At 39.0% G+C, this 57,902-nt stretch overlaps 1 protein-coding gene and 2 long non-coding RNA genes across 4 annotated transcripts; all 3 read right to left on the bottom strand.

The window, feature by feature from the left end:
* Nucleotides 1-18,748: 18,748 nt before the first annotated feature.
* On the bottom strand, nucleotides 18,749-23,359 carry LOC130417865 (CD48 antigen-like). 2 transcript variants are annotated; one of them, XM_056743696.1, is made up of 8 exons: nucleotides 23,226-23,359; nucleotides 22,609-22,905; nucleotides 21,194-21,451; nucleotides 20,914-21,042; nucleotides 20,679-20,719; nucleotides 20,362-20,448; nucleotides 19,816-19,875; nucleotides 18,749-19,607 (listed from the first exon to the last, which is right to left on the bottom strand). In XM_056743696.1, exons 1-8 carry the CDS (start codon nucleotides 23,278-23,280, stop codon nucleotides 19,443-19,445), a joined length of 1,092 nt encoding a protein of 363 aa, XP_056599674.1. In that variant the 5' UTR covers nucleotides 23,281-23,359; the 3' UTR covers nucleotides 18,749-19,442. The 2 variants fall into 2 exon arrangements, with proteins under 2 accessions (XP_056599674.1, XP_056599675.1); XM_056743697.1 differs by lacking the exon at nucleotides 22,609-22,905 and having other exon boundaries at nucleotides 23,226-23,329.
* A 2,722-nt stretch (nucleotides 23,360-26,081) lies between these two features.
* Nucleotides 26,082-33,943, bottom strand: LOC130415053 (uncharacterized). The gene is made up of 3 exons (XR_008905832.1): nucleotides 33,676-33,943; nucleotides 29,874-30,176; nucleotides 26,082-29,707 (listed from the first exon to the last, which is right to left on the bottom strand). It is a non-coding gene; the product is annotated as an uncharacterized LOC130415053 (long non-coding RNA).
* An 11,658-nt stretch (nucleotides 33,944-45,601) lies between these two features.
* Nucleotides 45,602-48,647, bottom strand: LOC130415026 (uncharacterized). Its single transcript, XR_008905805.1, has 3 exons — nucleotides 47,631-48,647; nucleotides 47,293-47,350; nucleotides 45,602-46,103 (listed from the first exon to the last, which is right to left on the bottom strand). It is a non-coding gene; the product is annotated as an uncharacterized LOC130415026 (long non-coding RNA).
* Nucleotides 48,648-57,902: the final 9,255 nt, after the last annotated feature.

The following is a 57,902-nucleotide window of genomic DNA, read 5'->3' as shown; positions in this document are numbered from 1 at the left end:
TGGTATGATAATCTTAATATTATCCTGTATTTGGGTGTCTTAAAATGTCTTTAGATGTGCGATTATGATATAAAAAAATCCAATCAATTAATTTTCATTTTTGCACTTGCTACATTTAGTCTTATTTATAAACACAACTTTACCCCCAACGTTTTCTTCTCTGGACATTTCACATTCATAAATGCAAGTTTACGAAGGGCAAACCTATTTTTGCATTGCTTGAAAAAGAGATTCAAATGTAGATGTAATGCCAGGTTTAAGATTTTACATAAGAGAATCTGATAAGATTCTCCTTATGTGTGAGCTGCAACCAGAATTTCAAATCTGTCAGGATTTTAAAACTCCTGTAGTCTGAGCCAGGTTTAGGATTGTACATAAGAGAATCTTGCAAGATTCTCCTTATGTCTGAGCTGCAACCAGATTTAAAATCTGTCAGGATTTTAAAACTCCTGTAGTCTGAGCCAGGCTTTAGAGTTAACTTTATTTTCATGAATGAAACTGAGATTGTTTTCAATTTACCGGGTTTCTTGGTTTTATTTCTTTGTATTGGTGCAAAAACGAAAATATAAAGAAAACCTGGACCCTGGCAGTGAGTCCAGTATACCATTTAAAACCAGGCAAAGGCTTGAGAGGGCTGCTGAGGTAAATTCACTGTATATTTCTGTGTATTGCCTAATAAAATGTAATGATAAACGTACTGTGAATAAAATAACAGTAGTATAGAATTTGTATAGTTAATTTGTTTTTGCCGTGGTATGATACTCTTCTGAAGTGCCATTGCAGATTAGGTATTCTCAAAGTGATCTTTTCTATAATTGCAGTAAGGGTGCCCAGTCTTTTTCCTCTCGATATACTCTCCAGTAGAGTTTATGCTGCGTTCAAGACACCTCAGATTTAGGATATTTTACACCTCAACCTAGAAATAATTTCTGCATTGGCACTCTTTTAATGTTAGTACACAGTTTTTAATATTTTAATCTAAACTATCAGTAGGCCTACTGTTTATCACATGGACAAAATGTTATATGCTTTCCAACTGGTAAGTTGCTTTGGATAAAATACTGCACTGCAACAGATTTTCAATTGCATGTTTTGTATGATTTTCAAGGTTGAGGTTCTTATAGAGACAAACAAGGCCATCACAGACCAGACCTGTTCCGAAACAGATGGGTCCTTATCACACACAAACAATTAACTGTCTTCAGATTTACAGGTAGCTAGTCTGTAAACTGTTAGATGTCGCTGTAGATTTAGCAGCACATTACTGTAAAAATCAACAGTAAAATACTGTATTTGTATATTACAGTAAAATACTGCAGTTCATAATGCATTCTGGGTAATTTTGATTGAGCGGGAAACTTTTACAGTATATTTTGGTCTGGCTGTAACCTTGCTGTAGCCTTGCTGTAATGTGCAAGGCAAAAAGTGCGCCACAACGTCAAATCACACAGAGCACAACTCCTGGCTGCAGCAAGAGGAGAATATTCAATTCGATTTCGGGCAGTTCGGTAAGTTTGCAGTCTGGTTTATTTTATGTGTTTCATGCAAAGCTATTATTTAGTTTTAGCATTTTGCACAACAGTTAGTCAAAATGTTATTTTAAACGTGGACTGAGAGAGAAAACGTCGCCAACAAACGTTGCAGTCTCTCTCAGAAATTAAACTAGATGTCCACCCACGGCTTCAACACGATTTACACAACCCACTTAATTAATAATAAGGGTTTTGTCAATCGAATTGTTTAAGTTCGTTTACAATGGCAAGGTAGGAAATGACTTGTATGTGGCAATAGATAAACTCCCGTTAACCAATTTACTCCCGTTAACCCATTGAACTAAGACTCCTCGCGAGCTCGGTCTTGGTGTCCCAGCTTAGGGACGCTTATCTTGGCTTTCCTCTGTTCATTCACGGGCAGGGAGAAGTAGCAGCAGTATTCAGTTCGACCGTATGACAGACTGACTCGTGAATTAGCTGTGCATGTGCTAAAACAACATTTTCATATCCACTCATCGCTATTTGCGTCTTCTCTTAAATGTAAGAATACTGTTTGGATAAATGAATATCAACATTGTTTGTCTGTTAATAGACCAGACTCGACAGGTTCTATCTCACGCTCTCAACGGCCCAAATCGCATGTGAAATAACAAAGGCACTGTAAGTAGACAACACAGCACCAAACTGCTCCACACGAAGTGAAACGTAATATTTAACAGAGATGAGTGCGTTCTATACAGATTACTGCTGTTTTCATTAAGGTACTATGTGAATAAATGGGTTTGCGGTGTTATTACGGTTTACGGTATATCAGTAAAAAGGAGAGATTATGTTCTTTCGAGTGATTTACATTCAGTTGGCCAATAAGTATTATATGCATACTATGTATGCGTATTTGTAGCAATTACAACACTTAAAACAAGTTTTCAAAGACTCAAATCATTGCACGTACTTTGTTAACGAGCGATGCTGGCTCCGCCTTTACGTAATGACTCTTTACGTCAGAGAGAGGAGCGCAATCAGCTTGAAAATGCATTTTCGAAACCACATTGAATTTCGCTACACCCAAACTATTTCGGTATGTAACCAAAACTCCAACCCCAAATATCTAAACTCTTAATATAAATGCATAGGCCTAAAGGGGAAACATTTAAAATGATAATTTTGCTTCATTTTTGCTCGGCTATTTTAAATGTATTTAATAAAGAGAATGGTTTCAAAATTTCAGCAAGTAACATATTTTTTTACTTGTCTTACAGCTCTAACGTGACAGTTTGGTCCACTTTTGCATCCTGGGTTTATGGGTTTTCTGTAAGTATTGACCATAATAATACAACATTTAATTCAAATTTGTTTTTGGTTTTACTAATGACTTTTTAGTAACACTTACAATAAGGTTACATTTGTTAACATAGAATGTTAATACATTTTAAAATTTGGCAATACACTTTTAAATCAATCAATTTATCTCTGTTCACATTAATAATATTTGATAATGCATTATGAATTAACTATCATTGATAGTTCATATTAGCTGAACCATTAATACATGTTATGGATCAAAACCTTATAGTAAAGTGTTACTGAATTCTCTTTCACCATTTAGTTCACAATCAATAAAAAATATGTTTGATGCAAACATTGCTTGTATTGTCTTTTGAATTATATTGTCAAGTATAGCAGTTTTGTAATATGAATAACTATAGATTTATATCTAAACTAGCTATGATATATAATTTTTTTTTGTAATTAAATAATAATATTGGGGCAATATAGGTATTACAGCAAATTACAGTATAATACAAATACAGTAAAACTACAGTAAAATACTGTTTTGTAGCTATACAGTAATATTTTTGTACTGTTATAACATATTACATGTCAAATGTCAAATTACAGTAACTTACTGGCGTCTGTGCTGCCAGTAACTTACTGTAAAAATACAAGGAAATCGTTAACAGTGTAGGGTAGCAATAATCAAACTATTCATAAAAGTGATAAATACAGCACTTTACTTCTACATTTTATTGTTTTTTATTGTTTAAATGTGGAAGACCATTTAGAGAAACATTGCCTGTTCGTCTTCTTTCCAGACTTCTACTGACATAGACGTTTTCCACCCTGACGAGTTTACTTCAGACTCAGAAGTATAGTAACTACAATATGTAATATACAGTGGCCCCTACAATGTCTTTCCTCTTAAAAGGATAGTCCACCTAAAATTAAAAAATTATGTTATGAATTATTCCCCCTCAAGTTGATTCAAACTTGTATAAATTTATTTCTGTTTGACAATAAGAAAGATATTTGGAAGAAGGTTTGCAACTGACAGTTAATTTTTTCTACTATGGCAGTCAGTGGTGCCCCAGAACTGTTAGTTGAAAACATTCTTCCAAATATCTATCTATGTGTTCTGCAGAACAAAAAACTGTATACAGGTTTGGAACATTGTGATGGTAAGTAATTCATTTTTTTGGTTGAGTATCCCTTTAAGTATCCTAAAATGTATGAATGTCTTTCATAAAATCTATAAAACAATGTTTAGAGTAGGAAAAACACAAAATGTGGTTCATGTGCATTACAATTATTAAACAACAGATGTAGTGTACACTTTGTTTAGTGGAACATGTCTCTAGCCAATGTGACATGAACTATGCACACCTGTGGTACTGACTTTTTTATTGACTTCATAATAAAACACAGTTTGTGAGCAATTGGTTAAAAAGCTTCAAAATAGTGGCTTGTTGTTTACAGGTGACGCTTTGATATTTTGCTTTCTAATTTTTAGACATACTTTAGAAACATCATACTGCAACATCATTAAAAGTGTTGTGTACTGTTTTAAGGTTGAAAACATAACAGAGACAAACCATGCACACCCTTTGCCACCTGACCAGACCAGTTCATAGTCAGACACAGACATGTCATCTTCGGATATCGGTGAATTCTCCTCATATTCAGAGGTAGGTAAAATATTCACCATGGATTTCATATTAAAATAATTGGGCAAATCAAAAATCAGAACAAGTGAATGAGTGAGTGTGTGTGCCCTGCGATGGGTTGGCACTCCATCCAGGGTGTATCCTGCCTTGATGCCCGATGACTCCTGAGATAGGCACAGGCTCCCTGTGACCCGAGGTAGTTCGGACAAGTGGTAGAAAATGGAATGGAAAAATTAGAACAATCTACCTTTAGTGGGACTTAAAGTAATGAACACACTTGATGAAAAAAAATGTAACTTCTAAAACTAGTCCAACCAAGTTATGCAACAACCATCCAAAGTGTCTGCCCAGTCTGTGTTTCAGCATCTTCTTAATATTTGAGCATTTTCCAACATACTCAGAAAAAAATGTATAGTATAATGCAATGTAAGTCTTTGGAGTTGCTTTGGATAAAAGTGTCAGCGAAATGCATAAATGTAAATGTGTTAGAAATTCCCTGCCACTTACCACGACCGTGCAGTGTCGTTCCTTTTGCAGAAGATGAAAAAAAATGAAAAATGCAAGACAGTTATGTTTTTTTAATTACATTTAGCATCATTAATCAGGTTAAAAGCCTTTTTAATTATCAATGTCATACTTAATCCAGCACTCCATCCAGGGTGTATCCTGCCTTGATGCCCGATGACTCCTGAGATAGGCACAGGCTCCCCGTGACCCGAGGTAGTTCGGACAAGTGGTAGAAAAGGGAATGGAATGGAATACTTAATCCAATATTTTGAGAAGTATTCAGTTCTGATATGGATCACAAGGAAAGGCAACTTTAGCAAGCCTAGTGTTTTTTTAGTTGTCAGAATACATACTTTGCTTGAATATTATAAGTAGTTTCTTGTATTATAAAATATTAAAAAGTCCACTCACACATTCCTATGAGGGCAACCCAGCTAGGCTTTCTACGCAAAAAAAAAATGATGGTCTGCTAAAACGTCTGAATTTATCATGTGTCTCTCCAATCAGGCACAATTTATTAATCGTTATTCGTTTATTTTAAGAAAAATGTTGTCCAAACCTTTGGCAGTCATCCGGAATTCACAGAACCACAGTTACATGCCTAGATAGCGTTTAATTTTTTAATTTATCAGTATATGAGGGTTAACCCTACAACTATAACGTTAAAGATATAGAGAGCAATATCATTATGGTTGCTTTCAGAACAACTTTTTCCAGCTAAAAAACACTAAAACGTACTTTGTTTCTCAGAAAGAGAAACGTAAATGATTTCAATATAGTTGCGTGAAATGGCATAGGATACATTCTTGTGTCTATTACGTCTGTGTCATTAGCCCAATGATTAGTATACCAATACATAGCGCTAGTGTGCACACATGACCCGAGTTTATTCCTGTCTCAACTGTCCATTGTACGCTCCCCTCTATCCGCCCAATGCTGTCTTGTCACTATTATACTGTACTATCCCATTAAAGGCATAAAAGGCCAGAAAAACATTATTTGAAAAATTATAGCTAGTGTGAGAAACAGATAGAGAAAGTTTAGAAGAAGAAATAGACATCCATTAACAATAAAGAGGCAGGATCTACATGCTAAGGTGTTTATAAGGTGTCTTAAGAAAAAGAAAAATACAGGGGCAACAATGCAGCAGCCGTGTTAAACGTATACATTATTTTGTGTACCAAATAGTATTATAATAAATGTTTCCTCCAAAATGTTTTGCAATAAGAGTTACTAACTCTTATGCACTTTTTCCTTGGTTTTGTTGCCCCGGCTTGGGCTGAGATTGAAGGTTGCTTATTATACTGATAACAAAGTATTTTGTACTGTACCACACTAAACTATGCTATGTTTATTGTATCTCATTCCCTAGGGTGCTGCTGTATCAGATTTGTTTGGATCAGATGATCAAATGGCTGAAGGTGCATATGATGCAGAGAGTGAAAGTGAGGTTCCAACAGATGATCCACTACACAAAATTGGTACAGAGACAGGGATGGACACAGTTCTCAAATCTACAGGCTCAACCACGAAGGCAGAGGCCCTGCTTTTGATAATGTGTCATGCTGCTTTACAAAATATAACTGGCTGTCAACTAGATGACTTACTCAAACTCGTTAATTTTCTCTTTGGTAATGAAGTAGTTCCAAGGTCCAAACATATGTTTAGCAAGGTATTCAAAAACAACTCCGAGATAGTTGAGTTTCACCTTTATTGTAAAGGTTGTAAATCTCAAATAGGAACAAAAAAACTTGTTACTGACCAGAACATTACACAGTGTATATCCTGTAATGAACCAGTTGACATCAACTCTTTAAACAACGGCAGTTTCCTTATCAATGTGCCAATTGCACCACAGATTCAGAACCTTCTGGAAAATACGGAAATTCAGAAACAATTCAATTCAATTCAATTCAAGTTTATTTATATAGCGCTTTTCACAATGTGTATTGTTTCAAAGCAGCTTTACAGGGGCAAACAGGAAAAACAGAAAAGTTAAAACACAGCACAGTGCATGGTATTTATACAACAAGTAAGTTCATTCTAATAAATAACATCTAATTTCTAAATAAATAAATAAATAAATGAATGAATGCAGTCTCACGGTGAGCAGGCCAACACTGCCCTGCTGTGGCGAGGAACCCAAACTCCAATGATTGATTAATGGAGAAAAAAACCTCGGGAGAAACCAGGCTCAACCGGGAGGGCCAGATCCCCTCTGACGTGTCATAGCTGCACTCAGACTGCTGACGTGTGGTTTAGGTTTAGCATTTAATACCAAATATTGTAACTTCAGCATTAATAAGACAAATAGTCCGTCTTTGCTCTTGGTTGGGGATGTAGTGGTCTGAGCTGGGATGGTCCGATGGTCATATTTCTCTTGGCAGCTGGTGGAATTGCCTTAGATGGAGCTGGGATGGTCAGTCAGTCTGCAGCTGTATCTGGTGTAATCTCAAATTGGGGATGGGCATCTGTCGGTCGTCTGGACATGGTGGAACTTCTTCCTACCTCGGGATGGGCATGGGGATGGGCATCTGTCGGTCGTCTGGACATGGTGGAACTTCTTCCTACCTCGGGATGGGCATCCCGAGGCAGAGGCGGAAAGAGAATAAAGAGAATAATTAGCGTAGCTGCTGTTCATTAACTATGCATTAAGTGAAAGCTTGGCTGAAAAGATGTGTCTTTAATCTAGATTTAAATTGGGAGAGTGTGTCTGACCCTCGAATAGTATCAGGAAGGCTATTCCAGAGTTTAGGTGCTACGTATGAGAAAGCTCGTCCACCTTTGGTGGATTTGGTTATTCTAGGTATTGTCAAAAGTCCTAAGTTTTGAGATCTCAGCGAGCGTGATGGGTTGTAACGTGATAAAGTAGGTGCTAAACCGTTCAGGGCTTTGTAAGTAATTAAAATAATTTTAAAATCAATGCGATACTTAATGGGTAGCCAGTGAAGCGATGATAAAACTGGGGTTATGTGATCGTATTTTCTTGACCTAGTAAGAACTCTGGCAGCTGCATTCTGAACTAACTGTAGTTTGTTTATCGATGATACAGGACAACAACTAAGTAGAGCATTACAATAGTCAAGCCGTGAGGTCACAAATGCATGAATAAGCTTTTCTGCGTCTGCAACACATAAACTATTTCGTAATTTGGCAACATTTCTAAGGTGGAAGAAGGCTGTTTTTGTGATATTTGAGATGTGATTTTTAAATGACAGGTTGCCGTCTAATATAACGCCTAGGTCTTTAACTGTATTTGTTGGAGTAACAGTGCAGCTTTCAATTTGCAGGCTGTAATCGGAGATATTCGGTTTACTTAATTTTGGTGCTATAAGTAATATTTCTGTTTTGCTAGAGTTTAAAAGGAGGAAATGACTAGTCATCCAATGTTTTATGTCCTCGATGCACTCTGCCAGTTTGGATAGCTTAAAGGAATCATCTGGTCTTGATGAGATATATAGCTGAGTATCATCTGCATAACAGTGGAAGCTAATTCCATGTTTTCTAATAATGTTGCAGAGGGGCAGCATGTATATGGAGAAAAGCAAGGGTCCTAAAACCGATCCCTGAGGTAATCCATAATTGACTTGCGCAAGATTTGACGATTTCCCATTTAAATGGACGTATTGATATCGGTCTGTTAAGTAAGATCTGAACCATTGCAGTGCCTGTCCCTGAATACCGATATAATGGTGTAAACGATCTAGTAGTATTTTATGGTCTACAGTATCGAAAGCAGCACTAAGGTCAAGCAGGACTAAGAGTGAGATGTTTCCTTTATCTGAAGCAATAAGAAGGTCATTTGTAATTCTAACGAGCGCAGTTTCAGTGCTGTGATGCGGTCTAAAGCCAGACTGAAACTTTTCGTGCATGTCATTATTTTGTAGGAAGGTACACAGTTGAGTTGACACTACTTTTTCTAGTATTTTAGACAAGTACGGGAGATTTGAAATCGGTCTATAGCTTCCAAGTTCATTTGGGTCTAAATTTGGTTTTTGATAAGAGGCTTAATTACAGCCAGCTTAAAGGGTCCTGGGACATGTCCTAGACTAATAGACGAGTTGATTATGTTACAAATGGGCTCAATTACAGCAGGTAGTAACTCTTTTAATAAAGTAGTCGGAATGGGGTCTAATAAGCATGTCGTCGGCTTGGATGTTGCAATAATTTTAAGTAAATCTTCCTGATTTATAGGAGAAAAACACTCTAGCTTTTCTTTTTGGGTGACGGTTGAAACTAATTCTTCCGACAAACTTGGAGGTTTGGTTTTAGCTATGTTGTCTCGTATTATTTCGATTTTCTCGGTAAAAAATTTCATGAATTCATTGCTACCAAGGTGCGGCGGAATACCCAGGTCAGGTGGAGTCTGTTTGTTTGTTAATTTAGCAATTGTACTAAATAAAAACCTTGGATTGTTTTTGTTATTTTCTATGAGGTTACGGAAGTGCTCGGCTTTTGCTGCTTTTAGTGCCTTTTTGTAACAGCTTGCACTCTCTTTCCATGCAATTTTAAAGACCTCTAATTGGGTTTGTTTCCATTTTCGCTCTAGTTTACGCGTTTCTCTTTTTAGGGCGCAAGTGGTGTTATCATACCATGGTGCTATGTTCTTTTCATTTATCCTTTTTGACTTCATAGGTGCGACCGCTTCTAATGTATTAGAGAAAATAGTGCCCATGTTGCTGGTCATGTCATCGAGCAATTTTATATTCGTTGGAAAGGTTATTAAAGAAGTCAGATCTGGCAAGTTCTTTACGAAACTATCTTTAGTAGTTGAGGTGATTGTTCTACCTTGTTGATAACGAGATACAACTGATTTCTGCAGTGCGCAGTGTACATATTATAAGATGGTGATCGGAAACATCGTCGCTTTGAGGTATAATATCGATATTGGTTAGATCGGGTTAGAAACACATCAACTACCGATTTGACAGGCCACACAGCGTAGAGAATGCTGTCTCAGACATTTATGATGGCGTTATGTACAAAAAATTGTCACAACCGTATGGCATTCTTTCAGATCCTAACAATTTTTTGTACAACTTTAATTCTAATGGATCTCCTCTTTACAAATCTTCAAAGGTCTCTATTTGGCCAATACAGCTACACTTAATTGAACTGCCCCCCCCAAATATGATTCAAGCATGTTATCCTTGCTGGTCTGTGGTTCGGAAATCATGAGCCAGCTATGTAAGTTTACCTGAAACCATTTACAGAACAAGCAAAGTCACTTGTTTCGAAAGGAGTGTTTTGGAGAAAAAATGGTGTTCAACAAAACAGCAAAATTGTTGGCATCTGCTGCTGTGTTGACTAAAAGGCAAGACCTTCAATGCAGAACACCACTCAGTTTAACGGCTACTACGGGTGTGGCTTCTGTTTTCATCCTGGTGTTTCAGTTGAAAGGCAGGTCAAGTACACTGTGCTAGTGTGGCCTGTGGGTTTGAGGCACTCTTTTCTCTGTCTCTCATCTCCCTCTTTCTTCGCCCCCGCTCGCTTTCACTCCTCCTCGTATCGCTACGTCATCTAATGTGGGTGGGAGAGGTCCGTAATTGTTAACAGGCAGGTGTATATATACCTGTTGTCCTCATCCTGTAGCGAGAGACTGAAGTTAGCTGCTAACGTGTTGGAGGCAGCAGTGTTCCGGGATGTGATGGTAGCGCAAGGGGTTGCATAGTGATTGCCAACGGCACTACTGTTTGTGTGTGTGCGCTTCCGAAACGCGTATGGAATGTCTGGACTGACGAGCACAGAGAAGGTACACTTTTATGTAGTTCTTTTAGCGTATCCTGTTTGTTTACTGCTTTGGGTGTAATAGGGCTCTGTTGTTATGCTAGCCAGCATTTGTGACGGGTGAATGCGTGAAGCGTCGGAACACTGTCTACTCACCCAATCGCTATTGCAGAAAGGTATGATATGGTTCTGATTATAAGGTATTGGGCAAAAAGTAAAGCGATCATTCGATTAATGGGTCTGGTGTCAGCGAGTGTGTCTTAGTAGCTATATGTATACTGATTATGAATTTTAGGCGTATAGAGCACTTAATTAGAACTCTTGTTTCTTTTTCTTTGTTAAAGAGCCTTCAGCCAATCCGATTGTCTGCTGCTGTTCTTTTGAGTGTGTTTGAATGAATGGGCAGGTGCTGCTTTTTAGACACTTATTTGTTTTGTTTGTTTCTTTTTTTTTTCACTAGCCGGTGTGCTACAATATCTGTGTGTAGTGAACTGACAGTGGCCACCGGCTAGCGGTTTATATATATTTTTGTTGTTTGTTTGTCTTCACCCATTACATTAGCCTCGTGTGGGTTGGGCCCACTGGTTAGACTTTCCAACGGGCTCCTGCCTGGTTTCCTTAGCGTGTTTCACTCATTTAGCACGACGTGTGCAGTGTACTGCTGTGAAGTGTGTATTCTTAGAAATAGCTCAAAGAGCCTGGTTGTCATTGTTGTGCAGTGTTTGTAGTGTTTGTTCTACTCTAAAGTGGTGTGCCCTAGCTCACGTGTGGTACGGAAACTTAGGCCTGAGTAACTTGTACTTCGGTGGCCCACCCCCTTATGGCTTAGTGTTATGTCAAGTGATGAATTTGTGTGTTATTTATTGAAATCCAAAAGCGACTCAATGTTTTTACTGTAACACAAATAAAGATTGTACTTTTCTACTTTGTTGACCAAGCCTGTGTGTGCTTCTTGTAAAATATTCCCCTTGCTCTTACCAGTCTGGTCCAAGGGGTGGCGTAGTCACCACTGCTATAGCCGTCAGAGGCTACACTAGAATGAGAGACATGGAGGCAGCCTTAGTTGTAGGAAGATCGGTCCGAGGAGTTAAAGGTCCATCACATCTTATCAACATGCCGAACTTTGATATTGTATGGGGCTTTGTACCTGATTATATGCATGCTGTTCTTCTTGGAGTAACCAGACAGTTAACAGAGCTTTTACTTCAGAGTACTGACCAGTCCTATTACATTGGTAGACCAGATACCTTACAAACAATAGAAAATCACGTAAGAAACATCCAGCCACCACATCTAATTTCTCGCTTACCTAGGCCACTTGAAGAGTTTAGATATTGGAAGGCATCAGAATGGAGAGCTTGGTTGCTCTTTTATTGTTTACCATGTCTTGATGGTGTGCTCGAGTCTCAGTACTTGAAACATCTCAGTTTGCTGATCTCAGCTATCTTCGTCCTTTTGCAACAGTCGATTACATGTGAGGAAGTGAACAAAGCAGATGTCATGCTTCTGGAATTTGTTATAACACTTTTAATCTACATCTTCTCACTCACCTTGCAAAGTCAGTGAAACTGTGGGGTCCACTGTGGACACACTCTGCTTTTGTCTTTGAAGGTGCAAATGGCAACCTGTTAAACTTGTTTCATGGAACCAAATCCGTTGCTGTTCAAATCATTAAGAAGTTTCTGTTGCACAAAGCTGTGGCAAGCTTTACTACAAAACATTTGACCAGTGATCGGGTTTTAAACTTCTACAGAGAATGCACCGAGTATCCAAGAGTGCAGAAATGTCTGAGTGGGAAGGAAACCACAGTCTTGGATAGTGGCACAACCAAACAACTAACTGATGAGGAAATAAATGCTTTCATGTCAGCACAGAAACAAGTCCCAGAAACAGTATTGACACACAAAAGAATGATTCACAAAGGTCAAATATATACCAGCAGGGGCTATTGTCGTGCTAAGAGAATAAGAGAGTGTTGTGTTGGATTAACAAATGGCTGTCAGGGTGAAATACAAAACATAACCTCATTCGAGAAGGAAGAGGAAACAGAGATTGCACTGTTCTGCAAGATATTTCATACACAGCACACCTTTTCACTTAGTCCAAACCCTGGTTTTGTGCCACATATAAAACGTATTGTAGACAGTCACTCTCCTCTTAGTCTGTTTTCTGCAAACAGCATCAGATACAAATGTTTTAATATTGTGTCTTCAGACAAGATATTTATTTGTGACTTTCCAAACGCGTATGAGCGAGATTAAAACCAGTGTAGACTGAAACATTATATACATTTATACTCATCTACACATAGACAGGTTGCTGTCAACCTCAATGGGAAATGACATGGTTAACAGTAGCAGAGATCTTAAAGTGTGGGGGGAGATCTACAGTCAGAGATTGTAAAGCAGCATGTGTGTGTGTGGAGCGGAGTTTTGCATGGATGGGTAAATGTATGTAGGAAGTGTGGCGAGCAAAGCACGAAACAACACAGGGTAGAGCAAACACCCCCGGAGGGCAGTTTATTATAGTGAAATTGGGGAAACAAAGTGCAAAATAATCCCTCTGGGATATCCGGGTGCAGTCCTGTGTGTGGAAGGGAAGTGCTGGTGTGTTGATCCTACTGCCGGTCGCCTTGCGCTGTCGCCTGTTTAAAGACAAAATAGAGACAGTGTACATTCATGGGTTTAGCCAGTGGAATGGAAATCTGTTGTCTCGTTCCTCTCTCCCGCCTTTATAGGAACCAGGAACGAGCTACAGGTGCTGACGACCGGCAGCTGTGGGTGGATAATCATGTGTGACCCTGGCGACGCTGATTAGGATCTGGGCGCCTCGCCACAGAGGACTGGGTAAGGTGAAGTGGAATTGATTTAAGGTGTGAGTGAGGTCATGGGTAAGAGTGGGGGTATGCAGGCGTATGTCTGTGTGGAGGGGTTTAGGTGAGAACAGTGTGCTGGAATTACGGGGTTTGTGGGGTATGGGTGGGCATATGGGTGTATGAGATCTGCTTAGGGGTCTCGATGAGAAAGAGGAAGTGCATGTAAGCATAAGGGTATGTCACACATGAAGATCTTACGGTGTAGTGTAAGCTGCTCCCTGCTTTACAATCTCTGACTGTAGTTCTCCCCCTTACACACACTCAAAACCCACACTTTTATATTTTTGCTACTGTTAACTGTTAACCCTGTCTTTTCCATTGAGGATTAAACATTATTACTTTCCATGAAGAACTTTGACAGCAACCTGGCTATGATGTAGGTCACAGTGTTAAGAATGTTGTCTCAATATGATGGAGTCAGCTGACTTGAGAGAATTTGTCTGGAATCTTGCCAATAGTTGCAAGACATATTACTGTATTTTCAGAGATGAGATGTTGTGAATACATTCATTTTTTCCATACCAAAATGTTTAATTTTGACTTTTTTTACATAGTTCAAAACAACACAATGGATTTTGTTTGATCCTTGTGTTTTTATTAAGGGTACATGTCCTGGAGAGTTAAAGAAGACTAATAAGCTGTTATAGTTGTTTAGTATACTGTACACATCTATGGTGATCCATTAGTATTTGTATACATGTCTTCTAAGTTGTGTGAATGAAAGCTTAAGGCAAAAAAAGTATGGGTATAGGATTAAAGGGCAGGAAAAGACAAACAAGTAAAAAGTTGAATGGGGGTATGTACGTTTCAATTTATCACATTTTAATAGTGCTACACACTCTGTATGCAATTCCTATGCAATTCGTTTCAGTCTCTGCAGTATGAAACTAAACATGACAGTTTTTGATTGTACGTTATGTCTGTGTTACTTTTACATTTATATACTATTCTGAAATAATGTAAATTAATACTGAAACGGAAAATTGAAAGTTGACTATTTGTTCAGCTATGTTGTTTTTATATCTAAGTATAAATGTAATTTATTCAATAAACAACATTTCAAAGAATGCAACAGATGTAGTTGTATTTTTGCATTTAACCCTCTGACTAGAATTTGCTAAATCATACTCTTGGCATTTGATCATCCAGCTTGAGGTCTTAACCTAGGTAGCGTTTTAAACAGCACTGAAGTCATTTCAATCTGTGCTGGACTCTAATGTGCTGCTTTTTATTCACTATTTCGTCCAAGTTATCCATTTCAAGATATGTTTTAATGAAATGTACTTTTCGATTATTATTTTGGCCTAAAAAAGTAAATGGAAATATGCACTTTTATATTAAAATATCTTTAATATCATGACAAACATTTTTGACAAGTGTGTCTTTTTTACATTTATTGTATACAACCTAGCCTATCTGACTATAATGGTGAACCACTCTTGTCACAAGATAAAACTTGACTAATCAAATGGTAAATAAACACCAGCTTGGCCAGGCTGAAAGTCCACCCTGGCCAGGCTGGATGACCAACTTGACTGAAATACCAGCTTGCCCTGGCTGGAACACCAGCTTGACCAGCTTGCTGAGGGTGGAAGACCAGCTTAAAACAGCTGCTTCCAGCTAAAACCAGCAAACCAGCTTAGGCTGGTTTTAGCTTTTTTTTTCAGCAGGGAGTAAACAGAACAGTTAAGCCACAGCAGCAGAGATCATTCAGGAATGGGATGAACAGAGATGACTGATTCAATTACGTTTCATTTTGAATTATAAAGGACATAGGAATTCACAGTGCTGATGATTTTCCCCACCTTAAGTGTACCATCGTTTTACTGGTTGTACACCGACAGCAGCAGTGCGCAGTGCAATGCAAACGCTGCGCACCTTGAAAGGAGGCACGCGCTGAGTGTGCGGCGCGAACTACCTGCTTACCCATGCAGTATCGGGGAAACAGGTCATTGTAACAAGGTTCAAGCTTAAGGAAGAAAGGAGGCGGGGTCGGCGTGGCTGGGAAAACGTAAACACTCTTTATTAATGCAATACTTCCGGGTTGCACGCCCGCTCACTCATACGTTTCACACACACACTCAGGGGCGTAAATCCCGGGGGGGTCAGAGGGGACACGTCCCCCTCCATCCGAGGGATGTCCCCCCTCAAATCAATTAAACTCTCATTCTCTATGGTCATAAACTATAAACTATCTCTATTACCTAAACTAATTGTGTAATTAGAAGAAAATACAAACTCAAATTTAAATTTAGAAACTGTTGAGTTCCCCCTCCCCTGCCTCTCACAGTGGTTTGGCCCACTGCCCCGTTCGTCTCACCTGCGCATTGCGCAACACATTCAAGTCAGTTATGCGGTTCAGTTCATCAGTAGCTGTTGAGCTCCAGTAAGAATGATATTTCATGTAGTATCATGAATAGTGTTTTATATTTGATTCCTGTCTTCACAACAGTGACAGAAAATATATAAATGGCTTTAATATATAGTATATATAATAAGCTTTTTTGTTCGCTTATATTAAAGTATGTGACAGTTCAGTTCAGTTATAATATGACTGCATGTCTGTATGATAAACCTGTGAACCTAATGCTCAGTGTCGTAGTTAGTACTATTTTGACTGTATTATTTGTGTCCCCTTCAAAATTTGCTCTTGAGAAATTGTATGTGTATTGTCCCCCCCTACTGTTAAATGAGATTAACATCACACACTCTTGTTGGTGAAGATTCCTTCGGTCTGTCTGGATAGTCCTTGTTTTCTCGTCCTTCTACGACAGTCAGCACTCGTTTTCCCAGCCGGTTTCTCTTTCTCTCTTTGCTTCCTCCTTCGTGCCTTAAAAGCGTCTCCTCTCCAATTACTAGAACGAGAAGCAGGTGTTTTCACTACAGCGTTGATCTGCTTACTCACCGTCATTCTCCCGACACGCCCCTTCGCCGCAGACCGTGCTAAACCACGCCCCCTTGCCACAGTCATATTTTATCTAACGCCAAAAATCGGAATTTATCACATTGGTACATAAAGACAATAAAACGGCTGGCTGGCAGCAGACCAAATCAGTCACCGGGATTGTCCACCCCAGTCTGTTCAAGCTGTTATCAAGTCATCAACGTACTATACTAATGTGGTGAAATGAATTTCAGTGCTTGAACTCCAAGCCCACTGTGGCGAGTTGGTCCGTTCCCAATCAGCGTCGCCATGGCTACTCAGGAGATTAGCCGATCGTCGGCACCTGAGTCCAATTGTCAGCGGGTATAAAAGCCTCACAGCCAGGAGACACAGGGAGTCATATCTCCAAGCCTCCAACCCCACTGACGTTTCATATCTTTCAATCCTCTTTAAAGATTCGGACGTCTGACGATCGGCAGGACACCTCAACTAGGAGGGTTTACGTGAGGATCATTTAGAGCTTACCTGATGCCTACGACCTACGCACAGTCAACCACGTCAGGAGCCGTGAAAGGAGGATACGGCCCGAAGCGGAGCTTTTGTTGAAGCGTCATAATTTCGTTTGTATTCAATAAATCACCCTCCGGGGCTTTTGTTTACATACTTCCGTGGTTGTCTTGTGTCTTGCACCCCACACCCACTAGTAATGAGTGTCATTGGGTGGCAGGTATATATTGTGGTGGGTGCTTTCCGCCATGTGGGTATGTAAACCCCACTCTTGTTTTTACGATCGCGTTGATAGGTATGTGAAGTCATTGTTTTACATTGAGAACTTGTATTTTAGATACCAACCAGTGCATCCTTGCATGGTTTTGTAATCTGTCGCTGCAGGACTTGACGTCTCATACTGCTGTTTTGCTTTACTTTTGCTTCCGGGTTGCTGCCTGCTTGATTGAAATAGAAAAAAAAAAATTTGTCTTGCCTTGATTTCTTTTTTTGTTACATGCTTTATTATAGTTTTGCTTAATTTGGTAATTGTTCTTTTTGGTTTTCTTTATTTCTAGGAGCTGGGAGGAGTCCAGAGTGGGGAGGCTAGTCATCCCTTGTGCCAGAGTTTTCCTACCAAGTTAGTTTTCTTGTGTTTTTTTTTTTTTTTTTTGTAGTGTATTCCACTATTGTGTATCGTGGTTGTCTTTTTGATGAACGTCTAACATATATTTATGGTTTGCTTTTTGTGCAAATATGGATTTGAAAAATGTTTGTGAAACTCTCTGTACTTTGCAGATCATAGTTTATTTATTCAGAATTTTGCAACATTGGGTCAGTATGAAAAGTCTATGGCAAGTCCACACAAAGACACAAACTTGTGTTAAGGTGTATTATCGTGTCAATAAAATTATTTTTAGGATATTTATGAGTATCAATTGTTTAATGAAAATAGTATAGTTGCAGTAAAACAGCTCTTCAAATAAAAAGCGGCCACCGCAGTCACACCTCATTTGAACCACATCCTTTCGATTCACAGCTATATTGCAAATGCTAACAAACTCTGCGGCTGCATAAACTTCTGAAGGCTGCATAGTATCATTTTGCCATCAAAATGCATCTGATATTTGACATCATTAAAATACAGACTTAATAAAAAAGGATGTTGTCAAATGTGTCACATGCTCAATGAGGCTCAAGGGGAAACATCAGTTGAAAAAAGGAACCAAAGTTTCCGTCGGAGTCAGAAATAAACTTCCCCCTTCAACTCTGGTCTCTGAGTGTAACTGACTAATGATGAATAAAAGCAAAACGTTGTGCGTCATCCGCATGGCTTTCATCGAGCACAAAAGGAGATTTAGGTGTAGTTGCTGAAAGCTTCTGTGATCTTTCAGTTTCACTGTATGGAAAAATATGGTTACTGGGGCTGCCAGTCTTAAACATTCTGCCTATTTCTCCTTCTGTGTTCCATGGAAGAAAGGAAGTCCAAAGGGAGATAAGAACATGAGGATGAGTAACTGATGACACATTTGTTATATTTTAGATGATCTGTTTTAAGTTCATGTGTGTGGGACTTTCTGGAATTTGGTCATTCCAGGGCAGTTTTGCTTTTTATTGATCATTTATTATTCATTCTGATCAGAGACATAATGCACCTGGCAATATGTCACTCTCAACTCTATAAAAAAATAATGTAAGCTATAGAAGATCACAGGCAACTCGAAGCATGATCTAAACAAACTCAAAACAGAAAGAAAACAGTAAAATTAAATAAAGGAATGAATGTCACGACCAGGGGAGTGACAAGGAGGGAAGAACCCAATTGCAGGCAGCGTTGTACAACAACTAGAACTTTATTGACACGAATACAAAACAAAAACCCACGATGGGGTAAAACCCGGACAAGACTGATGTAACATACTGAAAATAAACACGACCCACGTGGCAAAAAAAACAAGGGAACAGGATAACAAGACTTACAGTAATAACAGGAACCAAACTAAATAACACGACGCAACGTAGAGCACTAACAAGATAACAACCAGACGAGGTAATTCCACAAGGCATGAACAGCAAGACGATCAGCAAGGTGAGGCATACAATGTGGCCCAAACCGGCAGAATAGCCAACACAGGCTATATAAGCAGTACGAAAATGCACAGGACAGCAGACACAAAAGCATTGTATGCGAAGACTAACATGGGGTAAATTAACACTAGGCAGATGTGGGGAAACACTAATGGAAAGCTACACAAGGAATTGAGAGGGGCGGGGACGAACATGAGACCGGAGAGAGTGCATATTATGTTTGGATAAAGAATAACTTGTCTCTCTCCACACAAAACATGATGCTCTGTCAAGATCCTGCCACTAGACCAAGAAAACCATGACGATGCAGAATCATAACAGTAAAATATGAGCTTCAATAAAAGGTAATAATAATCAGTTTCTTTGACAAAATTGTAATGCTTGTATATGGTTAATATTAATAAAGGCATCAAGTTGCATTAATAAGATCTCATATGCACTTATATCTTATATTTTTTAATCACAGGTTTTCCATTTTGTGGTTTAGAAACCACAGAATAAATGGAAATATTTTTTTCTGTAGCAGCTGAAGGTCTATTGTGTTGTCCCACTGTGCAGTATGTGGTTTTGGGGTGATTTATGCCTCTTTGTGTCTTTGCACAATTCTATGAACACATAAAAAATAATCTCTTAAATGACCCATAGTTACTTCCTTAGAGATGAATGTTTGTTAGGTCATGCAATGTTTTTAAAAATCAAAGCAAGAATATGTTTCAGAATAAATTAAGAAAACATTCACAGATACAGCATGCTCCTATAACCGTAATATAACTGCTAATGTATGAAGATTTTAGATATTAATAATTGTCTCACCCTTTCAGGAACATCATTGTATATGTGACATTCTCTTGTGCTAATCTGCTCTTGGTAACCCTGAAATTTTTAAAGAAAAAAATATTTTTCTCAGGTGTGCTCTCATTCAACAAGAGGCAGGGAATAATTTCTAAAAGAGATACAAGCTTTTAAACTGTATGGATGCTGAATGAATTGACCAAATACACAGAGCGTTCTTAAGAACCATCACTCATTGGTGTGTGGGTATCTACAATTTTCTGAGGTATCTAAAGGGAAAGTTCACTCAAAAATGAAAATGCACTCTCTTGTCATTTAAACCTGTAGGCATATGGCTTTCTTTCTTCTGCAGAACACAAAATAAGATATTTTAAAGAATTATAATTAAACAACGAGGGTAACCATTCAATTCTACTGTATGAACACAAAACCAATGCACATCAAGGGTGAGTAAATGATGACAGATTTTTTCCTTGTTGAGTGAACTATTCCTTGAATTAGTTTTGAGTATAGCAATCACAAATTCTGCGTGCATTTCTTTGTAATAAAAACTAAATGTATTCTCACCGGCACAAGATTTTCAGAACTATACACAGTATGTGGATCCTCTGATCTTTCTGACATCTCCAAATCTCTTTGTACGTCATTGTTTGGCTGTAAAAACATTCCAATGAAAGAGTCATACAGTCTTACACTTTCTTCATACACACATTCATTTATTACTGATATTTATATTTCACTACCAAATACATGAATATATGGGCTGCATAAACCTCCAGCTAACTAGCCCTGAGCTTGTGCTGTATAGCAATTTTCGAAGCACTTCCTGTAAACGACAAACGTGTGGCATTTTTCTATTTTCTTTGAATAAGTTTGAATCTTACCTCCACTTCGGCATATATTGTGTCATCAGTCTGTTTAGTACCTGCAAAGGTTTGTAATGTAAAGGATCAGCTGATCTTTAAAGTCACCACAGTAAATATAACAGTTTGTGATAGTGTATGATCATTGCCTGTGACAGAAACATGCAGGTCTATTGTAATCCTCAAAGCAGTTGAATGAAAGAGTCTGAGTCTTTGTTTTTCATGCAATATATTGGAAGATACAAAATGACTGTACCTTTTCTATACTTCCTGTAAGAGCAATACAGCACAGTTGCCCCTAATAGTAGTAGCACTGATATAGTGACAGCAATCACTATAAGCCAAAGGATAGAAGAAAATGTGCGATATTCTTTAGAATGGTCTTCTGAAATCAAAGGTGTAAAAACACAGAACAAGATCATCAGACCGCTTGTCTTAAGAAATAGTAAACTTTATTTTATGAAAGAGCAAATGGACACTGGTCTGAAAAATATATATTTGGTTTTGGGGTGTTGTGTAGTGTGTCAGTTATTTACTTTCATGAGTTGTACAGAGTTGTTTTATCTTTATCGTGTCATTCCTCCAGCTTACTGGGTTACTATAGTTGCAAACAAATACGTCCTCTTTACAATACAGAGCTAGATTGTGGATTTCAGATGATGTCACTTCCTCTTCACTGCAGTTGCTGTGGTAGGTGGAGCTGAGTGTGAGGTCATGACCAAAACAGGAGACATTTAAAACACATGAGCTATTGCTGATCATGGTGTGATTCAGAAGAGGAGTCTTCACTGGACCTGAAATGTATTTATTGTAAGAAACCTGCTACATCATATATCAAATACTGTACATTCAATAACTTTACAAGATGAGGCAGGCCTTGTCTCTCTTACAGATTACATAAACTAATAAAATAGTTTCATTTATGTTTTAGCAATAGGAGTGTATGACTATTAAGGTAAAAAAATATATGGTACATTAAGTGAAACTCCAATAAATGCCAATAAATGCCTTACTTGGTCTTTGTTGGATCAATGTCCAAGCAAGTCCTAGTCCATGCTCTTGTCCTGTCCAGACTGGACTATGCTTTTATCCAAAGCCACTCACATTGCATTATACTATACATTTGTTTCTAAGTATGTACAATCCCCTGTGGTCAAACCAACAATATTGGCGTTGCAACGCCATGCTCTATACTGAGCTACAGGAAAGCACAACCTAACTGCTACAGATGAGCAAGAATGCAGCGGCAAGAGTGGTCTTCAATGCGCACACTTCACTCCTCTCTTCATTAAGTTTAAGAATCGGCTAAAACAAATCTCTTCTGTCAACACCTGACCAATTAGTTCTGACTACTGCTTCTTTTTTATTCTTTCTATCCTAAAAAAATCCTTAGCTTTGTATACTGTTGCACGCTATATGAGACCAGTTTTTCTGCACTTATGATTTCGGTTGTCCTAATGTTGTTCTAATTGCTTCTATTGTTTACCTCATTCGCTTTGGATAAAAGCATGTACTAAATTAGTAAATGTAAATGCAATGTCAATGGGATTTTAGAATTTTGATGTTTGTTTTATCAGTGTGAATCTAACATTGCAGTAAATGCATGGTATTTTATTGTATATGTCTATTTTCTTAAATAAAATGCTCACAATGGTAACAAAGATTTTAAAGCCTTGAAAAAGTTAAAAGAACCATTGTTTACTAATTATGACAAAAACAAATCACAGAATTTGTCATTTCCTACTTATGATATAAAAATCATAATCTGCTAGTTTCATACATTGAAAACACAAACAAAAATCTAAATGGTAAAGCCTAATTTTACACTGATCCAACAAACACCAACATTTTAACTTCTCATGCATTTATCAAACAAACACCAACAGGGGTTTCACATTGATCCAACAAACTTGTTTCAGTCTGATTGATTATTCCATTAAACCAGACTCACCTAGAACTTTTACTTTGTGTTCAGCAATACATATTTCTTTTACGCCGGTCGATTTTGCTTTGTACACCCCACTGTCATTCTTCTGTACATTCTTCAGTATTAGAGATAAAGTCTTGTTATTAAAATCGACACTGGTCTTGTAAAGTATAACATGTGGATCGTTTGCAAATCTCACTAAATTTTCTACTTCATCTTTGACCCACAACATTTTTTCAAATTTGTGCGCTTTTTCTTGTTGTATGTCCAGTTGAACAGAACTTCCTGTCTGTACAAACACGACATCTCCAGCTTCGGATGCTGAAGAGGAAAATAAACGAATACAGTACAATAACTGTCCTCAGGTATTTTTCAACATTAACATTACTTCAACATTAGATGGTCAAGTTGCTTCAACCTATGTTAAACATGAGACAGACCAATGAACATTAATACATGTATTTGTTTTTAAATTATATATTTAAAAATGTACCTAGCCAGTTTTATATACCATATGTACATGTATTCATTATTATACAAATGCATCCAGTAACATTACTTCAGGGAGTAGAGCGCAAAATTATCTCCCTCTTAACATAGATTTGAATTCATATAGAAGGTTATAAAAATGATATTGATACCTGTTGTGGAACTTAAAACCGTTATGAAAAGTATTTGCAGATAACCAAAGTCCATTGCAAAGACGAAATAGTTTATTGCCACAATGCTGCTGTCATCTGAGGCACTGAACTGAGAAGCGATTCTAGCATGACAAAAAAATACTAACCTCTAGCCGTTTGTGTGTGTGTGTGTGCGCGTTTGAACCAAAATAGCTTTCATGCTTTTGAGCCTGTCTTTGCAAGTCTCTCACCTCATGTCTGTTGGAGCTGTACTGCACTACAAAGGCAAAGGGCAGAAACACAAACACTGTGTAGTGTATTTTGGGGAACTATGAGTTTGATCACAGTAAAATAAGGATAATTAATGAGGATTAACTATACCTATTTTATACACTTTTATCGGATTCAGCAGACCTAATAATAGCGACAAACTAGATTCACTTATCAACCAAGTGATCAGCAGATCGTATATCAAATCTAAGAAATATTACTTTCCTGGTCTTGGAAACATAACACTCTTACTGTAGTACAGTACCGCTCCAGAAATTATAACGAAATCAAGCAGTTTAAGTGACGCTAATATGTGATTAAGAAACACAGCAACAATTTGATTGTAGATAACAAATGCGGGTTTATTGACTATAGCCTACTAAAAGGGGAAACTTAACAACTAACTAGATATAACACGTTAAGACAAACGTAACATGAAACATAAAAACATTAAAGATAGGTAAGATATTAACAAACAAAAGGGGTGGCAGTATTACAAACAGCTATTCACATCTGCATGAACAATCGAGGACAATCTCCTTGTAAAACGCAGCGGTTTAGAATATAGTTTCTATACTTGCATTGGTTTCCTTTGAGTGTGCTTGGACAAGGTCTTGTGGCCGTGGAAAGTGGTTTTCAGAGTCCTGATGGTTTCGATCCGTCGGGAAAAGACAGACAATTTCAAAAGGGGTTGAAAACACAGGCCACATTCCTTTTAGGCCATATGGTCCATCGTTGGAGAAGCACCCCATCCTCCTCGTTGGGACTCCTTTGTAGTCAAAGGGAGGGTGTTAGAATCTATCCTGACCAAATGATAGATGCTTAAGAGAGGGCAGTTGGATCGGACTTGCTGGCGCCGGTTAGACTCCTGCTGAGAGGTCAGGGTGTTTTACGATGCCCCAAATGGTCACCTTTGGTCTGGCCAGATCGTACAACGGGAACAGAGAAAAATGTCTTTAAAGTTTTATTGGAGTAAGTAGGGCCTACTGCAATTTTGACACTATTGTTTCTCTTAAACGGTTCAAGATTGAACAAGGAGACTTTGTCAAAGGACAAAAGAGATGTCACAAAACCCATTTCAAACCTTATCTCAATTTTGAGTAAATATGTGGTTTCTGCGCTTTGCCTTTTTAGGGCAGTGTAGTGGCGTGGTCTGTGCACATGCTCAGTTGCTGGCTCATGAGGACAACGCTTTGAATCCAAAGTCAGAACTGGGTCATGTCCTAACCTTCTTCTCCTGTTCCATAAAAAGCCCAAAAATGTTATTTTAAAAACAATCTGACCTCAAACATTAATTTTATGTTTGATCTACTAAAACATTTTATTTTTATTAGCTTGAACGTTTTGATAATAAATGGATAATGAATATTGCTCAGTATATGTTCCATAAACATTCAAAATCAAACATCTAAAGGCAAACACACTGAAGGTCGAGAATAATTATCAAAAGTTCTTGAATCACATTTACATTATTTTTCAAAAATCATATTCCTCGCCAGGTGTTTTACCCTTCACCATAATTTGATTGTTAAAAACATCATAATATATGACTCAAGGTTGTCCTGGACTCATGGTAAAAACACGCATGCAGTGCTATGCGCAAGCGTCACCACACTTATCAATGGCAAGCAACGTTTCTATGGTAACCTCTTGCACCCGAAGCCCAGATTCAAGATACCCGGCCAGGGCACGAGGAGTTTAGAAGAGCGAGTGTCATGTTTTTATTGAAAGTTACGGCTCTCTGTGGCGTATGATACAGAATTCGTTGCCTCACTGTAATCACATTTGTCACATTAGTCAGTATGGATGCGCTTTGTTTAACTCCTCATATCTGTGTGAGCAGTACTTTTTGCACATAAACCATATCAAGTCCAAACATACAGCTGTCAGGATTGACTTGGGAGTTTCAATGCCGTTATGCAAGTGTCTTGACCACGTACGTACTAAACTGTCATGAAATGAGGGGAAGAACCCAATAGCAGGCAGCAGTTTCAGAGGAGGTTAACAAAATGATTTTTTTAACACAAAACACAAAACAAGAACAAGATAATATAAACTCAAACACGACAGAACATAGACTAAGTGCAATTGGGCTAAACTAGAACATACTTGACAAACTATGAATATAGCTAAACAACAAGGGCATTATATAGGGAGACTAACAAAGGAAGATAACAATGGGTAGGTGTGGGTAATGGGACACAGGTGGAAAGCTATATGCGGAACGAGAGGGGCGGGGCTAAAGACGAGACTGTAGAGAACACATATTTAGTCAAGATCGACAATATTAGATTCTCTCCAGACAAAACCTAAGGCTTTGTCATGACTGTGCCAAAAAAAACAAGACGGACATGACATGGAGAAGCAGAAGTACAAAGCTATTATCAAGACTATGGAAGTATTTTTATGCCATTAATCTTTGAAGCGTAAAAGCATGTTGGATTGCTAATCAAAAATAAAAAGCATTATATTACAACTGATCAAAAATAAATCTGTTGCATTAACAGTGCTTGCAATTTTAGAGTCTGGAATTCAATATGGTTGTAGAATTAAGCTGTGAATATTTCAAATTAAAACATTTCAGACACGATTTCACCGTTTAAAAATTCTATTATCAAAATTAAATCATATCATATTTAGTTAAAAAATTCAACTTGTTTTAAAATATAACCTTTAATATTTGACATAATACTTTTCAGTCCATATTATTTTGGTTAATAATTTGCTTCCAAAAAACCAGTGGTTCAAATTCGACTTGAAATATAAAAGTTTCACATCAGGGAATCCCAGGAGAAGCAGTTGAGTGCCGAATCCACAGATGCATGATCTCTACCTGCTGCCTGAAGTCAGTTCTGACAAAGACCAAAGCAAGAAATTCAGATACTTTTTAAATGCTGGATGCACAGTTCACTCATCTGCCATGTAAAACTGACTTGCGTCGAGGTAGCAGTCCTCATGGGTCCCAGTGGTTTCAGGTCTAAAACTTTGACAAATGCCTTGGGCACCGGACGAGTTCGATATGGCATAGGGTCTCTGGTAGCGTTATTTAAAATGAATGTACGTTTACCATATTGACCGAAAATACACAAATTAAATAAATCTTCTGGTTAGCTGAACAACAAACAAACAAGGAAAATTACCATAAACAAATAACATTGTTTTTACCTGTGCATTTTCACTCGTACTCGAACATGTTCAGAATTGGACTTATTACCGATTCCACTCGAGTCCCATCCATAATATTAAAGACATTGAAAAGTTTTTTTTTTTTTAAGTTGATCTAGTTATCTGAATTATTTTGATGATTGTCACCATTCTTGAGGTTTGTATGATGAGTGATGTCAGAGTGTGTCTCAGTGTGTGTGTCAGAGTTTCATTTAACTTATTTCCTTGTGAAAACTGAAAGTAGTTTGATAAACTCCAGATTTTAACCAGTTTTACATCACTATCAGACGTTCAGAAGATGTAATAAAAGAAATAGAAACACCTTTACTTTTGGCCAGTAAGGGGAGGTCTTTTCAACATCATCTAAGATATAGAAATAATGTATGTTGGAGATATCTTTGCTCAGGGGAGAGTCATAATTGAAATAAATTTACCTTTACACTACTACCCTCAACTAATAATATTTTTAACCAAAATCAATCTAAGTATATAAAACACAGTGTCCATGTCATGGTATATTTAAAGCACTCTATGAGCTTGCTGCCAGTTTTATTGTTTCCACCAAACAATTAACATATTCTTGAAGATTTCTTTGGGTCTTATCGGAGACCCAACCTTATGTGGACTCGGACTGGACTCAGACTGGACCTACTCTGGTCTCGTTCTTGATTCGGACTCAACCCTCTCGGGACTCGAATGAGCTGGGGCCTGTACCATGCAGCCGGTTGAGGTGGCTAGCCAGGTAAATTTAGGATTACTTTGCGCCAACCCTGGATTTTAGGTACCATGAAAGTAACTCAGCTTTAATCGGTGTTCATCGCCATGGTAATTTACGCTGCACGGCTAACCTGCTCCGGAGCAGGCTATGATCTAGATTAGAGATCGTACAACGAAAATAAACCAATCAGCGGCGAGCAAATTTACATATAAGTGAGGCAACTAACTCACAGTGCGTGTTAAAATGGCTAGTTATTTTTAATAATGTTTAATCAAATAAAAATACTAAAATGAAAGATGTAAATATATATAACAAATATAAAATCAAGTAATGGTAACTATGTTGGTAAAATCTGATTTTAGAGATGGCATTTGCTGGCTTTCCCTTACACATGGAATTAAATGTATTAATATTCCATTCTTTTATTGTACTACATACAATATGTATTTCTTTGCATTGCATTTTTTACATTCTTGTTTGTGGTGCAGAACATCTAGGAACTCTTCCAGTTTTACTGTGTTCACTGTGTCTTTGTCCACTGAAGAAACTTTCTATTAAACAGCTACAGTAAGATATAGACAAAACCATAAATTGACAGGTGACATCACATATTTTTTAACACTGCTATTTTAATCTTTTTGTTATCAAGTTACACTTACAATGAACCTTAATAATGTATCATAAAGTAGGCCTACATTTTTAAATGTTTAAGACGTTTTTAATACTTATAATGCCTACAACATTCCCTATGCATCTGTGTTTTTGTCACTGCTTTAAGGAAGGTAAAGTATAACAGGGCTGTTTAATAGCCTGTTGGTGGGAGACGGGGGTCCCTATGTATGCCAGAGGTTTTTGCTATCCTGACCGCAGAACCACTTCAACATGGCCCTCAATCAAACCAGAGTCAGGATTGAGATGACCGTCGGATTTTTAAATGAACACTTCAACTGACAACTAAGTTCACATACTGGTATTTTTTTATTTAACCTTCTTTATTGAGAGTAAGCTTCTCTAGTGTATTTTGTTCACAAAATACATGTGTTACTTCTGTAACCTTTGGAGGTAGACACTTCAGTTTTTGGGGAAGGAATTGTGAAATGTCCTACAATAACAGAGACACCAGTAACATAAAATATAAATCCTCACATTCACACTTGTGCCATAATGAATAGTACAGTACATTAATCTCTTTAACTTTGTCAGCACATAGATCGTTTCACTGCATCATGTGCTTCATCCTCATTAATAAAGGTAAACTAAATGATAACTAATGTTAGCAGGATATGTTCATCCACTGATGGGGCACATACACACATAACACACATCATATTACATTACTGTAATATTTACCTTACTACAGTATACTACAATAAATGTGTGTACTAAATGGTCGTTCAAATTGTGCATTAACTCAATCAGCAGTGTTTCTGAAACCATTCTCTCTTGCGTAGACAGCAGAAACAGTATTACTCCGTGGCGGAAATACATTTTTGTGTTACTAATATTTGCGCATAATTATTTCCAACCTACGGAACTCCCTGTATCCATGTTGAACGCGATTGGTTTAGCGATCCCGACGTCACTCGTTCATGTGCACGCGCGCACAAACTAATCTTAGCTTCTGGATCATAGCTTGAGTTGACAAAGAAACTCCTGGAGCTGCTTCATGGTACCAACAAAGCTTGATCACGTTGGTTTGGTTTTGACAACCCAAAACTAATCCTGTAACCCAGAGTTTGTTCAACTACCATCATGGTACAGGCCCCTGGTCTCGACTACAACACTGATACTGTGGTAGGCTGTTTGGTTCCAGTTCTACTTCACTTATGTTATTTGTTGTCCTTATGTTGTTCCAATTGCTTATATTGTATTTCTCATTTGTAGGTCGCTTTGGATGAAAGCGTCAGCTATATGACTTAATGTAAATGTGTAAGTCTAAATTTTCTGTTTTGTGTTTCTTCCCCTGCTGTTCCCACAAAAAAAACGCTGAGCATTCTTAATAAACTTCAATTTATAAATGTTGTCTAACAAAGGTACAGGGCAAATAAAAAACATATATGCTATTTAGATTACTTGTAATTGGGATGAAGTAAACATCTTTTGATTATTTTAATGTAACGTGTTTGATTGTGTAATCTGAATTAAAAAAAAACTGCAGCGGGTCCACAAGACCCACCAACACTGGCTGAGTAACAAAAATTAGAACACCACACATGGGTGAAATACATTTTAGTTAGTAAACCAAATTTGTTTAGTTTTACAGCGTACATTAATTAAAAAATGTTCAAAGGAACAAGAAATATCCATAGGCGAAAAATTGACTTGATGGTTGATGCATGGCTCACAGGACCTATAAAGAGGAATTAAGATTAAATTCAATTTACAATTATTCTAACAAAATGTTATAACATTTTAACACATTTCAAATAGAAACAGATAATTCTATCATATTACTTTGCTATGTTAGGCTTTGTTTAATGAGGTCAATAATTTATTGCAAAACACTTAACACTTACCAACAGTTACATTGTATAGACCTGTAATGCTAGTGTATCTTCCACTTGTTTTCGCCTCGTATACTCCACTGTCATTTAACAATGTGTTTTTCAGTGTAATAGAGAAGCTTATGTTATTGAAATCCACTCTGTCCTTGTTTATTTTATCCTTTTTTGATATAGAACTATACGAGACTACAACATCATCTGGATGTTTGATCCATACTAAATCCTCAAACTGTGGTAATTGTGTTTGCATTTTCAACAAAACAGAACATCCTTCCTGGACAAGTATTGCTGTGGGCTGCATTTTAGCACGGGATACTGTGTGGAGAAAGAAAACAAACTAGTTCACACAAATTGCTGAAATTTGTGAGAAGTATTTGAATATTCATAAAATAATAAATACATTTAAAAGAGCATTTTTTCTTTAAATCTGTTTTTAAATGAGCATTTATGAAGTTAGTTTGTTGTCAAATTTAGAGACATGTGAAGTGTCGGCTATCATACTTCATTAAAAAAAACATGTGAGCAGATGGGTGGCGTGAGTCGTTGCAATTCGCAACCTCACCACCACTTGACCAAAGGCGCTTAACTTTCACAGTATCACAGAATACAGAACCGGATAACACGTTTACAGAACGAAGTGCAGACATAACAGGTGAAAGATTTTCTACAGAATTATACCGATTTAAAACCATTTAATTTTCACAGCCCTTTGAGCCTTCACATGAAAACGCACTGTCGAAACCAAAATGGCTATAACTCATGAATTCTTTGGAATAAAGACCTACGGTTGGTCTTGTTTGAAAGAAGAAAATTAGCAGATTATTGTATGTATGTGTATTTAGTAGTATTTGTATGAAACTATACTTTTGATGCACACTCATTTATTAATCAATTATCATTTATGTATCAATTTCTCTTCCTACATAAATTATTATTCTAAACACTGATCAAATGTTTTATTCTAGAGTCTTAATCAAAATCAATGCAACAGCTGTTTTTAAACATCAAATCAATTCGTAGCAAACGCAAGGCACGGCCACTAATTTTCTCCTTTGGAATTCCTTTTTTCTCGCAAATATGTCAGTATGCGGAAGTAATATGGTCGCAACTTGTGAATTGTGAGTCAAAACCTTAAATAGCAGCACAAGAACTGTGAAAGCACAGGATGTCAGGGTTTTCAGGGCGGGGAACCCAAGTGCAGGCAGACTCAGAGGTTAGGGGGATAACAGGGACTTTATTTATACAACACAGGACTAAAAGGCAAAACAAAAACCCACGAGGGGAAAACAGGACAGGAGAACTTTAACAGATATCAAAGACAAGGACTCACTAGACTACAAACACTTAGGATGACACTTAACTAAACTTATAGAACACGAGGTAATATTAACAAGGGATATAGATTTTACAGAACAAAAGACGGGGTTCCTCACACGACAGAATTCCAGCAACAAGGTATAACTTTGATAACAAGGACAGAGTTCAGGGAACGACGTATAGTACCGTAACATCAAACAATCCAAGAGCACAAGACAATAGACAAGAGGGTGTTTTAAAGGGAAACGAACATAGGATAATTGGCAAGGGACAGGTGTGTGTAATGAAACACTAATGGGAAGGTAACAAGGAAACGAGATGGAGGGAAAACACAGACAAGACATGAGAAGGCACATGTCAGCCAATATGTAAGCAAAGACATGTCCTACTCACACAAAACCCAAGAACCTATGCCATGACTCCACTGCAAGACAAGAATAACCATGACATGACAGTGGAATCATGACACAGGAAATCAGAAGCACGTGAATTTACACATTAGCCATGACAGTTCTCTAAATGTAGCCTAGTTCCTTTAAAAAAAAGGCGTTTATAGATGGTTTCAAAGCAACAAAAATAACAAACGTTATCGCACATGCACGTGTTTGTTGACGGGACGTAACTTCAAACAAAAGAGTACCTGTAGATTATTTCTGAAAAGAAGTAAAATAAACCGAGAAGAACTGTTTCTTGTCTTAACTTGCCTCTCTACTATTTGAATTTAGATTGCGTAACCAACCTCAACCGCTACTTCAATGTACCATGCAGTTTCTTAAAATGTGACAAAGTAACACGTCGTTATTTTTATCAAATTAACATGCAACAAACTTTAAAAAATAGTTAATTTAATACAATTACTGTACAACAAAACACTAATACGAATTAACAAAGTAGATTTAATGTAATATATTAAACATTTATATAAATGTAATATAAATATTTATATTATTTTACTAACATGTGTATTCCCTCTGGATCAAACCCATGAGCTTTGCATTGGTAACTATGCACAGAGCTACCGTAACACTTCTTGGATGATTTATTAATGGCTGAGGATGATTAATGACATCTACATCCTTTGCCCTTGGCCTCTATTGAATATTTATTTCATTTTATGTTTCCTTATCCTCATTATTATTTATTGTTATTGTTTGCTATTTTTCTATACGTTTTGTTTATTAGTTGTAGATTATATTATATACATACATATATATACATATATTTGTATTGTCTTCACAAGTGGATATGGGTTAACAGTGATCTCATTTTCAAGGTTGTTAATACAAGACAATGTTGCAATCATTATCCACTATCTATGTCAGAATAATAACAACTGCCCAATGTATTTCTGGTCTGTCAAAGCTAGAATAAGCGATGGAACTACAGACGGAGTTCTAGACGGAATAAGATCTATCAATGTCGGCATTTCAGCAATATGGGATAACACTACAGTATCATTTTGGATCTATAACTGTAATCTATCTAGATCTTTCAAGGATGAATGAGATTGACAGCGGCAGTGACCAATGGTTTTGTATGGGTAAGGATTAGAGAGAAAGGAACAGAAAGAGAGAGCAACAAACAGAAGACAGACATACATGTAAAACAGGCTGCGCTTTATTTTTTTGAGTATCTGCACTTACAGTGTAGTTATTACCCAACAAAACAATGGCAACTACATGTACCTTATGTGGTTTAGGGTTAAGTTCAGGGTCAGTATCCAAATTGACATTTAGCAGTACAGAGTTAAAACATGTAGTGCCGTAAACTACAGTAAACACATTTCCCCTTCTACGAAACTTGAAAATTCTGCCATCGTATTAATTTGCAAAAACTGAAGAAACAGGAAAACTATAGAACGCATTTGAACATATCTCATTTTGGCCACACTTGATGCAGTGCGACATGTCAAACCCATTTAGAACATGGCGTTGTCAAGCTGCATCCTGTTTAGACATGGTGTAAGGTTTATCCGTTTACAATAAGAGTCATATATCCAATGTCTCAGATTTATGACAAGCAGTCCAATTATCGAAATGAAAAATTATATGAAAATATGAAGATGTTGTAAACTAAATGTTTTTTTTTTAGATATAAATCTGTAAATTATACTCAACCCATGATTTTCAAAAGAGATTTAAAACAAACACTCGTCTCTAAGAAAGGTTAGGGAAGGGTAACTGGAGCTGTATTTATTTCAGGCGGAATAGCCTAAATATTACCACAAAAAAAAGAAAGAAAGAAAAAGGACACAAGCACCAAGGTCAGACAGCTTAAAAATCCTAAAAGCCTTCTAACGATCTGATTCGTTTCGGTAACATTTTATCAAATCATGAAGTAGTCACAGTGCTTGCAAACTATATAGAAAAACTGGATTTACAATGTCATGTACAATTTTTTTTCAGAATTTTTCAACCCACATCACACGGTTTGAGACATCACATGTGAATATTATTAACATTTAATTTATCAACAGTACAGTTTTATAGTATATTACCTGTGTTGGAGATCACATGGAGTATTAAGAATGCAAATAACTGACCTAATGCCATTTATGAAGCTTATAATATTTGACAAAAACTTTAACAAAAAATGGTGCGTCTGGTGTGATGTTAACACCCTAGTAAGAGAGAAGGCGTGTCAAAATAGTTGAAGCTTAGCGTCTGCGCATGCGTATGTTTGAACAGTTCCCCAAATGTATAGTAAAACCACATAGCGGGGAAATGCCAGTGGTCTCCAAAAGGGAGTTTGATAAATAAATATATGTAAAATGTAAAAATGAAAAAAGATTTCTGTGAGTATAAGAAATTGATAAAAAATACCATTAAAATTGGTTTAAAAAGCAATCAACATCTGTGGAACGTCCCCACAAAGAGAGAATAAAAAACTTGGTGAAATGTCAGCATCATACAAATGGAGAAATAGTTGCTTTGAAATAAACAGTGCTGGTAAGAGAAGTCACATTTTATGAACCGCACATCCTTCCTCTTTAACAGCTTTCCAACAAACTCATATGTTACACCTTCTGAATGCTTTTACACCTTTTAAGAGGTGCACAGGCTCATAATGCCATCTGAATGCATCTGATATTTGACATTAGTTTAATACAGGTTTACTAAAGTAGAACTTTGTTGGCTGGAAAAAGTGACAGCGTTTCATCACATACTCTGTGAGGAAAATCTGTTAACCCCCCCCAACATTTCTGTTTTAGTCAGAGATAAACTTCCTACTTCTGCTCTAGTCTCTGTGTGTACTGTTTGAGTAACTGTCAAATGAAAAAAAAAACAGGAGCAAAACTACATTTAGAAGGAACTGATATTCCTGCTTTATGAACTCTCACACATATTGTCTTGATGGAAAAGTGTTGTGCAAACCGTATAGTGGTTGAAATCTTGAATCACCATTCAGTTTCATTGCGTAGAAAAAAAAGTAAATGGTGACAAAATGTCAGCTGCTAACATTCTACATCTCCTTTTGTGTTCCGCAGAAGAAAGAAAGTCATACAGGAGTACAACAACGTAGGTAACTGATGACAATATTCTAAAGTAATATGTTCGTTTAAGATCATATCTACATATTTGGCATCTGCATTCTTGTGCAATTTTGCTTTTTTATTTCTAGTCCATTCATTCTGATCACATTCATTCTGATCACATAGAAATATGATACTGCATACATGCAAATCTTGTTCCATAAAAGAAAGTTAAAGTTAAGACATGGGCCTACTTAATATCACACTCAACCTTAAAGTCATGGCAAGCATAATATGTACTGAAAACAATCTCAACACAAAAAAGTAAACACAGATACATTAAATACAGGGAAAAAATTTAAGCTTAATTTAAAATGGATTGATAACCTCTTAATAGAACCAAGTCTTTGGCAATGCTTGACCGTTGTTTTATTAAATAAACATATCACTTTGTTGAAAAAACTCTTTGAAATGCATTTTGATAAGTGTAACAAAGTTCAAAAAAAGGAAGGAAGGGGGCGGGAACCGGCGAACATTCAAATAAAGTTTTAATGAAATAAACAAACAATAACACGGAGGTAAAAGACCGGCAGGCAACTCATGGTCGACTGCCGGTCACCAGAACATAAAAACAAACTTAACACATGTCCGGGCCCAGTCCTCTCTCTTCAGCAATCCCGTCGCTTGTCCTCTTATGCTCGCAATTTCCTCCATGAGATATGTGGGAACGGTGTGTGCACAGCTGATTCCAAATATCACTCACGCCACCAGCCCCGCCACACGGCTCCCGTCCCGCCTTTCTCACCACAATAAGATATTTACATCGTAAAATATTGTAAATCTCAGATTTCGTCACCAAGACATTTCATAACATTCGTTACCAAGACATTCCCTTTCTTTCGGTCTCTCGACTTTCTGTCGAACCGACAGATGGGGTTCTTATGAAAAACTCCACGGCGCTGTGCCCCTCACAATCTTTAGAGAAGCGACGTTGATTGGCCTGGGCATGTCAGATGTGAGTGCTATTGCGAAATTCGTAACCTTCCAGTGGATAGGTAGGGGTCCCAGAGCTTTTGGAATGGTGTGAAGCCCTGCCATCGGCCCTGACGGCCGGCAGCCTTGTTTCTCTAACAGCGAGAAGCCGTACCGTAAGTCCACTGGGTAAGCACTATTACTCAGAGGAGGAACACGCTGCAGGAGGCGCAGTGCGCATACTGGACACAACACGTATGGGGTTGGAAATTCTGCCAATAAGTTCACCACCTGGTCCCGAAAAAGGAGTAGTGGGGACTTTGGGCACGTAGCCAGGCCGGGGTCTCAGGATAACGTGAAAATCACCAGGCCCGAATTGTAGGCAATCGGTGGACACGGAGAATGCTTGTAAGTCCCCTACCCTCTTGAGTGCGGATGGGGCAGATTCCGCCTTCTTGAGCCCCTTAGGAACCTGATGACCAGGTCGTGATGAGCGGCAATGGCGGCTACATACACTTTCAGTGTGGAAGAGGAGAGATTAATCTCGAATCTCCCTTGTAGAAAGGACAACATGTTCCCGATTGAGCAACTCCGTGGGTCTTCTCCCAGTGAAGAAAACCAGGACGAGAAGAGGTGCGTATAGTCGCCAAGTGGCCGGGGCCCTAGCCTGAGTGATGGTCTCAACCACCGCCGGGGGTAGGCCACTCAGGATCTCCTCTTCCCGTCCACGGGCCATGAGGGTTGCTTCCGCGCGGCTGCTGATGTGTGGGGGTCTCATCTTCGACGTCTCTTCCGGGGGGCCGCCTGAGCGGGGGGCACCGGAGCCTGAGGGTGTTGAAGAGGACCAGGGCTGCTGGGAAGCAGACGGTGCACGGGATGTTGACGGCCGGAGGTAGGACAAGTTGCGGTGGGGAGGGTATCCTTGATAGCCTCTGTCTGCTTCTTTACTGTCGAGAACTGCTGCTCGACAGAATCAGTTGGACCTTCTCAGAGTCAATCAATTGTGCAAGCTTCGTCCAGAGGTGTTTCTCTTGGACCATTAGTGTGGACATCGTCCAACCCACCTTGGTTGCCGTGAGCGAGGTCGGTGTCGGTGTGAAGTTCCTGCATAGGCGCTGGGTCTGTCTTACCCTCGTGGAGCTCTCTCTTTGCCCCGGACTGGACCTGCAGGATGGCCATAGCGTGGAGAGAGGGGGCAGCTTGGCCCTCAGCAGTGTAACCTCTCGACACCAGAGATGCTAAAACCAACGCGTATCCTCGTATCCTCGAGGTACCCTCGACGTATCCTCTAGCTGCCCCACAATCGACTTTTAAACATTACTGACAAACCAATCTCCTGACTGAGTGTTGCTTGTAGGGCATGCAATGCATTAAAACTGCAGACAACTTCTTCCCAGATTGAAATAGTTTACTCATTGTATATGTGACAGTTTCTCTTGCAAACTTTCCTGTGTTGATCCTGAAGAATGTTAAAGAAAAAAATGAGGCTGTGACCTTTGATCTCTTTGTATGCTCTCTTAGTTTTTTTACTATTATAAATATAATTCCTGTGTATGTTGTTGAACGTTGATGCATTAGTTTTGTTAGTTTTGTTTTTACCTGCACAAGAGACGCTGAGCTATACACAGTATGTGGATTCTGTGATCTTTCTAACATCTCCAGATCTCTTTGTACTTCAATCCCTGGCTGTAGAAACAATCAAGCAGTCATACACTTAATTCTCTATATTGCCTTAAATACATTCTGCTGGGTTTCAAGACTGACATGACTCCCAAGAAAACATAAATGACAAAAACAAATACATTTATATAAACAAATGTGGAAACCCTCAGGTTGCCAGGTCTTAGTGTGTACTATACAACAGTATAGCCTATCAAACCTCTAAACCAGGATTTCCCAAACGGTGGCTGTATACGAAAATAGACTCCATACTATTCCCTAAATTAGTTTACTATTGGTCCACTTAAAGGAGTGAATGAAAAGAAGTGAGTGAATTCGGACACTCTGTGTATAGTAAGCGCTTCGGGCAGCTTCTTCCTTTCCCGAGACGCAGAAATTTATTCAGCACACGCCTAACAGCCTGCCGTGAGTGTACATCGGTTCTACACTCGTAATTGCAATGCATCATGGGATTGAATGAGTGCACTAAATAATTTCCACTATGAATTCGGACATCCCTAAAAATAAATGTCCTCTCAAATAGTTTAGGTTTTAGGGGGCTATTTTATACACAGGCGGGGTTCACAAACCCCTGGTGGTTCGCGAGGGAATTGCAGGGTTGGTGAGATGGAATACTAGTTGTTTCAATTAGGCCTACTTTGAAAAGAGATAAATCGTAAAGAAATGTTAAAGGTTTAATAATACAAATAGATATATAAAATACGACTGATAAAAGACATAAAAATATACGTATTTGAAAGTAAACATATAAAGGTCATTAAATTTTCACTTAAAATCCTAGATTGGTACTTCGAGTAAATAATTTAGCGGTTCACTGACAAAAGGTTTGAAAACCCCTGCTTAATTCTTGACATTTCTTGTCTATGACAGCTGCAAAGATCATCAATGAATCTTACCTCCACTTCTGCATAGATTGTGCTTTCACTCTGTTGATTACCTGTAAATGTTTAGAATGTAGTATCATTTTAAAGAATCAACTGAACTTGAATATCACCACAGTGAATATAACTAATGATATATAAATTAAATATGTTTGTTTGTGATTGTCTGTGATCCAGACAGAAACGTATATATTGTTAATAAATGCACGGAGCTTATTAAGGAAATGGTCTAAAAATGGAGGCTGGATCTTTTCATTTATATACTGTTAGACACATTAAGGATGAGATGAATGTACCTTTTTATACTTCCTGTAAGAGCAGTACAGCAAAGCCGCTCCTGCTAGAAGCAACATTGTTACACTGACGACAAACGTTGTCACCCAATGAAGAGAAAAAGGACGCCAACCAATGAAATCACATCTGTAACAGTACAGAACAACAACAACAGACCGCTTGCCTTTAGGAACAGACATGTTTCTTCTTATATACGGAAAGAACTGGAAACTGGGTCAACAAAATGTATTCAGTTTTGGGGTGTCGTGTAGTGGGACAGTTACTCACTTTACACTTTACAGAGTTGTTTCATCTTTATCCTGTCAGTATTCCAGCCAGAGGTGGGGGACTCGAGTCACATGACTCATAATTCTCAGGACTTGGGACTTGCTTGATTGAAGTAAGAAAATTACATGACTTTGACTTGAGAGCAAGTGACTTGAGACTTGACTTGACTTAAAGTGGAAGACTCGACAATGACTTAAAGTAAAATAAAGTAATAAAATTTGTTTTTAAAATAATCAGCAGCACCAAGTAGCTCCTGTGCCTGCAACGCTGCACAAATCAAACCGTGCCAAACATGGCAGACAACAGTCGAGCTCCACAAATTGTCATGTTCGGTTATTAGAACCTGGACCGTGCCAATAAAAAAAGATTTGCTAGATGCAGAGTATTCAACGCAAGAATATCTGACACAACAACCACAGAATCAAATTTCATCCGACATTTCAAGAACCACAAGGAAAGTTAAGAAAGTAATTTCTTCATAGTCAATGTGATAAAACAATTTCTATTGTAATGAAAAGTGTGCGTTTATGTTTGTCATAACATGGCCTTGGTTGTTTTTTAATAGTTTAAGAAATGTGATCATCGATCATCACTGATAGGCCTACGTATCATCTCATACACAGTCAGGTCCATAAATATTAGGACATCGACTTTTTTGGCTCTATACACAACCACAATGGATTTTAAATTAAACGAACAAGATGTGCTTTAACTGCAGACTGTCAGCCTTAATTTGAGGGTGTTTACATCAAAATCAGGTGAGCAGTGTAGGAATTACAACAGTTTGCATATGTGCCTCCAACTTGTTAAGGGACCAAAAGTAATGGGACAATTGGCTTCTCAGCTGTTCCATGGCCAGGTGTGTGTTATTCCCTCACTATCCCAATTACAATGAGCAGATACAAGGTCCTGAGTTCATTTCAAGTGTGCTATTTGCATTTGGAATCTGTTGCTGTCAACTGTCAAGATGAGATCCAAAGAGCTGTCACTATCAGTAAGCAAGCCACCGGTGAGCTCAGCAACATCAAAAGACCCGGAAGAACACGGAAAACAACTGTGGTGGATTACCGAATAATTCTTTCCCTGGTGAAGAAAACACCCTTCACAACAGTTGGCCAGATCAAGAATACTCTCCAGGAGGTAGGTGTATGTGTGTCAAAGTCAACAACCAAGTATTAAAAAGTGAAACTTTCATCTATGATTATTATTCTGTCCTGCCAAATTTGCATATCCAAACCCAACAAATGCAGCGGGCTGCGCTGAAACAGGGCACACACCATAACAGTAAGAGCCAGCACGGAATCCCGGTCGGATATAACAGTGAACATAAAAGTACACCAAGCACAGCGTAAACAGCAACACCGCAACAACTGTGTTACATAAGCGATTATAAGATAGAAAATTAAGAGTAATCAGCACTCACCGAGAGGACTTGAGACGACAAAGAGGACACGTCCAATCTGTCGAACCTGGCGAAAGTGTTCTGCGAAGACCAGTCAGCCGCACAGCATATGTCCTGAATAGATGTGCCCTTAGACCAGGCCCACCAAGAGGCGATAGCCCTAGCCCTAAACAGACGATGAGCTGTTCATACTGCCGAAACCCGGCCATGCGATCAATGTAAGCCCGCAAAACCCTTACCGGGCAGACCGCTCTCTGAGCGTTAGCATCCTGGGAGTCTGACGACTCGGAAGACAAAGCGGGCAAAGAAATGACCTGTGCTCTAAATGGGGTAGTTAAAGACTTTGGCACAACCCGATCTCGGCCAGAGAGTGACGTTGTAGTCGCCGTCTCCGAAACGAATGAAATCAGCGCCGACTGCGAGCGCTCGTAAATCCCCTATGTGCTCAGCTTAAGCAAGGGCGAGAAGGAGAACAGTTTTTAGAGTGAGCTCTCTTATGGAAGCCACGTCCAAAGGCTCGAATGGGGGAGAAGAGAGAGCCTTCAACACCAGCGCTAAGTCCCAAGGCGGCACCGAAGGGGATCGCGGGGGGAAAATTCTCCTCGCTCCTCTGAGGAATCTGACCACCAGCATGTGCCTACCAATCGATTGCCCATCAACCAGGGAACGAAACGAGGCGATAGCAGCCACATAAACCTTGAGCATTGACTGGAGGCCGCCGTTGTCCAGCCTGTGCTGCAGGAAGCCTTAAATATCAGACATGGGGCAGGACGTCTGGTCGATACTATTACTACTGCACTAGTTAACAAACACCCCCCATTTGAGAGAGTATAAACGTTTGGTGGAAGGCGCACGATACTCCGAAATTTTGTCAAGTACACGCTGAGGAAGTGGATTTAAACCCCCCCGAAGCGGCCAGGCATGAAGGCTCCACAGCTGTAGGCTGGGGTGCCATATCGTGCCGTTTGCTTGGGACAACAGGTCTCTCCTGAGGGGAATCCGCCACGGCGGTGCCATTAACAACTCGCTCAGGTCCGGAAACCATGGTTGATTCGGCCAAAACGGAGCAATGAGGATCACCGTCGCTGTCTCCACTCTGATTTTGCACAGCACCAGGGAGGAAACGTATAAAGCCAAACGTCCGGCCAAGGCACCGTCAGAGCGTCGCTCCCCATGGGGGAGTGGATCGGCGAAAATACATCAGGCTTCCCAAAGCATTCCCAAATTAACAGCACTGAGTCGGGATGAAGCCTCCATTCCCGGTGCAGAAGACCCTCCCTCGAAAGCATAACCGCTCCGCAGTTCAGACGACCGGGGATATGCGCTGCCCTGACGGAGAGTAGATGCCGATCTGACCACTGTAGGAGACTTGCAGCCTGTTTGAACCCCTCCCTGGTGATTTATGTATAAACATGTTTCTTCTCCAGCCTCGACTGGAAAGTATGAAGAGCTAGAGACACCGCCTTCAGCTCCAAACAATTTATATACCATTTTCTCAGTGAAAATGTCCAAAGGCCGGATGCCGGCATGCCCTCGCACACCGCGCCCCATCCCGAGGACAATGCATCCGTCGTAACGACTGTGCGACTCTTCACCAGCCCATGGGAACTCCCTGACTGAACATGCTCGGGTCACTGGCTCAGGGGACTGAGGCAGCGGCTCCCTCAGGGGAACAGACCAACCCGGCCTGAGCATATGTAGAGCTGAAGAGATGGACTCCTGGGGAAACATTGTCATAATTCCACCTCACCTTGTCAGGTATTTCTTGGTCTAGAGGTGGAATCATACAGGATCCTCTGTCTCATGTGGGGAGAGACGTTTTGACCTTGTGGCTTTCAATACTCTCCCCGAGTCTCGTCTGTGTCGCCGCCCTTTCAGTCTCGTTAGCCTTCCCTTAGTGTTTGATATGTGTCACCTGGTCCCTATGAATTATCCTCTGTTTGTTCCCCATAAAGAGTCCTCATGTTTCATTGTCCTGTGCGCGTTCATTGTTTGCTGTATGAGATGTTGCTGTCTTGTATGCTGTTCCTGTTTCCTTTTACCCTGAGTTCTAGTAAGTGTTAGTTTAGTTTAGTTTTGTATCAAGTGTTTGTGTTCTTAGTTTAGTAAGTCAGTGTCCCTGTCTTTATTTATATATATTACCCTGTCTTGTTTTCCCCCTCGTGGGTTTTGTTTTGCCTCTTTGTCTTGTTTTATATTAATAAATAATCTGTTAACCCCGTCATCCCTGAGTCCTGCCTGCAATTGGGTTATCCCTGCATTGTCTCCCTTGCAGTTTCTGACAGAATGAACGCGCCATACAGAACCCAGCAGGCAGCAGCCATGATCACCGACCGGTGGCCTTGCACCTCCAATCCTGTGTGGTGGGAGTCTATAGCCTTTCAGTCACATGCCGGAGGTGGCCCATTCCCGGCTCAGTGCCATCGTCCACTGCGGGAGTATGCTCGGGAGGTCAAGGCCAGGAAGGATTCCGTCCCCGAGGTGCTGGTCCGTGCCTACCTGGTGGCTGGGATGGACAACCATCCACCTTTTCCAGAGTGGGAGGAGTTGGTGTATCAGTCGTTTCCACAATTGGTGGAACAGCTGCAGCTTCGAGAGGAGCAGGCCCTAGGATCCTCTTCCAGCTGCCATCAGGACTCCTTTTGTTCCGGTCTGGTGTCCATTTCGGAGGACTGTGTTGTGGGCCTCTCCCCATCATCTACATCCCCTCCACTGTCCACCAGTCTCCCTAGACGGTGTCAACGGAGGAAGTCGTGGGACTCTCCGTAGACGGTGTCAACGGAGGAAGTCGTGGGACTCCCCGTCCGACTCCTCCTGCACGGAGCTAGCCGTCCCTCCCACCGGCTCTCTTCCGTCGCCCGCAGTCCCTGTGGGCCGCTCCCGGAAGAAGAAGCCCAAGAGGGGAGAGCGTTCCAGTACTGCCCAGCATCCGGTGTTCCCGAGGCTGGCTTTCAAGCCTTGCTGTTTGATATTTGTCACCTGGTCCCTATTAATTATCCTATGTTTGTTCCCCATAAAGAGTCCTCATGTTTCATTGTCTTGTGCGCGTTCATTGTTTGCTGTATGAGATGTTGCTGTCTTGTATGCTGTTCCTGTTTCCTTTTACCCTGAGTTCTAGTAAGTGTTAGTTTAGTTTAGTTTTGTATCAAGTGTTTGTGTTCTTAGTTTAGTAAGTCAGTGTCCTTGTCTTTATTTATATATATTACCCTGTCTTGTTTTCCACCTCGTGGGTTTTGTTTTGCCTCTTTGTCTTGTTTTGTAATAATAAATCATCTGTTAACCCCTTTATCACTGAGTCCTGCCTGCAATTGGGTTCTCCCTGCATTGTCTTCCTTGCAGTTTCTGACAAACATACCCCCAGATACATTATAGACTGACACGTAGTGAGCTTGCTCTTCTGCATGTTCACGCGCAGCCCCAGGGATGTCAAGTGACGAAGCAGCGTCTGCGTATGACCGGATAGCCCCTTCCGTGAATGGGCTAAAATCAGCCAATCGTCCAGATCATTCAGAATGCGCATACCGCTCGCTCTGAGAGGGGAAAGCTCCGCGTCCACACACTTCGAGAAGGTGCATGGAGCCTATGCCAGACCAAACGGAAGGACAGCAAATTGGTACGCTGAACCCTCGAAAGCGAATCGCAGAAACTTTCGGTGGCACTTGGCTATCTGAACATGAAAATATGCATGCTTCAGATCCATGGATGCAAACCAGTCCCCGGGGACTCACTTGTGCCAGCATCTGTGAAGCGCTTGGTTGACGGGTCTCAAGTCCAGAAACAGACCACCATCTCTCTTGGGCACTACAAAATACCGGCTGTAAAACCCGCTCGATCGCTCCTTTCGCGAGCAGGCCGCAAATTTCCTGCCTCAACACAGGTGCGTTTTGCGCTGACCTAAGCGACGGAACCACACCACCGAAGCGGGGAGGTCTGCGTCTGAACTGCAGGGAGTACCCATGTTCTACCACATGTAGTAGCCAATGAGAGATGCCCGGAATGGCTTTCCACCTGTCCAGAAACAGACATAATGGCCAAATCTCTTCCACAGGCGAGTCCGTGGACAAGGGACGGCTGGTTATGGCCTGGATTCGCTGCGGCTTCACACTGCTCCGTGGCAGGGCAAGGAATGCAGCATTGGCTGGGTGAGGGGGAAAGAGCTCCTCTTGTGAACAGGTATGTGTTTTTATTGCATTCACACAAACATTTACAACATTGCAATATTCGCCCGCTACCGCGGGGGGAAACTGATGCAAACAGCAGCGTTTAGGCGCCACCGGCAGGGTCAGAAACTCTCTCCTCCGCTTCACAGTCCCGTCAGGACGACGGCTTGGCAGCTGTTGACGCTCCGCCTTCGTGGCAGGGTCCAACCTTAGGCCCGTACCTCTTCTTAGCTGGGCCCGACCATTGGTTCGGCCGGGCAACCAGCTCACGACCTCGAGAAGCCGGCGCGGGAGCAACGTGCTGTTTGGCCAGTCTCTGCGTGGAGTGAGGCGCGGATGAAGAACGGGCTCTCGGAGATGGTTGATAAGAGCGTCGAGGGAGCACGTGAATCATGGCCTCTTCGCGCTTTTGTGCCTCCCCGAAGCGCTCTACTTACGACTCCACGACTTCACCGAAGAGGCCGGAGGGAGTGATCGGGGCGTTGAGAAGAGACGTACGATAAGCGTCTATTAGATACGCCTATGTAAGCCACAGATGACAGTGGAGGACGACCATAAACCATAAAAAAGGGAGAGACCCTTAGATAAAACATACTGAAGACATGGAATTTCTACCTTATTTTAATCATCACAAAATGTTTTAATTTAATACCTTATATTTGACAATGGACCACAAAACCAGTCATAAGGGTCAAATTTGATGACATTGAGATTAATACATCATCTGAAAGCTGAATAAATAACCTTCCTGTTGATGTGGTTTGATCGGGCAATATTAGTCCAATATACAAGTCCTTGAAAGTCTGGAATCGAGAAATGGCCTTAAAATTAGTCCAGTACAACTCTTTGAAAATCTGGAATCGAGAAATGGCCTTTAAAGTAGTCCAGTTGTAGTTCTTAGCATAGCACAAAAATAGAGTATATATTAAGACGTGTCAAAAATTGCTTAAACTTTCATTTGAATGTTTATTCATTAAATAATTGATTAAATTATGCTTAATAAAAAATAAAATGCTCCACTCAGTCACTGGGCAAATTATTTTTATGTCTTTCTGTTATTCGATATCTTTGTCTTTGAGTTAGATGCTATGAAGGTTCTGCTTTTTCTGATTATTTTCTATTTTTTTCTGAATATATGGTGTTGTTTGATTAACATACATCAAATTTCCAACAAAATGAACAAATCATAAAATTAAATGAGGTAGAGGAACATAAACTCACAGGGAAAGGAGATGATTAAGGATGCAGATGATATAAATCATGTGCTCACATACTGTAAAGCTTAGAAGAGCATTGAGTTAAAGGTACAATGTGTAGGATTTTGAAGGATTTATTCACCTAAATGTAATATATAATACAAAACTATGTTGTGAGTGGTGAAGAAATACCTTACAAAATGAAACGAAATGTTTATATTACCTTACAATGAGCCATTTTATGTATATACACCGCGGGCACACCCTTACATGTAATTTATTAATGTGCACAGCCATGTTTCTATAGTAGCACTACACGGACAAACTGAGCGCGTTTCGTAAAACGAAGGATGCGCGAGAATATGTTCTTCTTCTTCGGCTGTTTTTTGGGGCAGCTTCAAAGCGACTACATAGAAGCATACCTGCCAACTTTTCAAAAAACCTTGGAGTGAGATTTTGTCAGGAGTGATCAAAATTATGCCGCGCATGCAGCCACACAAGTTGGTGCCTCAGATCTCAGAGAATTGGAATTCATTTGATGTTGTACCCTGCATTCTGGTAGGTTGTGCGGAGGCCCAAATCCGTTGATAGGGGCAGCCTACTAGAGATGGATAACATTGGTTACATTCTGTGAATCAGACATAGCTGAAGGTCCGCCCCCAGGAAATTTTGGATTAAGTAGATGTGATTTCCTGCATTCTAGTGGATTTTTGAGTGGTCTGCTAAAGATGTGTAATACCTGAACTTATTCTAATTTATGTTCTTCATAATGACTTGTAGGGCCTTCTAGACTTGAGCTGAACAGTCGACCTGAAAAATTATGTTGTGCCTAAATGACTGCCTATGTACCACAATAAAACCTTATTTATAGACCATTGTTTAGGATTTGACCTAGATAGGTTAATTGATATTTTGATTAGAATGGTATTTAACTCATTCTTAACTGAAACCTAGCCTATGTTGTGAATAATTGTATTCTTAAAGGGGTCATTTGACTCGGCTAAAAGGAATATTATTGTTTGCTTTAGATGTAATTCAATGTGTATACACGATTTAAGGTTAAAAACTGTGTATTTTCCACACACCGATCATGTTTGTATCTCCTCTTTGCTCCACCTCTCTGAAACGCGCTGATATTTTACAAAACTCATCGGTCTGAACAGTGAGGTGTGCTATGTTTGGCTAGGTCACTAGTGCAAAGTGATTGGTCTAATACTGCACTGAAATGTAACGTCTCTTACCATATTCGGAACATCAGGCTGCGCAGGCGACGGTACAATGAGATATAAAAGACCGCCCACCTTACTTGAGTATACATTTGGGCGGTCTTAGTCAAATCAACGTGATGTACATGCGTGGGATGTGGTTACAAGAGGCGTTTCAAGAAGGTCTGGGTTCACATTCGCTTTTAGATTGCATGTATCTTTTGTTCCGAGACTTAATATTTTTGAATTTTATGTGTCTAATACATGCATGGGCAACTACAACACCCCAAAGACAGAGAAAAACACGTATTTCCGCCATATGACCCCTTTAAGAGCGCTTCATGATTAATGTTCAGCCAAAAACGACACAAGATTACTTAGGGAGGGACATTATTCTTCATTCAAAGCCACAAACAACAGAAACAAATAAAGGGCAACAAATAAAGTGCTGAAACAGTACAACTTTTTAAGCAATAAAACAGATGAATTTAATGGGTTTAATAACTCTACTCTCAGTTACAAAAACATGGCTACTTCTATTGCTCAAATTTGTTGTATTTATGTTAAATTCTTTGGAATACATACCTGTTTGGTCAAACAGATGAGAAAAAGTCTTCATCCACACGGAGTCCTTTTCGTTGGACTTTTGATAAAAAGATAAATGTGATAGGAATAAATAAACAATGCTATAACCTCATGTCTTGAGCATGCATTAAACCACAAAGTAAAAAAGATGCTCTCCTGCTGCTTGTTATGACAGCTGAGCTTACATTCACGACAATAAATCGTGTTCAAAGACACGCACACGCACACGCGCGCACACACACGCACACACACACACACACACACACACATAATTTATTTCAAGATTTAAAGTTTAAGAGAGTCAGTACTCAATTGGACGTCATTTCATTGTTACATACCTAGTCTCAGATTCATCATTAGACTTGAGGTGGTAGTTTCTCTCATTGTCTTTCAGGGTTTCTCTTCCCCTGTCGCTAACTTGGGGGTGCAGCAAGCCATCAGCGCCATCTACCGTCGGGGAGTTTGAAAAGGAACGAACGAGTCTCGCCCCACGATCGTTATTTTTTTTGCGTGAGAAATTGGATGTGTGGCGTGAGTGCGTGTGAAAATAGAGAAATCCGTGTGTCACACGGCGAAAGCGTGAGAGTTGGCAGCACTGTAGAAGGATTAGCGTAAGAAGAGGAAGAACAATAACAGCATTTACTTGTCGTGTTTTTTAGTAGAAATATAAACGGTTCTTTGTTGCAGTAAGAAGCAAAATTTGCGCTTATGGCGGACCACACATACTCCGCACAAGAGCCGTTAGAGCGTCAATCTGTTCGTTCAAAAAAGAGAAAATACGACGCAGCAAGGCTAAGTCGAGACAAAAACGGCAGAAAACCCGAATAAACATCGGCATGGCTTTTCCCAAATGGAGGGCACTGAAGCAGGAAAAGGGTTTGCTAAGCGACGCCAAAGTTGCAAGCTTTCTGCTGGACCGGTAAGTTTGTCTAATTTCCGCTATATAAGTGAAGTGTTTGTTTGATAGCTTTAGCTAATAGATGAGCATGAGCATCAAGTGAGTTTTTCTTGTTTTTAGCACTTTGTTATTGTACTATAATTCCTTTTTGCATGGCCGTGTGCAAATCAAGTTAGAAATCATTTTTACAATCATAATTTGCATACATCGGGTGTAAATTATATTATAATACTGCTTAGCTTCTGTGCATACAAATGTGTAATTTAATAATTGATAGGATAAAATCCAAACTTCCACGTTGCATAGTTTATCAGTAATACAGTGTCAACGAAGATTTGAGAAGATACAATTGATCAATTGGGGTGATGCCTTACTTTAGCATTAGCAAGCGGTTTAAATAGGCTGTATGTTACGAACCAAGTTACCGTGCCAAAAAATGCTATGCAAAATAAGCGAATACATCATTGACACAATGTTATATAAGTAACAATAATTTTCACTATAACGATTAGAGTAAATAATGAATTAAGTCAATTTAATTAATTTGTTTTTCTTTGTAAATAAACCACGTCACTTGATTTGCAAAGGTTACTCTCTGCTGTCTCAGACGACGACATCTCTGTCCTGTGTCCGTAACTTCAGTGTGTTGTTCGACTGTGAGATGTAGATTGCAATTATCAACACCACCGATAGTGGCCGCTATCATTTATTGAACCCTTTTGTCCTGTGACGGCAACCGTAGCTACTCTAATAGAAGGGAGAGGATGGTGGCGGAGCTTTAGGTTGAAATTTCCAACTACGCCAATAGTGGTCTCTGTTACTTACACAGTTCACCTTTAATGTAAAGCTCAAGACTTCAATCTGCTTTTACTGCTCAATGAAGTAGACGTTTCACATGCATCTACCACTTTTCTTAGGGATTATAGCTTCATTTACCTAACAGCATAGTTCATGTATAAACAAGAATATTCTAGTTTGCAATCTGAATTAAGATAAACATTTCCAATCTAGCATATTTACATGTACTTAAGTGTTCATAATATTTACTGTGCATTCTCCCCTTTTAAATAAATAAATAAAATAAACCTTTGGGTACAAGACATTTTGTTCTTTCCTGTAACTGACTAAAGACCATTTAAATACACAAAACAAGAGCCATACAGTGACAAGGCACATGATCCATTGTCTAGGCATGGTGCCCCTGGAAATGAAATATTTGGATATCAAAATTCAAAGTCATGTGATCTTAGTATTTGACTCGGACATCTAACCTGGGGCCTGTACCATGAAGCTGGTTTAGGTGGCTAGCCAGCTATGTTTCAGTTTAGTTTGTGCCAACCCTGGGTTTTAGGTACCAACCCTGGGTTTTAGGTACCATGAAAGTAGCTCGGCTTTAATCTGTGTTTGTCGCCATGGTATTTTACGCGGCACGGCTAACCTGCTCTGGGGTAGGTTATGTTCTAGATTCGAGATCTCAGACTGAAGTTTGACCAATCAGCTGTGAGCAAAGAAACATATAGGTCCCCAGCGGCTGTTCTCTGTTGCAATGGCTTCACCTTTTCTCCAAAATCCTGTGGACATCTCCGCGCAAATTGTTAGACGAGCACTTCGTAGAGAAAGAGTTTTTAGGGACAGACAAAATCCCCTTGACTTTCCTGGCGCAGCTGTCAGAGATCCAATCACAACACAATATTTTACTCAATAAAAGCACACTGACACTGCAGATAGGTCTCAAACTGTTTTATTGGTCATGTGGAGGAAGAAAGAGAGCAAGAGAAAATTACATTAATAAACAATCAAAGTGTTCATACTAAAGGGTTACTTGGTTAAAAAAAAAGTTCACATACTGAGATCAGTTTTTTCCAGCTGTTTGATCTCCAATTAAATTTTTTTAATTTGGAACCTCCTCAGCTCATAGTCAAGCTCCTTCAGTGAACGTCTAGTTCTAGACTCCTGTTGTAAAAAGGGCCCCAAACAATCATTACACGTTTTCTGGAGGTTGATCAAATCACAAAAAGTGGCATGACTTTCTACAAACATAGGACTGACTGTAATTTATGTCAAAGGTTTAAAGCATTACCTTGTTCACATTCCTTCTGTAGCCCATTGAGAGGCTTCAGTTTCTGGGGCAGGTTGTGAAAAATCCTACAGTAAAAGAGATGTGTAAGGGCCAGTCACTTAATTATGACATTCAAATGAGTGCCATAATAAAAAGCCCAGTGCATTCACCTCAGCAACTGTCTCAGAACACACAGACAGAGTGTCTTCGTCATTTGGTTCACCCTAATAAATAAAAGACCAATGTACAGCATAACTGTTATAAAGCAGGTTATGTTCATTGTGTTCTCTCTTCTGCATACTGACCTCTGTGCAGGAGACTGTGTGCATGTGTGCTGGCTTCAACAGAGACACTGTTTTTCCCTCTACTGCAGAACAGAGTCAGCCATATTTAACTCTTTTTAAAACATTAGTAATGCATTGCACACACATACCCAGTGTCACTTGCTTAGAGGAGCCAGCACCAGGGTCAGACTGTACAGCACTTGCAATCCCATAATCGGCTGCCCCTTATTGTTACTCAGCGCCAACTCCTCCGCCACAGTGTAATCTTGAGGAGGTGGCCCCTTCCCCAGTTTTCCTCATTTCACACTTTTTTCTGTTTGCTGCAAACAAGCGTTAGTTACTAAATGTTCACAAAAATAATAAAAGGTTGTAGTAAATACTCACCACTTTGAATTTTATTGTTATATTTTGTCTTGATCTGCTGCCAGGAACGTTTGGAGGTGGGGTTGCATCTAAAAATCAATGAATATCAATCTTTCTGAGGATGTAATAGCTTAGCCTATACATTCACATTTTACATACATACGTATGTAGACTATGCATGTATCGACACGAATACACATTTTCATTTTAGCATTTAATATATTTTTTATATAGCCTAATTCATTTTATATTAATTGTTTAACTTACGCATTAACGCAATCAGCAATCTTCCTCCAAGATTGTTCTCTTGCTTTGGCAGCAGATACGGTGTTACTGCGTGCTTGAAAAACACTTCTATATTCTTTAGATTTCTGAAGAATAATCTCTTGCTCCTGCGCGGAAAAATATATCGCTCTCGCTCTATCCATATTGAACGCGATTGGTTGTTCAGTGCCGACGTCACTGTTTTATGCGCACTCGCGCGTGAAGTAATCATAGCTTAAGGATCAAAGCTTGAGTTGACAGAGAAAGTTCATGAGCTGCGTCATGGTGCCAATAAAGCCTGATTGCATCGATTTGGTTTTGTCGACTCAAAACCAATCCTGTAACCCAGAGTTTGTTCAACTACCATCATGGTACAGCCCCCTGATCTCCTTTCTTAAAGGCGGGGTTTCCGTTTTCTCATAGTCGTTGTTGATGTTCAAATCACCAAAACAGATGTCAGCCGCCGATAGCTATTAATAAAATCTATATTTCAATAAAACTTTTGTTGTAGCCGACTACGCCAACTAGAGTTGAAACGGAGACCCCAGGAACTCACTATCAAAAACAGGTTCTTTATCGGGGAATTGAACAGTGGAAAACAACACCCAGAAATAGCAGTAGAAACTATTTTATTTCAATAAAATTGTTGGAGGAAAGCGTTTTAAAAAAAATAAGTCCAAAGTCCAAAAATCCGAGCTCAGGGGACAGTCAAAGTCAATAGCATCTGACTGCAGACGAGATCAATAGCATCTGACTGCAGACGAGATGCACTGTCAGACACATGCACTGTCAGCCGCGCATGCGCACTCGTCACATGCACTCTCAGCCGCGCATGCGCACTCGTCCCATGAACGCTCTAACGTATTTCACAAGGTGAACTGTAAGATTCTATTAATAAAATGTTAAGGTTACTGCTTTTAAGAGTACCGTGAATACTGGTGGTTCAGTTCAAGGCCAGGTATTTATTATAATTATAGCTGAAATACATTAATGTGCATCCGCACTAATAATGAAAATACATAACTAAATAAAACCTTTTCTTGTACACGTAATCTTCCACCCTAAAAATATAAACAAACTCACATATATACATAAATGTCTCATTCTACAATTAACAGGTGCTTGTTAATCAATGGTTGAATGATAAAGTTTTATTATATAGACATACTATATATATATATATATATATATATATATTATAGTTTATATATATATAGTTTGTTTATATAAAAATAATTGTTCTAATATTAATTTGTTTTAATATTGCAGGTTAGTTTTGTTGTTTGAAATAAAACATAATTTATTATACAAAGAAACGTGAAGCATTTTAGAAATAATACAAGGGAAGTTGTTCATTTTGTAAAAATAAATCTTGAATAAATCGCATCGTGAGCTGAGTGAATCGTTACATCCCTATATTTGATAGATTTCAACGTCATATTAAATAATTTTGAGAAACACATTGTCAAAAAAATAACTATAAAGTGCAGGTCACCTACAAACTTTCCTGTGAGTTTTCAAGCAACGCTACAAAATTAATTTAGATAACGTTAGTTCTTCAATAAATTACTGTATGAAGAACATGTATCGTTAGCCAAGTATCATATGCGATATATCTACCATTGATTATAAGGATTAAGTTAGGTTTCGAAAACATTATCTTATATATTAAAACGATACTTTACATCTATCTAATACTGTATGAATGAAATCAATATACTTACAACATTCGTCTGATAATGTTAAAGAACGTTTTCGATTATATTTGTCAAATAATTCATAATAACACTTTTACTTCGACTTGATCTTGTATGAGAATAAATAAATAAATAAATTGAATATTTAATAAATATACTTATAATTGGCCTGTAGGTGCATTTAATTCACACACGTGTCTGACAGTGCGTTTGTTTGAGTGCGCATGCGCGGCTGAGACTGCATGTGTCGGAGTGCGCATGCGCCGCTGACAGTGCATCTGGCCTGAGAGTGCATCTGGTCTGCAGCTAGACCCTTCTCGGGACGCGGGAGCTCAGCTCAACCAAAGAGGAAAAATTAGCGGTGGTATTAGACACAGTACGTCCGAATTATGTTTTAACCAATGTTTCATCAGGTGAATGTCACGTTGCACAATGAAAGAAATCACTTGTGAGTGTACAACACTTGATTCTTCCGGCTGCCAAATATCACGTTTGATCAGCGCTATACGTAGTCTAGAACAACTGAATCTTTGACGTGCTTGTACAGATTATACATTATGCAATGAATATATCCATGTTTATTTCTTAAGCAAGTTTCTGCATGTCTTACGAAGAAAAAAACATGTTTCTCTTCCATTTACGTGCACGTGGGATATTTTTAAAGGGACACTCCACCCAAAAACGAAAATTCTGTTATGAAACTAGTTGTTTCTAAACCTGTACAAATGTATTTGATCGGTTGAAAACAACGATATTTGCTAGAATGTTAGCTGCTGCAAATTCTTTGGCATCATTGACTACCATAGCAGAAGAAAATAAATGGTAGTCAAACGTGACCCAGAATTGTTTGCTTTACTAAATATCCCAAAACTTATTTTGTGTTCAACAGAACAAAACAATATATACAATACATAGGAAACCATTCAGATAAAAAATATGGCAATAGAAACGTCTTTAGGCAGTTGTAAACTTTGATTTGACAGAGGGAAAAAATTGGGCTAGTTTTTATTCCTTTTCGGCGGGTTTTGAGGGGTTATTGGGCTGGAAATATTTCTTGGACCTGGCAACCCTGCATGTGACGAGTGCGCATGCGCGGCTGACAGTGCATGTGTCTGACAGTGCATCTCGTCTGCAGTCAGATGCTATTGGAATATCCACTCGAGACTCCTTATGTTGGCTGATTAAAGTCACTCATCAAGTAGAATTATTGCAAAGCAACGTGGTGTGCTTTACTGCACTCTCTCTCATAGCCATAAGCTGTCTCACCGCAAACGAATATGGAACGCGAACGGGGACAATACTCTTACCATGAAACGCGTGAAATTTGGACGCGTCAACACGATCAATTTGGACGCGACTTTTTGTTCCGTGTAAACGCGAACGTTTCTTTCGTCTTAACACGAAGTTTTTGGGCGTGTTATTTGAAGACACGATCGTTTATATCGCCATAACGCGATCTTTTTGGCCGTGTTTTGTTTAAACGAACGTTTTTGTCGCGTCAACAGGTCATTTTTGAGCGTGTTAATTTTGACTCTTATTTTGATACGTGACATACTAATCTTTCTGTTTTAGTTGAACTGCTGACAATTTGATGTCAATAAATAAATTCAAATCACTATATATCGCTGTTATTTAACTGCTTCTTTTGTGCCATACATATATGTATATTCTATCCTGTGTTGTATGGTGTATAACTTATATATTTACGTTTTTATATACAACTTAAAGGTCACTGCACACACATATTACAGCCTATAACATCACTTATGTGTTGTATACGTTTTAATACAGAATTTAAAGAAGATATTTATCAAATAAAATCTATTTGTTGAAAAGGGTTTAAACTATGTTTTTTATGCTTCAATGTAACCATTATGTCCAAAATGCACATATTTGGATAAGGGAGAAATTAAAGGCATGGTTAGAATACCAAAGGACATTAAAGAGACCTTTGTACTGACTCAAGCAGAGATGAACAGCCCTAAAAGGACAACCTTTCCAGGCATTAACTTAAAAACTTCCAGCTTCTTCAATCATGAACAGCTCTGTGGCAGCAGTGGAGTCATTTAGGTTCCTGGGCACCACCATCTCTCAGGACCTGAAGTGGGACAATCACATTGGCTCCATTGCTAAAAAAGCCCAGCAGGGGATGTACTTCTTACATCTGCTGAAGAAGTTCAACCTACCACAAACTCTGTTAAAACAGTTTTACTCAGCAGTCATAGAGTCTGTCCTCTGCACATCCATCACTGTCTGATTTGGCTCAGCCACAAAGTCAGACATCAGAAGACTACAGAGGATGGTTCTGACTGCTGAAAAGATCACTGGTGCTCCCCTGCCCACCCTCCAAGAACTGTATACATCCAGAGTGAGAAATAGGCTCAGAAAATCACCCTGGACCTCTCACATCCAAGACATCATCTCTTCACAATGCTGCCGTCTGGTCGGCGCTACAGAGCACTGAGCACCAAAAAAACGGACACAAAAACTGCTTCTTCCCTCAGGCCATCTATCTCTTGAACAGTTCAATGTTTTATACCCACCGTGCATTCAATAACTCTGTGCAATTATACGTAAGTGCAATATTAATTATATACTCCAGATTATACACCATCTATTTTTATACAACTTTTTCTGTAAATTGTATTTAATTCTGCTGTACATAGCACATACCTTGTATTACAATAGTCGATTCTTAGTTTTTACTTGTATATTTACATACACACATAGCTTTACTCTCTACGTCTAAATCTTATGTTTATTATATTGTATTTCTTCTTTTTATACCCATATACCCATAAATCATCTGTGTACTGTATTCTATTGTGTTATGGTCTCTGTGTACTGTTGTTGCTGTTTCTGTGTACTGGATGCTCCTGTCACCAAAACAAATTCCTTGTATGTGCAAACATACATACTCGGCAATAAAGCTCTTTCTGATTCTGATATTAAAATATAAGAAAAAATAAAAGAGTGTGTGGTTTTCATTGTCATCATTTCATTTATGATATCATATGGAAATTTACACAGTGGTCGAAAGTTTACATACACCTTGCAAAATCCTAAAAGCTTTTTCAATTTAATTTTTTCAAATAAGTGTAATTTTAAAGATTTGTTTTTATTTTAGTACTTCCCTGAAAAAATTATTTCACATATATTCTACAAAACAGAAAAAAACTGAATATATATAAAATCACACCGTTCAAAAGTTTACATATTGCTTATTCTTATAATACTGTTTGATGTACCTGGACAATCAATTATAGTTTTTGTGTTGTCTGAGTGTTGTTTAAAGAGTTTTTTGTTTATGAACCATTTAACTTGTACACTGATCTTCAGAGAAATCCTCCAGGTCCTGCACATGTTCTTTGATGTTCAGTATCGTCTGCATGTCCGACCTCTGTCCTGCAGTAACTCTGATGTTGAGTTGATCTTTACACACTGACATATAATAGTTGTGTATGAGTGCTTGTTGTCAGTCTGTAAAGATGATTCTAACATTGTAAAGTCACAGCTGGACAAACATGCAGAAAGTGCTGAAAAATCAAAGACCAGGGAACAGTTTAATGGAACAGGACAACTTTAAACCCTTAAACAACTATCACAAAACCACACACACTGTCATTGTTTTCCCAGGTCTCACTGTACTGTATTAAGAATCAGGTGTATGACTTTTGACCACCATACTGTATATCTCTTCATAGGCCTGTCTGTATGTAATGAGCAGGGCAAATTTCAAAGTAAACGTAAGGCAATATGACGCTGTATAATGCTTTGTAATATTAAAATCACCCTGTGTGATAAGAGGAAGCCAATCCAATGCAGTCCGTAAAGGTTCTTTGACAGTTTAAAAGTTAAAACGTGGATTCTGGGACGAAAGATGAGATGACAACCCATGACATAGGACTGACATCACAACCAACGTATCACTCAGAACTTCTACGTTGGCTTACGAACATGCCGACGTACAATTACGATCTCATTCGCGAACAAATGTTGCGTGTGACGGTTGCATAGGTATTTGATTACGTAACAGATGTCGATGATCGTGTTGACGCGTCCAAATTTAACGCGTTTCATGTTAAGAGTATTGTCCCCTATGGAACGCCAGGAGGGTCAAAAACGTGCGTATTTTAACGCCTTAACAACGCGTAGAGTACGCGTTGTTTGCGCGTAGAGTACGCGTTGTTTACGCGTAGAGTACGCGTAGTCTACGCGTGAAAAATCGACGCGTACTCTACGCGCAAACAACGCGTACTCTACGCGCAAAGAACGCGTACTCTACGCGTGACGTCAGACGTCAATTTCGCGTGTTTTTGAACCATCCGGCCACTTGCCCAGTTTGGACGTGTAAGCCTGATGAGTTCCCATTGGCTGCCGAGCGGAAGGGTTAAACCATTACTGTAGGCCTAGGGGCATTGCCTTCAATTTCTGACTCCCTGCCATCACATTGCATGTAACATGCGAAAGATCCTCTTATCTATTTATGTATCCAGTTATCTAATATGCTATTAAATATAGATGTTTTATAATCTTTTTAATCGTTTACTGCCGTGTCATGTTAGTAACCGTTTTAGCAGAGACAATTAGTTGATAAAAGACACAAGCAATGTGTCAGTTCAAGTGGTGTAGGGGTTAGAGTCGTTGCTTTGTTGCAATATATTTTGGTGTCTGGGTTAACGTAGGATCGAAACCTACTCGTCGCTAAAACTGATCCTCCTTTAACAAAATTTGTTTTAGAAATCCTCTAGCCACAGTTTTAAGCCCTATCTATGTATACATACGTTTATTATTTTTTAACTTCATGAATCAGTACATTTATTCATGTATAACCAAATAATCAATAAAACATTTCAATAAATTAAAAGTGAAAAATTGGACGTAATTGCAACTAGTTTCTATAAGGAAATACAGCTTCAAAGGCAAATGTCTGATCACAATATCCACTGCATACAGGATGAAGGAGGTATCACTTGTGATATGCCTATGATTTTACAAGAATATTTATATAAACACTGTTGTACTGTTCATAACTGTTGTACTGC

The sequence above is a fragment of the Triplophysa dalaica genome, chromosome 3, assembly GCF_015846415.1.
Source record: "Triplophysa dalaica isolate WHDGS20190420 chromosome 3, ASM1584641v1, whole genome shotgun sequence".
Lineage (NCBI taxonomy): Eukaryota > Metazoa > Chordata > Actinopteri > Cypriniformes > Nemacheilidae > Triplophysa > Triplophysa dalaica.
Note: the sequence above shows the minus strand (reverse complement) of the source record. Positions and strands in the feature narration are given on the sequence as shown.

Bases quoted from the DNA above. Each gene is read 5' to 3' on its own strand.
- LOC130417865 (XM_056743696.1), bottom strand. From the start codon at position 23,280: ATGGACTTTGGTTATCTGCAAATACTTTTCATAACGGTTTTAAGTTCC. The intron at 21,043-21,193 runs GTAAATAACTGA...CTTTGATTTCAG, and splicing joins ACTCTGTACAACTCATGAAA to AAGACCATTCTAAAGAATAT. The intron at 20,449-20,678 runs GTAAGATTCAAA...ATGTTTTTACAG, and splicing joins CAATATATGCCGAAGTGGAG to CCAAACAATGACGTACAAAG.